Source organism: Anomaloglossus baeobatrachus, chromosome 6, assembly GCF_048569485.1.
Source record: "Anomaloglossus baeobatrachus isolate aAnoBae1 chromosome 6, aAnoBae1.hap1, whole genome shotgun sequence".
Taxonomy (NCBI): domain Eukaryota; kingdom Metazoa; phylum Chordata; class Amphibia; order Anura; family Aromobatidae; genus Anomaloglossus; species Anomaloglossus baeobatrachus.
Window position 1 is genome coordinate 567,264,485 of NC_134358.1, and position 72,089 is coordinate 567,336,573.

Sequence of the window (72,089 nt, forward strand, 5' to 3'; positions counted from 1 at the left end):
GGTAAGGAAGGCGGCCCAGACATCTTCACCATCAGAAGTATCTCTGGGATGAGAGACAGCTATGGCCCCCCCTAGCCTGAGGGCCAGATTAGGAACCCCGAATCCCTGTTATCCCATAACTGATATTTTTTTTGTGTTTTCCAGAAATTTTTGGACAATTGTACAAGTTATGTGACTCATTCTTGCTTCTAGAAGACAGAATCATATATTGCTAAATAAAACATCTTCACCACATCTCGGCCTTGGAGACGCCTTGAACCAGGGCACATTTAGTGGATTGAACTAGTTGACATTTTAGAAAATTTTCTTGGCCATGGAAACCAGGAACAACAAAGATCAGAACCCGGAGAATGCCAGGATCACCCCCGAGATGCTGAAGTCTAGAACTGGGGAGTTTGACCTAGAGTCTATCCTGTTCCTCAAGTTGAGAGGCCTGGGACTTCAGGAGCTGGGTTGCATAGGAGAATGCTTGAATCTGGAACGTTTAGACCTGTCTAATAACTACATCTCCCACCTCGCCCCGTTGTCCTCTCTGAAGCAGATGGTGGCCCTAAATCTTTCCTGCAACCGGATCTCTTCCTTGGAGCCTCTGGCATCTTGTGACAACTTGCAGACCCTAAATGTGGCTGGGAACCTTCTGTGCAATGTCGAGAACCTGCAGTGTCTGAAGGGTCTTCGTAGAATGGAAAGCATCCGTCTTCGAGACCCTGTGTATAACTTGAGCAATCCACTTTGCGCCAACGTGTCATACAGACATGCCGTGCTGGAGACTATCCCCAGTGTCCGAGTCATTGACGGTGAGAGGGTGACCGGTTCCGGGAGTGACCTTTATCACCTTTGTAAAGACATTGACAATTCCTTAAAGAGGTTTATTGGCAATGGAGCAGTGGAGGTCTCCGGGGCTGTCAAACCTTGGGTGGATGAAGGCTTCTGGGAACTGAAGCCTTCACATAGCTCCATTATTGAGGAGACCTATAAACAATTCAATGATATCCTACAAGAGTGTAAGGAACTGAGCAAGAGGGCCGACGATGCCATCGCCCAGGCCGAAAGGATGCTCAACATAAGAAGTGACACCAACTCCTATGTCTTCTGAGCCTGGATTTGGTCTCGTTGCACCCGCGTAGCTTCCGTCTCCTGACCTTCTTTCTTCTGGCCTTCTTTGGCTCAGTTTTTGTTGACCTCAATGGCCTTAAGGAGTCTTCACTATTGGAAGCTGAACTTCTGAAACCCCAGAACTTTTCACTGACCTTCCATCCTTTCGGAGACATCCACAGTCAAATAAAGCTGCTGATTTTTCAGCTGAAATTGCAGAAGGGAAATCCATCGTAATTGATGAGCAGCAAAGTGGACGAGATCTGAGCAAACTCCAATTTCTGCTGGAGAAAGGGCACAGATTTCTTACCGACTTTTTCCATTGATTTGCGGCTTCTGTGTTGAGCTCTCCATGGTCCCATAGCCGGTATCGGTTTGCTGGCCGCTTATAATGACGTAATTTGCTTAGATAACTGCTGCAGCCAATCACGGGCTTCAGTGGTCAGAGGTACCGATATATAATCCCTGGACGTATAGGGATTGGTCAGCACACGTGGGAACATCTCGGCTTTGGAATAGCAGCAAATTCTACCGGTGTGAACATAGCCCAAACCTAGGCCTAGTACTCTGTGTACATGAGCCCTAAGGGGCTCTTAAGCCAGCTTTACACGTTGCAATTAGTTGTACAATCGCTTTTGCGATGTGACACGCCCAGGTTGCATACGGGATCTTATGAGATTGCACGTAGGTCGTTCATTTGCTGTCACACGTGCGTTAGTAGTCTATGTTAAATTGATCAATTTTATGTGCGATCCTTTAGATCATGTGTTATGTGACGTATGCATTAGGCACCTTTTTTTTTTTTTTTTATTTATTGACTTGACAAGCGTGTGTAATGTGTAGGGATGCGTTTTTACTATGTCATCTGCCATTCAGCTCTGTTACATGGCCGCTGACAGCAGACACAGACAGCCATGTAGCAGAGCTGAATGGCCGCTGACAGCAGACACAGACAGCCATGTAGCAGAGCTGAATGGCCGCTGACAGCAGACACAGACAGCCATGTAGCAGAGCTGAATGGCCGCTGACAGCAGACACAGACAGCCATGTAGCAGAGCTGAATGGCCGCTGACAGCAGACACAGACAGCCATGTAGCAGAGCTGAATGGCCGCTGACAGCAGACACAGACAGAGCCGCACTGTCAGAATGAACTCGGGTGAACTTCACCCGACTTCATTGTCATGCTGCGGCTCTGTCTGTGTCGCATCCTGATTAGCGGTCACCTGTGAAGGGCTCACCGGTGACCGCTAAACTCCTGAGTAACTGAATTGAGCAGTCCTCTCTCATACTCACCAATCCCCGATCTCCGGCGCTGCACGGCATTCACACTGCCTAACAATATCAGCCAACAGCCGCCCAGAATTTCCGCATACATTAGATGCGACAGTTCTGGGACTGTACCCGGCTCTTCCCGATTTGCCCTGGTGCGTTGGCAAATCGGGGTAATATGGAGTTATTGGCAGCCCATAGCTGCCAATAAGTCCTAGATTAATCATGTCAGGCGTCTATGAGACACCTTCCATCATTAATCTGTAAATTACAGTAAATAAACACACACACCCGAAAAAATCCTTTATTAGAAATAAAAAACACAAACATATACCCTGGTTAACCACTTTAATCAGCCCAAAAAAGCCCTCCATGTCCGGCGGAATCCAGGATGCTCCAGCGTCGCTTCCAGCTCTGCTGCATGGAGGTGACCGGAGCTGCAGAAAACACCGCCGCTCCTGTCAGCTCCACGCAGCAACTGAGGTGAGTATCGCGATCAGCTGAGCTGTCACTGAGGTTACCCGCTGTCACTGGATCCAGCGGTGGCCGCGAGTAACCTCAGTGACAGCTCAGCTGATCGCGCTACTCACCGCCGCTCCTCTCACCTCCACGCAGCAACTGAGGTGAGTAGCGCGATCAGCTGAGCTGTCACTGAGGTTACCCGCGGCCACCGCTGGATCCAGTGACAGCGGGTAACCTCAGTGACAGCTCAGCTGATCGCGCGGCTCTCTTCAGTTGCTGTGTGAAGCTGACAGGAGCGGCGGTGTATTCTGCAGCTCCGGTCACCTCCATGCAGCAGCGCTGGAAGCGACACTGGAGCATCCTGGATTCCGCCGGACATGGAGGGCTTTTTGGGGCTGATTAAAGTGGTTAACCAGGGTATATGTTGGTGTTTTTTATTTCTAATAAATGATTTTTTCATGTGTGTGTGTGTTTATTTACTGTCACTTACAGATTAATCATGGAAGATATCTCGGGGAGACGCCTGACATGATTAATCTAGGACTTATTGGCAGCTATGGGCTGCCAATAACTCCTTATTACCCCGATTTGCCAACGCACCAGGGCAAATCGGGAAGAGCCGGGTACAGTCCCAGAACTGTCGCATCTAATGTATGCGGAAATTCTGGGCGGCTGTTGGCTGATATTGTTAGGCTGGGGGGCTCCCCATAACGTGGAGCTCCCCATCCTGAGAATACCAGCCTTCAGCCGTATGGCTTTATCTGTCTGGTTTTAAAATTGGGGGGACCGCACGCCGTTTTTTTTAATTATTTAATTATGTCACTACACAGTATAGACACGCCCCCCGGCTGTTATGATTGGGTGTAGTGACACCTGTCACTCAGAGTGGGGGCGTGTCTCACTGTAACCAATCATAGGTGCCGGTGGGCGGGGATAGCAGGGAATACGAGATTGTTTAATGGGCGGCCGGCTTTTTCAAAATAGTAAAAGCCGCCGGAGCAGTGTGAATGCCGTGCAGCGCCGGGGATCGGGGATCGGTGAGTATATGAGAGAGGGGGATAGACTGACATGGACAGAGAGAGAGGGACAGAGATAGTGACCGACTGACAGAGATTAGTGCATGACAGACATTGTGAGGCGCTTCAGAACGCAGCTTTTCAGCTGCGCTCTGAAGCGGACCTTTTTTAAGCTGCGCTGCAGAGCGCACAGCTGCGCACATAGCCTCAGACACCAAAATCGTATGAGGGATGTCACACGTTACAATTGCCTAGGTTCGTGCAACAAAACGCTCAATTCTAGACAAAGATACGATGTGTTTGCGATCAACGGTTTTGCGTTCAATCCTGATCGCACGTAGATGTCACACGCAGACACCTCACAAACGATGCCGGATGTGCGTCACTTACAACTTGACCCCAACGACGGATTGTGAGATATATTGAAGCGTGTGTAGCGGGCTTAAGAGGGACACTGATCCTAAAATTGGGGTTCTTAAAAAGCAGATTTTTTTTTGCTGGGCAGTCTTTCTTGGATAAAAACACTATAGTTGTCCTCTTAGATAAGTGATAACAGAGAACAATAGATTGCATTAATGTGAACATGAAAGCAAGTGATGGATTGGTGGAGTAGAGTTCCTTTAATACCTGCCATCTTTCATTGGAAATGACCACGGAGGAGAAACCATCTGTAGAGGTTGGGGAATAGCTACGGCAAATTATGGGAACGTGGTCCTTCCCTGACACACCAGTGGCCGCCTGTTTCCACGCTTCTCTGTGCCCCATTTCCAATGCTTAAACTTGCTCTTTTCTGTATTGGTGTCTGTAGGTCAGATCCTGTGTATAATGTCCACTCACCAAAAGAGTGGACACCGTGTAATCTGTAATGTGGTCACATAGTGTCACGTGGAACACCAGAGGACCTGCACCGGATCCACATACAAGCAGCGCTTTTCTTATGTCCGCTCTTCTTGGTCATGTAGTTACATTTCCGCCTCCACTGCCCGTGCGTCAGTCTTCAGCCTGTGTCCACGTATCTGCCACGAACAAATCAGCTCAGGAGTTTACAATGTAGAAGGGTCAGAGTGCGCTTTTTAAAGGCAACCTGTTACCTTGCAGAGTGTCACTTACCTGCTGATATAGTGTTTAATTGGCAGGTAAATAGTCTGACAATGCTGTTAAGCTACCGGTTAAAATTGTACTTATTTTTTCCCTGGAGCCGCTGGCTTTCAGTCATGGGGGCGGTGCATGCAGCACCGCTCACTGTACTCTGAGTGATGGCTGTAAACATGCCCCAGAACTTTGATTGACAGCTTGCTCTGCATAGATGAGCTGCATCGCTGGTTGTTAATGAAAGTTTTGGTGTGTATTTACAACCGTCACTCAAAGAATAGTGGGCAGGGCTGTGAGCAAAAACCGTAATTGCTGCATGCATAACCCCATGACTGAAAGCTGGCACTTCCGAGAGGAAAACCATGAGCAACTACTGTAGCCGCTCCGTGCACGACCGCATGATTGAAAGCCTGCACTCCTAAGAGGAAAACCGTGAGCAATGACTGTAGCTGCTACATGTACAACCCCATGACTGAAAGCCAGCACCCCTGAGAGGAAAACTGTGAGCGATGACTGTAACTGCTCCGTGCACGACCCAATGACTGAAAGTTTATTTTCTCCCTGCAGCTGCACTTTCAGTAAGGTGGTCAGGCAGATATTTACCCGGAGATTAACCCCATATTGGCAGGTAAATAGCGTTTTCCAAGGCGACAGGTTCCCTTTTTCTTCTTGATGAACAAGCCCCATTTTTCAATTCTGTGTTAATATCTCTGGGATGTGACGACATATCAGTGATTCTGAGATTGTACTTTATGTTAGTGCTAAATTTAGGTCAATAAAATTTGTGTTTATCAATTAAATTATTGAAAATTTGGTGAAAATGTAGAAAATTTTGCAATTTTCAAGTTTTTAATTTTCACTTCCTTTTAGACGGTCGTTACAGCAAATAAACTGGTTAGAGGATAACATTTCCCGCACTTCTAACTCACGTCAGCAGCTTTTTGTCAGGATATTAGAAGGGTTAAATGTTTAGCAGCAAATTTACATTTTTTCAAGAAAATTTGTAAATAAATTATTTTAAAACTGCACCCGCAAGGTGGTCAAAACGGCTGTGAGAAAGTTTGTGAACCCTTCAAGAATAAATGCAAAGTAGAATTTAAAAAAAACAACAACTTTTTCTACTCAAATAATATTTCATTTACACAAGGAGTAATACGAGAATATTAACCCCACAATTTATTATGCAATGTATCCCAAATGCGGTAATACCCCTTATAGGGTTGAAAACTACTGTTTTGGCATGTGGCAGGGCGTAGAAAAGAAAGACCACTATTTTGACTTTTTACAGACAAATTTTGGATGAAATAAATTGCATAAGCCATTAAGGTGCTATAAAAGCGTAAACCCCCACAAGTAACCCCATTTCTCAATCTATACCCTCAAAAAAATTTATTTAGGGGTGTAGTGACTGTTTTGTATTTCACAAAAGTTTGTAACATTGGTACAAAACAAGGAAAAGGGATATATTTTCAACAAAAATGTTGCTTTAGCTTAAAGTTTTTCATTGTCACAAGGGTAATAGGAGTAGATCAACCGCCTAATTATTATCGTGGCCCATCTCTTGGTGTCTTTATTGTTGAGAAAGGTCGGGCAGTCACCAAATATTGATCGGATTTAGATTTCTCTTTTGTTTATTGACTTTGTATATTACTAATTGATAAGAAGGACATATTGACCTAACACTTATTTTTAAAGCTTAAAACCTGCCTTTGCACAGCATTGTATATACGTATACCTCCTGCAGAAGAAATCTCTTTAGGCGTGTAACATTACCACATAGCTATAATAATTAGTTTTATTCATCATCTACAATTACAGAACACCAAAAGATCCGAAGAATTCAGAGATTGGAGAACAACAGCGATTACAATAGATCTTAATCAGTAACAATTAGTGTTATTCAACCATAAAAAATGAGTACCAAAATAAAAGAACACCTCATATCTTATGCATTCGGAAAGGCCACATATGATTGTGCCCACAACCAAAATAACATTAGTAACAATAAAAGTAAGGTGCTTGCCCATTATCATTATCTCAAACCTTATGTCCCCATTTCTGCACACACGTGTGTTTCGCATTCCTCTTCTTCAGGGGGTCACTCACGTAATATCCTGCTCCAATATAAGTACCTGCTGTGACTGACAGAGGCACCTCTAATTGGTATGGTGCATACGCGGTGAATCTAGCACCACAACTCTGTCACTTCCTACCATCATACAGAGGCGCACGTTAGGAGACTGATGTCTCCAAATGAGATCACAGGTGGGTGCACCTTTCAGCTGGTTAGGTGAAATACTATGCATGTGTCATGAGAGTGTCCCACTCGGGGAGACCTGTGGTAAGTCTGGAATCAGAAGGTCACAATGCCTTATTTTTTGCTGATTCACTACTTGTATTTGAATTAAATCTACTTGTTTTAGTGCTGTGGGGGTTAAGAACTCTTTCCTATCTAGATGTCCTTTGTATTCTTAATCTCAGGTAAAGCTCTTTTGCAACCACTCCCCTTTGTTATAAAAATTCATGTGTCTTACCATCTGATGCCGGTTATAGAATCTTTCTTATGCTCACTTTGGAAGGAGCCAGTCTCTGGAAGAAGCTGAGGAGTTGTGACAGTTGCAGCTGTGGTGTTTACCTGCATTGGAGGATTTGGAGTGGGTTTTTTTTTGTGGCTATTTCCCCTTGTCTGTCCTCTTTCTCTTGTGTTGTATTATTGCAGTGGTGAGACTAGTGCTCTTGCCGGCCTTCTCACTGGCCAGGATGAGTTCAGTGTGAGTGAGGGCCTAGGGACCTGATCGGCGACGGGAGGAAGGACCTGTATAAGGAGGCAGGGTTCAGCCTCGGGTGAGCGCCAGCATTCATTTGTTGTAATGTGTTCCCTGTGTACCCTGTGTTGTGGCGCTCACTGGGAGTTACCTTATATCTGGTGGAACCCCGGTAGTCACTGCATGACAGCATATGCATCTCACAGGGATTTTATTGTGTATTGAGTAATAATCCTCATTATTAATACTCATTCCTAAAATCATAATGTGGTCTGAGTTTTCTGTACATAAAGTGGGATGAGTGCCAATACAACCTATTTTTAATTCTCCATAGATTTGCATCTGTCACCTCCCCACCCCCCACCCTCCTACCTCGGCTTTCTTTACCCTCCATTGCCATTGGATCCATCATCCAGTAATTTTAATGCTGTTGATCGAGCATTCTCCAGTGCACTTACTAACCCTGACTAATAAAACCGTCCCTGCACACTCTCACTACATCATCACTGAGCCGGCAGCCGGGATGTAGCACAGCTCAGCTATACTATCCTGTGCTGTGTTTTGACCACTGGAAGAAAAATGATACTGCTCTGAAGAGCCCACTGACATTAGCTGCAGATGTATCTAAGGAGACTAATTCCTGAAAAACAAAAGCACCTAATGGTCCTATCTAATAAAACAGTCTAGGAAACCCTCGCAGCATCTTTTCTGCCCTCGCAGCATCTTTTCTGCTCTCGCAGCATCTTTTTTGCCCTCGCAGCATCTTTTCTGCCCTCGCAGCATCTTTTCTGCCCTCGCAGCATCTTTTCTGCCCTCGCAGCATCTTTTCTGCCCTCGCAGCATCTTTTCTGCCCTCGCAGCATCTTTTCTGCCCTCGCAGCATCTTTTTTGCCCTCGCAGCATCTTTTTTGCCCTCGCAGCATCTTTTCTGCCCTCGCAGCATCTTTTCTGCCCTTGCAGCATCTTTTTTGCCCTCGCAGCCAGTTTACAGCACAGCTCAGCTCCACTGCACTTAGCTCTACTGTGCATGCAGGAGAACATCATCATGCTGAAGATCCCTGTGAACCATCAATCCAACCACTAATTTCATGTGGATATATAAATATCTAGTGGATATATACAATAACTCTCTGTGGCACTTTGTCTCTTTCCTTTCCCCCTCTCTCCTCTCTCCTCTCTCCTCTCCCCTCCCTCCTCTCTCCTCTCTCCTCTCTCCTCTCCCCTCCCTCCTCTCTCCTCCCTCCTCTCCCCTCCCTCCTCTCTCCTCTCTTCCCTCTTTGTATTTCTTCCTTTTGTTCTTTCCCTCTGTCTCTTTCATCCTCCTTCCTTTGTTTCCTTCTCATCACTCATTTTTTTTCACTATTTCCTTTCATTTTCTCTTTTTCTATGCATTGAGATCTATGTACCTGTGCGGTCATAAAAAGATAATGGTGATGACATGATTCATTTTAACTAGATTGATAATATTTTTAAAAAAACAAAGCGCTGGTACATCAATGTGCGCTTCATGACTCCTCCTCATCTGTAGATTCCCTCCGTGCTGTATCGCCAGGGCCTGATTCTGCACAACTGGGGGAAAATTCTCAGTATTGTCACCAAATATCCACAAAATTGCAGCAAATGTATCAAAACGGTGCATAATAATAAACTAATACGTTTACATGCTGATGAAAGTGCAAAAATCCTCCTAGACATATTGTTTCACCGAATGTTCTCATGTGATTATATCCTGCACTTTTTAACTTAATTCTTGCACTTTTTTGTCTCAGAATATTTTGGACTTTTTGTCTTGTAATGAGGAAAGTCCCCAGTGCAAAGATCCAAATAGTGACACAATGTTATTGTGGTTTGTTACATCGTTTCGCTTTTCTTTTTTTGCTTACCCCTGAGCTCTGGATATTGCTGAGCAGATGGCTCATGTGATAATGTGATATATGGATTATTTGGAAAATCCCCGGGTGAGCTCATATTTTTTAGTTATTGTTACATTGACTTTGTGTCTTGTTTTTTGCTTTTTATGTCCCGCACAGACGCCCTTATTCTGGGCCTTTATGAGCGCGGACAGTTGGTTTTCCCCTGGATCTGAAGCTTCTTACATAAAAAGCTGCTTTTGCCGAGGTCAGCACGAGTTTATTCTGTGCAAAGTTCCCCTTGTGCCTCCAGCGCTAGGAAAGTATTCAGACGCTCCTCATGTCCCATTAGTCATAGTGACCGCACCCGGATCCTGATCTAGATCTGATAGCGCTGTAGACAGCAATAATCTGCCTATTACACTCCCCACCACTTACCTAATCCTGTCAATCCAGAGATTAAATAAATGTAATGGATTATGTGATCTTGTGGAAGCCACGTGGGATCCATAGGTCCCTATAATGCTGCCCATGCACCTAAAGGTCGTATGCTCTATGTCGCCAGTTCATGTTGCAGTTCTGCCATGTTTTTGCCATACGAGTATTGGGTAAGGAGAAGTCTCTGGACTTCCTATGGTTGTGCAGAAGACAAGACCCATCTGGACGTCATATTGGAGCCATCTTGTAAGAGCTGTTGCTTTGCCTTCTATAATTGTTGGGCCCGGCCACCATTGTGGCGTCCGCCAGGAATAAGCAACAGTTCAGCAGAAGCTAAAGCTATCAATGTTGATTGCAAACATTCTACAACAGAAGTGTAGCGCCATCATCCCTGCAAGGATGCTAACTTTAACTCACCGACGCCGCCAGGTTGCGTCCTCCCCCGCAGTTCCGCAGCCGCCCTTGTGCTCATCTGCCTCCCCCTCCCCATGGGGCCTCTTTATATAGGATAGGCTTTCTGGGAACCTGCCTAGCACACGCAAGCGCACTGTCTCTCCTCTTAAAGGGGTCAATGCGCTTTTTCCAGGAAATGCCTTTCAGCCTGTAGCTGAGAGGCACTATGTATTTAAGACACCTTCCCATTAGGGGAGGTGCCTGTGCAATGACTTTAGTTAGTCAGTTTGCTAGCTAATTGTCAGGTTCTCGTGCTCCTGTCCCATTATCCCTGTGTCCGTCACCTGTACCTGTCTTCCCATACTCAGTCATCCTGACTGTACCTGCTGATACGTGTGCCTATACCAGTGTCTGTGCCTGTCCTGGGGGTCAACTAGCACAGTTTCGGCCACTGCCCTAGGAGTGGTACCTGGCATCCACCTCGTGGTTGGTGCTTAGTTAAGCCCCCCCACTAAAGGGTAAGCCTGGATCCACTGACTCCGCTCACAGCCCCTACACCTGCCCCAAACATTACTAGAAGTTCTTACCCATTGGACCCCACTGGGCCTTCCTCATTGGTAGATATCAATAGTTTTCTCCCAACTTTATACGTCACACCTCGTTCATCACATTTGTCCCTTATACCCTCCGTCCTATATGTTGCAGAATTTGTTAGGTAGTTTGCACGCACCTGATTCTCAAGCCTCAGCAACTGACTTTGTAAAGGTTCTTCTGACACTGCCCTGCATGAATCGCTGTGCCCCGGGGCTGACATGTCATTGCTGAAACAGGAGCCCAAGAGATAAGGGGCCACATCCAGCTCCAAAGTAGGTGCAACTTTGCATTATGACGAGTTATTGGACTGGAAAGGCCTCAGGAACTGTTCTTGCACGGTTTCTGTTTGCGTCCACCAGTGGCCATATCCGAATCACGCGGCAAGACAGCGCCAGTCAGCTCGGCGCACTCAGGTTATGTGCACACGGTGCGGGTTTTTTATGCAGATTTTGACACGTTTTTTCCTATAAATCTGCATGCGTCTCCGGAAGCCAGCAAAGTCTAGGAGATTTCTGAAGTGCTGTGCGCATGTCGCTTTTTTTTCCTTGCAGATTTTGATACAGATAAAAACTGCAGCGTGTCAATTGTTCGGACGTTTTTTCCTGCTTTATTTATAACTAGAAGGTGGCCCGATTCTACGCATCGGGTATTCTAGAATTTATTGTGTAGTTAATGTATGATTTTTGTTATATATATAGATGTTGTTGTGTGTAGCTACCAAGTGTTTGTGTAGGGCGCTGTACATGTTCTGGGTGTTGTCTGGGTGGGGCGGGGGGTGAGAGCGGTGTTGTTTGTGTGTTGCGTTGTGTGTGTTGCGTTTGTGGAGCGCTGTGTGTCTGTAGCGTTGTGTGTGTGTGTGTGTTGCGCGGTTTGTGTGGGTGTGGGGTGTGGTGTGTTTGGGGGGGAGGTATGTTTTGTGCAATGTGTGTGTTGTGCGGTATGTGCGTATATTTGTGTGTGCCGCGGTGTTTGTGTGTTGGGTGTTGTGTGTGTGCGGCGTTGTCTGTGTGTGTGGGTGTCTGTGTAGGGCGGTGTTTGTGGTTCCCAGTGTGTGTGTGGTGTGTTGTGCAGTGTGTGTGTGGCGGTGTGTGTGTGTGTTTTGGGGGGAAGTGTGCACCCCCCCATCGTGCTCCATCCCCCATGCTGCGCAGCCCCCATCGTGCTCCATCCCCCATGCTGCGCACCCCCCATCGTGCTCCATTCCCCATGCTGCGCACCCCCCATCGTGCTCCATCCCCCATGCTGCGCACCCCCCATCGTGCTCCATCCCCCATGCTGCGCACCCCCCATCGTGCTCCATCCCCCATACTGCGCACCCCCCATCGTGCTCCATTCCCCATGCTGCGCACCCCCCATCGTGCTCCATCCACCATGCTGCACTCTCCCCATCGTGCTCCATCCCCCATGCTGTGCACCCCCCATCGTGCTCCACAGTCACACATCAGACATTATACACGCACACATCTGATCGCATACACTCACACCCCACTTCTGCCTGTGCCCTGCGGTGGGCGGTCCCAGCAGCTGTGCTGCACGCAGTGCTCCTCTACCTTCTGCCGACACGCACAGATCCGATCGCATACACGCACACATCCGATCGCATACACGCACACATCCGATCGCATACACGCACACACCCGATCGCATACACGCACACACCCGATCGCATACACGCACACACACACAATCGCATACACACACACACACACAATCGCATACACGCACACACACGATCGCATACACGCACGCACACGATCGCATACACGCACGCACACGATCGCATACACGCACACACACATTGACGATATCGCACATACCCGCTCACACTCACAACATCCGGAGATACCACATGCTTCCGGCCATGTGATCCTCCGGCAGGTCCTGAAAACTCACTGCACGCACAGTATCGCCGCCGAGAAGCAAGCGATATCACTGGATGTTGTGAGTGTGTGGATGCGATCTGATGTGTGTGTGAGAGTGAGTATGATCTGATGTGTGTGTGTGTGTGTGTGTTCCGCCGCTGCAGGACCATGATGCGCTCACCTGGGAGCCGGTGTACGCTGGTAACCACGCTACACAATATTAGCCGATGTGTACCATGGTTACCGGCGTACCCCGCCCCCCGCACGCACGGGAGCCCACACCAGCGTACGCCGGCAACCCCAGCAATGCGAGGGTATGTGTCGGCTGGGTTGCCGGCGTACGCTGGTGTGGGCTCCCGGGGGTACAGCACTCAACTGGGAGTCGGGGCTCCGTGTCGGTTCGGGGAAAGCGTGCGGGGGGCGGGACCAGAGCGAGCGTGCAATGCGTGAGGAGGGCGGGGCGTGGCCAAGTTGCCAATGCGTGCAGGGGGCCGGGGCGAGAGGCCAATCCGTGTGGGGGGCGGAGCAAGACAGACAGACAGACAGACAGCAGAATAAGGCAATTATATATATAGATTTCCAGCCATTGACTTCATAAAAAAATACACCAAAAAATGCATAAAAAACGCATGTGGTTTTCAGTGCATATTTGCTGCGTTTCTCTGCCAGAAAGTACAGGTTTCATGCAGAAATATTCTGCACCAAACCTGCAGTGTGTGCATATAGCCTTTCACAGCGCTCTGGCATCAACACTCTCCTCTGTATTAGTTCATTTGTATGCGCTATCGCAGGGATACTCTCCAGAACCATTCAGCTGCACAACACCTTTGAAGATTTTCCCAAAACACAAGTTACGTCTATGGTATAAGTGCAACAGGATGAATGAATATATATATATTAATTGTGATAAACCCATCAATACTGCCACCAGTATGGCAGAACATGCTCACACATAGCACATCGGTAGACGCAGAACGACCCCACAAACATGGGAGGAAATGTCTCTTGTAAGAAGGACAACAGTCTGTTCTGATCCTGTTACAAATTATTTTTCCTGAGGAATCTTGTTTATATTTATCCACTACTAACTGTAATACCTGGCATTGCCCGGGATAGTAAATAAGTGTCTCCCTCCCTGTCTGTCTCCTTCCTTCCTGTCTGTCTCCTTCCTTCCCTCCCTGTCTGTCTCCTTCCCTGTCTGTCTCCTTCCCTGTCTGTCTCCTTCTTTCCCTCTCTCCCTGTCTGTCTCCTTCTCTCTCTTCCTGTCTGTCTCCTTCCCTCCCTGTCTGTCTCCTTCCCAGTCTGTCTCCTTCCTTCCCTCCCTGTCTGTCTCCTTCCCTCCCTGTCTGTCTCCTTCCCTGTCTGTCTCCTTCCTTCCCTCCCTGTCTGTCTCCTTCCCAGTCTGTCTCCTTCCTTCCCTCCCTGTCTGTCTCCTTCCCTGTCTGTCTCCTTCCTTCCCTCCCTGTCTGTCTCCTTCTTTCCCTCTCTCCCTGTCTGTCTCCTTCTCTCTCTTCCTGTCTGTCTCCTTCCCTCCCTGTCTGTCTCCTTCCCAGTCTGTCTCCTTCCTTCCCTCCCTGTCTGTCTCCTTCTTTCCCTCCCTCCCTGTCTGTCTCCTTCTCTCTCTTCCTGTCTGTCTCCTTCCTTCCCTCCCTGTCTGTCTCCTTCTTTCCCTCTCTCCCTGTCTGTCTCCTTCTCTCTCTTCCTGTCTGTTTCCTTCCCTCCCTGTCTGTCTCCTTCCCAGTCTGTCTCCTTCCTTCCCTCCCTGTCTGTCTCCTTCTTTCCCTCTCTCCCTGTCTGTCTCCTTCCCTCCTTCCCAGTCTGTCTCCTTCCCTCCCTCCCTGTCTGTCTCCTTCTTTCCCTCTCTCCCTGTCTGTCTCCTTCTCTCTCTTCCTGTCTGTCTCCTTCCCTCCCTGTCTGTCTCCTTCCCAGTCTGTCTCCTTCCTTCCCTCCCTGTCTGTCTCCTTCTTTCCCTCTCTCCCTGTCTGTCTCCTTCCCTCCTTCCCAGTCTGTCTCCTTCCTTCCCTCCCTGTCTGTCTCCTTCCTTCCCTCCCTGTCTGTCTCCTTCCTTCCCTCCCTGTCTGTCTCCTTCCCAGTCTGTCTCCTTCCTTCCCTCCCTGTCTGTCTCCTTCCCTCCCTGTCTGTCTCCTTCCCTGTCTGTCTCCTTCCTTCCCTCCCTGTCTGTCTCCTTCTTTCCCTGTCTGTCTCCTTCTTTCCCTCTCTCCCTGTCTGTCTCCTTCTCTCTCTTCCTGTCTGTCTCCTTCCCTCCCTGTCTGTCTCCTTCCCAGTCTGTCTCCTTCCTTCCCTCCCTGTCTGTCTCCTTCTTTCCCTCTCTCCCTGTCTGTCTCCTTCTCTCTCTTCCTGTCTGTCTCCCTCCTTCCCTCCCTGTCTGTCTCCTTCTTTCCCTCTCTCCCTGTCTGTCTCCTTCTCTCTCTTCCTGTCTGTCTCCTTCCCTCCCTGTCTGTCTCCTTCCCAGTCTGTCTCCTTCCTTCCCTCCCTGTCTGTCTCCTTCTTTCCCTCTCTCCCTGTCTGTCTCCTTCTCTCTCTTCCTGTCTGTCTCCTTCAGTCCCTGTCTGTCTCCTTCCCAGTCTGTCTCCTTCCTTCCCTCCCTGTCTGTCTCCTTCTTTCCCTCTCTCCCTGTCTGTCTCCTTCCCTCCTTCCCAGTCTGTCTCCTTCCTTCCCTCCCTGTCTGTCTCCTTCCCTCCCTATCTGTCTCCTTCCCAGTCTGTCTCCTTCCTTCCCTCCCTGTCTGTCTCCTTCTTTCCCTCTCTCCCTGTCTGTCTCCTTCCCTCCTTCCCAGTCTGTCTCCTTCCTTCCCTCCCTGTCTGTCTCCTTCCTTCCCTCCCTGTCTGTCTCCTTCTTTCCCTCTCTCCCTTTCTGTCTCCTTCCTTTCCTCTCTGTCTCCTTCCTTTCCTCTTTGTCTGTCTCACTCCCTGTCTGTCTCTGTGTCTCTCTCTGACTCTGTGTCTCTGTCCCTCTCTGTATCTGTTTCTCTGTTTGTCTCTATCTCTCTGTCTGTCTCTGTCTCTCTCTGTTTGTCTCTCACACATAAGCTTCTTATACTAAGAATGTCCTATGTTGCCTATAGCAACCAATCACAGCTCCTATTAATGACCTGTAGCTCCAAGATTCATTGACTTTAATGTAAACAGGTTTTTTGCTGAATAACTGTAAAGCGAGGGGTTACATTTTCCCCTCAAAACATAGTCTATGACGTTCCCTGAGACACATGAGGTGTTTGTGCAAAATGTCGTGATTGTAAATGTGATGGTGCGGATTCCTTTGGCGGACATACACACATACATACACACATTCACACACATACTGCACATACACACACATAGACATACATACACACATACATACACACACACACACACGCATACATACATACACACATACATACACACACACACACATACATACATACACACACACACACACACACACACACACACATACACACACACACGCATACTTACATACACACACACACACACACTGTACATACACACACATACACATAGACATACATACACACACACACGCATACTTACATACACACACACACACTGTACATACACACACATACACATAGACATACATACACACACACACACGCATACTTACATACACACAAACACACTGTACATACACACACATACACATAGACCTACATACACACACACACACGCATACTTACTGTCACGCTCTCCGGGTCCCCTGCTCTGCTCCCCGGCTCACCTGCCACGCTCCCCGGCTTCCCTGCTTCGCTCCCCGCCTCCTCTGTCAGACATCCCCCGCTCCACGGTCTCCAGCCTCCATCACCTGCTGTCCCCAGGCGGCCCGGTCCCCGCTCCCGGCGCCCGTCGGCAGCCCTGCTCCAGGCCGGCTCCCCTGCTTCCTATACACCGCTCCCTGCCCTGGCTTCTGGCACCCGGGCCTCGCGCATGCGCATTAGGGCGCGCGCGCGGTCATTGACCCTCTCTTAAAGGGCCAGCGTCCACTGACAGGAAATTGAACACACAGGTACAGGGTATAAAGGGGTTTAATGTCCAAGTGGGCGGGGCCTGTTCTTCGTGTTTCCTAAGCTAGGAGTCAGGTCTTCTTGTGTCTCTGTGATATACTTACCTATCTCTCTTCTAGAGCCGCTCCTGCCTCGCCATCTGGTCCTGCCGATTCCCGAACCCCGAACGCTGACTATCTGCCATCCCGTCAGTCCGTACCATCTCTGATCCCTGTGGTGACCCGTCCTCTCGCTCCATCGGTTCCGGACTCTGCCTGACAACATCTCGGCCTCCGAACCTGAGCTCCGTCACCCGGACTACCATCAGTGACTCCGTGGTCCCAGGGACTTCTCCATTCCACTCTTTTGCACGGACTGTCCTGCTACCCGTAGTGCTCCGGCTACCGGACCCCTTGCCTTCATTAAGGTGTTCGGCCCAGTGGATCCACCTCCTGGGTCTGCCCGTCCACCTGGCCCTAACACTTACATACACACACACACACACACACATACTGTACATACACACACATACACATAGACATACATACACACACACACACGCATACTTACATACACACACACACACACACACACACACACAAACAGTCTGCTTTATATATTAGATGGGCAGAAAGCCAAAAAATGGCATAGAAGAACGTCTAAAGACCCTCAGACAGGACAAAGAGAGTGTTCAGAACTTCCCCCCATGACAGAAACCAACAAAACATCCAGTCCTGGGAAAATGGGCAGCGTGCCAGAGTTACTGGGGCTAATATGCAATAGACAGAGGAGTCAGGAACCGGGTCCATCCATGCGGCTGCGCGGAGCCTTCCTGGCATTCAGCTGCTGGGGGCACAGACAGGGTCCATATTGTGTTGCTGTGCCCAGTGCTGCCCGGATGCCCTCATTATCTGGTGACATTGCTGGCTTGTGATTGGGGTGTAGGCGGCCCATGTCCTAATATTATGGTCAATTCTATCCATGATACAGACAAACAGCAGTTTTACTTCCCAGAATCTGTTTCCAATTTTGCTGACGTGACTGTCCTAAATCAAAAATGAAACCAGATGAGCGTTATATAAGAAATCCCATCATAGAGGGACCAGACGGAGGAGAGGAGAGCATGGCCGCCCACAGGAGCCCAGAAGGTGACGCATTGCCCCTATATAGCAGTATCTGTGTGTGGTAGTCCTTATACATGGGATAGGGGCAGATATCAGTGCAGCAGGGGGTAGTAATGTGAGTATTATCTGTGCGTGTGAGTGATAATGAACATTATAAGTGTGAGTATCATCTAACGTAATGTGAAAGTATTTAGTGTGATAAATAGATGAGTGTGAGTATCAGCAGCATCATAAGTATTATATGTCTAGTAATGTATGGATATTTTGTATTGTCCATAGCTCAGTACCTAGCAAAATTATGTGTACTGAGAACTAGTGATGAGCGGGCACTACCATGCTCGGGTGCTCTGTACTGGTAACTAGTGATGAGCGGGCACTACCATGCTCGGGTGCTCTGTACTGGTAACTAGTGATGAGCGGGCACTACCATGCTCGGGTGCTCAGTACTGGTAACTAGTGATGAGCGGGCACTACCATGCTCGGGTGCTCAGTACTCGTAACTAGTGATGAGCGAGCACTACCATGCTCGGGTGCTCAGTACTGGTAACTAGTGATGAGCGGGCACTACCATGCTCGGGTGCTCAGTACTCGTAACTAGTGATGAGCGAGCACTACCATGCTCGGGTGCTCTGTACTCGTAACTAGTGATGAGCAGGCACTACCATGCTCGGGTGCTCAGTACTGATAACTAGTGATGAGCGGGCACTACCATGCTCAGGTGCTTAGTACAGGTAACTAGTGATGAGCGGGCACTACCATGCTCGGGTGCTCAGTACTGATAACTAGTGATGAGCGGGCACTACCATGCTTGAGTGCTCAGTACTCATACCTAGTGATGGGCGGGCACTACCATGCTCGGGTGCTCTGTACTGGTAACTAGTGATGAGCGGGCACTTCCATGCTCGGGTGCTCGGTACTTGCAACTAGTGATGAGCCGGCACTACCATGCTCGGGTGCTCAGTACTGGTAACTAGTGATGAGCGGGCACTACCATGCTCGGGTGCTCAGTACTGGTAACTAGTGATGAGCGGACACTACCATGCTCGGGTGCTCAGTACTGGTAACTAGTGATGAGCGGGCACTACCATGCTCAGGTGCTCAGTACTCGTAACTAGTGATGAGCAGGCACTACCATGCTCGGGTGCTCAGTACTGGTAACTAGTGATGAGCGGACACTACCATGCTCGGGTGCTCAGTACTCGTAACTAGTGATGAGCGGGCACTACCATGCTCGGGTGCTCAGTACTGGTAACTAGTGATGAGCGGACACTACCATGCTCGGGTGCTCAGTACTCGTAACTAGTGATGAGCAGGCACTACCATGCTCGGGTGCTCAGTACTGGTAACTAGTGATGAGCGGACACTACCATGCTCGGGTGCTCAGTACTCGTAACTAGTGATGAGCGGGCACTACCATGCTCGGGTGCTCAGTACTGGTAACTAGTGATGAGCGGACACTACCATGCTCGGGTGCTCAGTACTGGTAACTAGTGATGAGCGGGCACTACCATGCTCGGGTGCTCAGTACTCGTAACTAGTGATGAGCGGGCACTACCATGCTCGGGTGCTCAGTACTGGTAACTAGTGATGAGCGGGCACTACCATGCTCGGGTGCTCAGTACTCGTAACTAGTGATGAGCGGGCACTACCATGCTCAGGTGCTTAGTACAGGTAACTAGTGATGAGCGGGCACTACCATGCTCAGGTGCTCAGTACTGGTAACTAGTGATGAGCGGGCACTACCATGCTCAGGTGCTCTGTACTCATTACTAGTGATGAGCGGGCACTACCATGCTCGGGTGCTCAGTACTCATTACTAGTGATGAGCGGGCACTACCATGCTCAGGTGCTCTGTACTCATTACTAGTGATGAGCGGGCACTACCATGCTCGGGTGCTCTGTACTCATTACTAGTGATGATATATATATATACGGTAATATATAATAATTCCCCCATTCCCTTTGATAATATTATTGCCCCTTGTGCCTCTTGTAATAATTTTAGGCACATTGTGTCTGACACTACCATACACCTGTAACAAAGCCTTTGCACGTGCAGCTCTGCTACGTGTATATATGTTACCCCTATATCCTAGCAATGTATAGATGACGTATCGGGGGTCACTCACCATCTCATATTCGTACCCGCAGGTCATGGATTTTCTGGACCTCACATCGAAGATTTGAAAAAAATGATGTGGATTAAATCAAGTCCGTATCTGTCTAATGACAATAAGGGTGTCAGCCCCCCGGACGTGTACAAGATCCTCCTAAATTATGATCCAAAAGTCAAGAAATGGCAGTTTGGGAACGGAGATCCAGGGAAAGACAACAAGGTCATCATGATGATTGGTGAAACTGGAGGTGGTAAAGTCGCCCTGATCAATGTCCTCGTCAACTACGTATTTGGCATTCAGTGGAAATACGACTGCAGGATCCAATTAGTTGGAGAACACCCCCTAGGCCAGCCCCAGGATTCATCTCAGAGGTCAAAAGTCATGGTTTACCAGATCAATCATCAGTCAGAATTCTGCGTCCCATTCTCCTTGACCATCATTGATGCTCCTGGACTTCCGGAGACCCGCGGAGTGATTCCGGATAGGCGAGCCATACAGCAGATCCGGGAATTCTTCTATAACTCGGAGCTGAACCACATCGATGCAGTTTGCTTTGTGACTCAATTATCAATGACCGATTTGTCCGTCACTCAGCGATACACGTTTGATTCCCTCTTGGCCATGTTTGGGCCAAACCTACAAAAAAATATAGTGACCTTCATAACTTCTGCTGACATTGACCAGAACCCACAGGCACCGGCAATGACGATTTGTGCCAGGGTTCCATGTGCGAAAGACGAAAATGGTTGCCCCATCCACTTCATGTTTAATGAAAAAGTGTTATATGCACATAATTTCCTTGATGACAAAGATACCAACGCGGCCAACGAGCAACAGTGGAGTTCGGGGATGGAGGACGTCAAGAACTTTTTTACATTTTTGTCTGGAGCCTCGAAAATCAATATGATTTTACCATTGAACAACCTCATGCAGAGCAATGCCACTGAGATCACGGTGGAGGCGCTGGTCCACAGAATCGAGGAGGTCATGTCCAGGCAGTATGAGCTGGAGCTCACCGAGAAAATCCTTATACGACACAAAGTCGAAATTGAAAAAGATGAATGTTTTGAATATGAAGTTACCAAACCAATCAAAGAGAAGATTCAGACCACCAAAAACTGCACCAACTGCCGGGAATGCAACTCCACCTGCCACCATGACTGCCTGGTGGCCTACGATGCCATTGTCCGTTTGTGTGAAGTCTTTTATTTCGGTGCCACTTGTAAGGTTTGTGAACACGGCTCTAGTAAGCACTTCTCCGAGAGGTTTCTATGGCAAAATTTGGTTGTAAACCAAAAAGTTACTTACAGAAGCCTAAAGATGAAGTATCAAAGAGACGACCAAGAAGTGTTGACTTTCCAAATGGTTCTTGAGAGGCTGAAGGCTGAGACGGAGCAGCTCGGAGAAAATGGCACTCAACTTATCAGGCGGGCAACTGAACACGTTACGCAATGTACCTCCATAACGTCTGAAGATGAATTTGTTGAGCAGCTCATTGAATCTGAGAAGTATACAAAAAAGTGCGGGTTTCAAGGGAGAATTGAGATGCTTAAAAGAGCCCAAACTCGCATTAGAAGAAGATAGAAGATCTCAAGAATGTTGCAAGATCATTAATGGACACATGTCTTCAAAATGCCCAAATGATGGAGAGAGGCTGCATTTATGGCTTCTTCTGACATGATTCCTGAGGTTGATGGTTGTTCCAGATACAGAATCATCTCCCAGCTGGCAGATCCCCGCCTCTCTACCAGATCTTTAACAGATCCACAAAAAGCTAACATATCCTCAATAGACTAACATGTCTCCACCACATCCTCTTCCAGCCATGAGACACACACCCAGGTCCAGGCTTCACAACCACATGGACATCCAGCTAACAGATTTATCCCAGATCCACACCCAGCTGTCAGATCAAGACCAACAACTAGATCCCCACCAGATACACCGTCATGCCAGATTCTCACCTCACCAACTTCCAGCTTCATGATCTGAACCCAACTACTAGATCCTCCCCACATCAACAACCAGCCACCAGATCCACATAAAATTAATCAACAAGTCCGCAACACATCACAACCCCCCCAAAATAATGTTTTGGGCCAGCTAGCAGATCCACACCCATATACCAGATTCTCACCCATCTACCAAAGCTACACCCATATTCCAGATATGCACTCAGCTACCAGATCCCTAGAGACACACCAGATCCCCCACCACATCCAGACTCAATGCATCCCGCGCAGCAACCAGATCTATAGCGATACACCAGATCCCTCACCACATCCAGACTCAACGCATCCTGGCACCGCTACCAGATCCATAGCGATACACCAGATCCCCCACAAGATTGACACTCAGCGCATCCTGGCCCATCTACCAGATGACGTGCAGCCACTTTGCTGCACATGTGAAGATACCCCTAGACTGTAGGAATATAAAGCGCTCCAGACTTTGTGATGAAAATTCAGATTGCCATTTGTTACACCTTTGTGACTTTAGGAAAGGACTGGAGTGAAATTCTGTCCTTCTTCAGGCTGAACGACGGCTGACAGAGCATATGGGAATAATACAAAGTCTCCGGAGCTGGTCAATCGCTTAGATTTTCCTAGACGGAATTTTGGGCAGTGGATCCGAATCTGCAGCCTGTACATGTCTACTCTGGAGGACGAGTGCGTCCAGATCTGAGCCGAGAAACGCAAGCAGGAAAGTGTCTAAAAGTGCCTGCGGCGGCTCCGTGCACCATCACAAGATCGAGGAGACTGGAAAGAACGGCCCGGACACTGCCATGTAGTATTAGCTGGGAGGGGAGGAGAGAGTAATGTTACTAATAATATAGATACAATCCGTCCAAACCTCTGTATAGGACTCCTTGTATCAATAAAACACTTAGACGTCCAGTTGTGCATTTTCTTCCTGTATCGGAGAGGATTGGAGCCAATGGTGGGTGCAGAGGTAGCCCCCGACCCTGAGGACTGCCATGTGAGATAATGCATGGTCCATGGGGGTCCAGAGGTAGCCCCCAACCCCTGGAGCCTGATGACTGCCATGAAATATGCTACATGGTCCATGGGGGTACAGAGGTAGCCCCCAACCCCTGGAGCCTGAGGACTGCCATGTGAAATAATACTGTACATGGTCCAAGGGGTTCCAGAGGTAGCTCCCGGCCCCTGGAGCCTGAGGACTGCCATGTAACATAATACATGGTCCATGGGGGTCCAGAGGTAGCCCCCAACCCCTGGAGCCTGATGACTGCCATGAAATATGCTACATGGTCCATGGGGGTACAGAGGTAGCCCCCAACCCCTGGAGCCTGAGGACTGCCATGTGAAATAATACTGTACATGGTCCAAGGGGTTCCAGAGGTAGCTCCTGGCCCCTGGAGCCTGAGGACTGCCATGTGAGATAATGCATGGTCCATGCGGTCCAGAAGTAGCCCCCAACCCCTGGAGCCTGAGGACTGCCAAGTAAGATAATACATGGTCCATGGGGGTCCATAGGTAGCCTCCGGACCCTGAGGACTGCCATGTGAGATAATATATGGTCCATGGGGGTCCAGAGGTAACCCCCAACCCCTGGAGCCTGAAGACTGCAATGTAAGATATTAGATGGTCCATGGGTGTCCAGAGGTAGCCCCTGGGCCTTGAGGACTGCCATGTGAAATAATACTGTACATGGTCCAAGGGGTTCCAGAGGTAGCTCCTGGCCCCTGGAGCCTGAGGACTGCCATGTGAGATAATGCATGGTCCATGCGGTCCAGAAGTAGCCCCCAACCCCTGGAGCCTGAGGACTGCCAAGTAAGATAATACATGGTCCATGGGGGTCCATAGGTAGCCTCCGGACCCTGAGGACTGCCATGTGAGATAATATATGGTCCATGGGGGTCCAGAGGTAACCCCCAACCCCTGGAGCCTGAAGACTGCAATGTAAGATATTAGATGGTCCATGGGTGTCCAGAGGTAGCCCCTGGGCCTTGAGGACTGCCATGGAGATACTGCATGGGGGTCCATAGTAGCCCCCGGACCCTGGAGCCTGAGGACTGACATGTAAGATAATGCATGGCCCATGAGGGTCCATAGGTAGCCCCTGAGGACTGCCATGTGAGATATTGCATGGTCCATGGGGGTCCAGAGGTAGCCCCCAACCCCTGGAGCCTGAGGACTGCCATGTAAGATAATACATGGTCCATGGGGGTCCAGAGGTAGCCACCAGCCCCTGGAGCCTAAATAAAGCCATTTTAAGATTATGATTTGAGGGGGAGTCTCAAAGCCCACGGGATACACCATTGAACAGTTGACAGATCCATAAGATCCCTTTCCCATCTGGATCTCAAAGATCGGCTTTTGAATTGATGTGGAAATGAAGCTGAAGAACTATGTGTAGATCTGACGCCTCTGTCACTCCAGCTCTATTCACCACTTCCTGTTTAACGTCCATTAACCAGAAAGAAGCAGCACTGGGCAGGGGTTAGAGCTGCAGTGACGGAGGCTTCAGATGTAAATATTTCTCCATAATGGAGGAGCGGACAGACCACATAAAGGTATTTCTGGACTTCTCTTTGAAAGGGGGGGAATCTTGAGGGCAGATTTCCTTTAAGGTTATCCATTCTGGCAATGATACGGGGCTGTGGCAACCAAGGTAATTTCCACCTTAAATACAGAAATTAGTTTGGACTCGTGTGATCACCCAAACCTAGGAGATGCCACATCCTTCGTACAATGAGACTCTGACAACTTTTCCTCCAGCACCATTAATCATTGCCCAGGTGTCAGCACTGTGGTTTTGATACAATCATTTAGCTGAGAGTTTTATACGTTTTACAATCTTTATTATGTCCAGTGCACATTATTCCAGACTTGTAGGTGGCCTCTTCTCCCCACCGGCGGGGGTCCTCCGGGTCCTCTACAGCTCAGTGTGTGATATCTATAGTGCGGATACTGTGCTATATACAGTGAGGTTATAGGCAGCTATGGACGAGTCTTCACCCTCGTACATGGGGGACTTATTTTTCTACATCCCACAAAGGATCTGAAACAAAGAGTAAACAATGAGAGGATGTGCAAAAATATTCACTCCCTTTCCACATCACCCCAAGAATGAGATTGAATACCCCACATGAACCCCCATTAAACAGAATCTTGCTATGTAATCTGAGAGCAGCCTAATGTAGGGCCAGAGACCCTAATTCCAGAGAAGTGGCACTTACTGGGCTGCTTGCTGCAGTTTTGAAAAAAAAAATCTGTGTTTTCTTTACAACAAATGTAGAAGTGTTCAGAATCCTGAGCTGTGTATAACCCCGTCCGCATTACTGATTGGCAGATTGTTGTGTACACTGTGCATAGGCAGAAAGCTGCCAATCAGTGGCGGGGACAGAGTTACTTTGATTATCTGGAATTCCTGGCACAGGACACCTACTCCTGCAGTGATAATCTCCAGCTGATTAAACACTGATTGTATTAAAACTACAGCAAACTGCTCAGCAAGTGACAGATCACTGGAATCAGGCAGTATCATCACAGAGGACAGGATTAGATACATAGCTCAGCACACAGTATCACACATATTTGTATTAGATACACGGCTCAGCAGACAGTATCACACAGGATAGGATTAGATACACGGCTCAGTAGAGAGTATCACACAGGATTGGATTAGATACACAGCTCAGTAGACAGTATCACACAGGCTTGGATTAGATACACAGCTCAGTAGACAGTATCACACAGGCTTGGATTAGATACACAGCTCAGCAGACAGTATCACACAGGATACGATTAGATACACGGCTTAGCAGAGAGTATCACATAGGAGAGGATTAGATTCACAGCTCAGCAGACAGTATCACACAGGAGAGGATTAGATACTCAGCTCAGAAGACAGTATCACACAGGATAGGATTAGATACACAGCTCAGTAGACAGTATCACACAGGATAGGATTAGATACATGGCTCAGCAGACAGTATCACACAGGATACGATTAGATACACGGCTCAGCAGAGAGTATCACACAGGATAGGATTAGATACACAGCTCAGCAGACAGTATCACACAGGAGAGGATTAGATACTCAGCTCAGCAGACAGTATCACACAGGAGAGGATTAGATACACAGCTCAGCAGACAGTATCACACATATTTGGATTAGATACACAGCTCAGCAGACAGCATCACACATATTTGGATTAGATACACGGCTCAGCAGACAGTATCACACATATTTGGATTAGATACACGGCTCATACTGTTACCTGTCGTCAGATCCTTAGTTAGACTTCAGGAATCCGTAGCTCCCGGGCTTGTCGTACCCTTCCTTCAGCTCCACCTCGGTGCAGGACTGGTTCCTCCTCTTGACCCTCTGCTGGTGGGTAAAGCATGGGCATCACAGCAAGGCGGGGCATGTATCACGTACTGAGCGCAGCATAAGAATGAACAAGGGCATCCCAGCTGAGCCTCGGGCAGTTTAGATACAGTGGGATCCATGTGCAGTGATATTAATGCCCCACACTCCCTACCCACACTGTGCAGCCCCATTATTGGCCATTATTATATCGCAGGGAGGGGGTCAGGGGTCACCATTTCTGGGGTCTCCCGCTAGGAATGCAGGATACTTTACCGCGTCCACTTGATGAGCGGCGACACAGTCCATGAGCTGAGACAGAATCTTGTGAGAATGGTAAGAAAACTTGAAACAAGCGAAGCAATTGAATGTCCTCTACAAGAAAAGATAAAAAAACGGGATTATGATTGTGGCGCCCCTGAGGCTTCCGTCGCCACAGAGACATTGCACCTTAGCCAGAGGTGTGATGTGCCATCCTGGGTAAGGAAAGGAGTAAACAATTCACAGGCAAATTCACACTACACCCATTGTTAGGCATATTTTGGGACCAGGGATAGTGGCAGCTACCCCCCCATGCTGCATGCTGGGGGGCCGTAAGACCCATCCCTTCTCCGATAGGGTGGGGCCTAGCAATTGGGAAGGTGGGAGGAGCCAGCAGAGAGTAGAGCGGACACAGGAAGTTCAAGTTCAGCTAGTTGGGAGGGAGACCTGAGAAAGAACAGCAAGAGAAAGTGAAGCTTCCTGGTGGAGACCCTGGGGCCCGGCTAGGCCCAGGTGACAGCAGAGAACTACAGAAAGGACTCCAGGGCCACTGAAAGGCCTGTTCCACTAAGTCATCGGGTGGAGGGATCAGGCTGCAAACAGGGAATGGTCCCTAGAAACTGGAGGAAGAGAAGTCATTTTCCAAAAGTGAGCACCGAGCCCAGGGTGGCTGCAAGCGCCCCGGGCCACATCCCACCGTAGATCCCCTGGAAAGAGGGCAAAGTTCCATCAAGGCAAGCCTTCTTGTCCAGAACCTATAGTGGAGGCCAAGACAGGTTTATCCAGAAAAGTCAAAGCTTTGAAGACAGCCGAGGGAAGAGAAACAACAGAAGGGTGCGCCGGCATTTACTCCCAGATCTACCCGGGATCGGCGGAGGTCCCTGACAGGGGATTCCAGCGCACCAGTGGGCGTCCAGTTCGCGACAGCCATGAACCAGTCAGTAAAACCTTGAAACTGCACCCCCTGGTGTTGCCTCCATTATTTCGCCTGCACTGCACCCTTTCCAAGCACCATAGACTTTCATAAGCACCAACGGTTGTCCCAGGGTACCGCTCCACCTGTGGGGAGCAGAACCACCATAGCTGCCAGTCCATCAGCCCCGGAGGTCCCATCCAGCAGCGGCGGCTCCATAGCCGCATTCCACAGGTGGCGTCACGAATAACCTACAAACTTTATTATTGTTTACCATCCCCACCACTGCCATATTAGTTGACCCCGCAAGGGTCACGGAGTCGGGCCCCACCACTACTGACTACCTCGGACTAGTCCGGCCCGGCACCTGGTGTCCCAAAACCCTGGGGTGGGCGAGTCATGATCACAAGTCTGAACACGGCAGAGATGATGTGACGGCAATAAAGATGGCGGACATGGCGGTATACGATATATTACTGCAGGGATCACTGGTATCCGGAACCACGAAAGAATAATGGAGGACAGGAGTCATGCAGAGATTGCAAACTGTGAGGAGGTTATAAAGCATGGAGGAGGAGGAGGTGAGCTGTGACATCATCTAGTGGTAATGGTGGATCCTGTGTGATCTACTGCATATAAAGGTGTAATCAGTCATTGTACAGGATGGGGAGTATGTGTACAGTCCGGGTGAGGGGGATGACAGACTGACAGGCTGGGTGGAGGGGACAGAGGACCGATAGGCAAGGTGAAGAGGATGGCAGACTGACAGGCTGGGTGGAGGGGACGGCAGACTAACAGGCCGGGTGGAGGGGACGGCAGACTGACAGGCCGGGTGGAGGGGACGACAGACTGACAGGCCGGCTAGAGGGGACGGCAGACTGACAGGCCGGGTGGAGGGGATGGCAGACTGACAGGCCGGGTGGAGGGGACGGCAGACTGACAGGCCGGGTGGAGGGGACGGCAGACTGACAGGCCGGGTGGAGGGGACGGCAGACTGACAGGCCGGGTGGAGGGGACGGCAGACTGACAGGCCGGGTGGAGGGGACGGCAGACTGACAGGCCGGGTGGAGGGGACGGCAGACTGACAGGCCGGGTGGAGGGGACGGCAGACTGACAGGCCGGGTGGAGGGGACGGCAGACTGACAGGCTGGGTGTGGGGGGCGGCAGTCTCCTCTTTTGTCACCCCACTGCTGGCATGGCTGATGCTGCTCCCTCACATTATTATAAAACCCTCAGACAATCAGCGTTTATGGCATCGGTGAGCGCCATTGTGGCTGACCACGTGATTCATAGACGTACAGGTAAACCAGAGCAAGAGCTGCGGCTCATGTATGGAGTCACGTACAATGTAACTGGCGGGAACCTTACCCCATTCCTCGTTAGGCCACAGTCGGTTTTAGTCCAGTGACTTTTCTGACAAGTCGTCTGTTTTAGTTCTAACTCCAAGTTCACAAAAACCCCAGAAATGTAATCCTGTATGAGAGAATAAAAGACGCCACACAAAATAAATGAATAAACTCCACAATGTTGATTATTAATCAACAAATCAAATACACGGACTAACTATCTTTATTTCTGAACGTACCTCATTACCGTAATTATGTCCTTAAAAAAATACAACCACTATAATACTGCCCCTATTTACAAGAATATAACTACTATAATACTGCTCCCTATGTACAAGAATATAACTACTATAATACTGCCGCTATGTACAAGAATATAACTACTATAATACTGCCGCTATGTACAAGAATATAACTACTATAATACTGCCCTCTATGTACAAGAATATAACTACTATAATACTGCCCTCTATGTACAAGAATATAACTACTATAATATTGCCCTCTATGTACAAGAATATAACTACTATAATACTGCCCTCTATGTACAAGAATATAACTACTATAATACTCCCCCCTATGTACAAGAATATAACTACTATAATACTGCCCCTATGTAAAAGAATAGAACTACTATAATACTGCCCCTATGTACAAGAATATAACTACTATACTATTGCCTATATGTACAACAATATAACTACTATAATACTGCCCCCTATGTACAAGAATATAACTACTATAATACTGCCCTCTATATACAAGAATAGAACTACTATAATACTGCCCCCTGTGTACAAGAAAAGAACTACTATAATACTGCCCCTATGTACAAGAATAGAACTACTATAATACTGCCCCCTATGTACAACAATATAACTACTATAATACTGCCCTCTATGTACAAGAATATAACTACTATAATACTGCCCCCTATGTACAAGAATATAACTACTATAATACTGCCCCTATGTACAAGAATAGAACTACTATAATACTGCCCCTATGTACAAGAATAGAACTACTATAATACTGCCCCTATGTACAAGAATATAACTACTATAATATTGCCTATATGTACAACAATATAACTACTATAATACTGCCCCCTATGTACAAGAATATAACTACTATAATACTGCCCTCTATATACAAGAATAGAACTACTATAATACTGCGCCTATGTACAAGAATAGAACTACTATAATACTGCCCCCTATGTACAAGAATATAACTACTATAATACTGCTCCCCAATGTACAAGAATAGAACTACTATAATACTGCCCCTATGTACAAGAATATAACTACTATAATACTGCCCCCTATGTACAAGAATATAACTACTATAATACTGCCCCTATGTACAAGAATATAACTACTATAATACTGCCCCTATGTACAAGAATATAACTACTATAATATTGCCCCTATGTACAAGAATATAACTACTATAATACTGCCCCTATGTACAACAATATAACTACTATAATACTGCCCCTATGTACAAGAATATAATTGCTATAATACTGCGCCTATGTACAAGAATATAACTACTATAATACTGCGCCTATGTACAACAATATAACTACTATAAAACTGCCCCTATGTACAACAATATAACTACTATAATACTGCCCCTATGTGCAAGAATATAACTGCTATAATACTGCGCCTATGTACAAGAATATAACTACTATAATACTGCCCCTATGTACAACAATATAACTACTATAATACTGCCCCTATGTACAAGAATATAACTGCTATAATACTGCTCCTATGTACAAGAATATAGCTACTATAATACTGCCCCTATTTACAAGAATATAACTACTATAATACTGCCCCTATGTACAAGAATATAACTAATATAATACTGCCCCTATGTACAAGAATATAACTACTATAATACTGCCCCTATGTACAAGAATATAACTGCTATAATACTGCCCCTATGTACAAGAATATAACTGCTATAATACAGTGTTCTACCTCCTCACTTCTCCTTTAGGTACTTACTATTTCAATGGCTTTGATGACATTAGACACCTTGAATCCGTTTCTGATATGGTCTTTGGTATGGAAATGTTCCATGATCAATTTCGTGGCTTTGTTTTGGTTCTCGGAGAAGTTGTCCGTTGTGCTCTGACCCTCTGAGTTGACAATTAGGAGAACAGATATGATGCCCCATGTTATGGCCGCTGTCTTCATTGTGATGATAGCAGATGATCCGAGGATGATGTTTCCTTCTCCTTATTTCTTTTGGAAGAAGATAAGATCACTTTGGAGCCATTCATAATCACAATCTCCACTTATCACACTGCCAGATGATTACCTTTTCTCTGGGTTTTTGGTGTTGGCTTTACCTCACTCCAGCAGCCTCTTGGCATTGAGCAAGGTATAGAAATGAATGAGTAATAGACACTGTAAGGGTATGTGCGCACGTTGCTTTTTACCTGCTTTTTACCTGCTTTTTACCTGCTTTTTTGCTGCTTTTTCTTCTGCGCTGTTTAATGCCAAAATGGATGTGTTCTTCTATTCAAGCAAAGTCTATGGGAATTTGGGTTTCTTGTTCACACTATGTTGTTCAAAATGCTGCCTTTTTGTGGCAGAACTTTGGTCAAAAACTCAGCTTTGCAGTGCAAAACCCAAATGGCAAAAACAATTGACATGTTGCTTCTTTGAAAAGCTGAGTTTTTGACCAAAGTTCTGCCACAAAAAGGCAGCATTTTGAACAACATAGTGTGAACAAGAAACCCAAATTCCCATAGACTTTGCTTGAATAGAAGAACACATCCATTTTGGCATTAAACAGCGAATAAGAAAAAGCAGCAAAAAAGCAGGTAAAAAGCAGGTAAAAAGCAACGTGCGCACATACCCTTATAGTCCCACAGACCCACAGCTGGGAACTCCTGGTGGGGATTGATCTAGCCAATGATTTATACTGCAGTCACCTCCAGAGCTGCAATCACTAGGAATATAAAAATCTATACCACACATCATAAAATATCTTTTTTGGGTTTGTGTTAGGGAGAAACTTCATACAAAGGGTTAATCCTTGTTGCTAGCTTTTTGTATTTGCCTGCGGAGCCGAGAGTGTGAGGAAACATTTCTCATCATTAGTCCTTGTTTACAGGAAACAATCACATTCCAGCAGCGCAGGGCGCCGCCGCGTCCTCAGGCGTCTACACGCGAATCTGCCGTCATCTGTGGCTGAAAAGTGTCGGCCGTGATGTATACAGGTCTGAAGTATATGGAGAACAGTAAAGGACGCGTCCCTTCATCATTCAGTCTCATTCAGTCCCATTACTCCCAGTGTATGACGTCTGGTCCCATCGCCCCCGGAGTGTATAAAGATGCAATAAGTATACAGACTTTACAGCAACAGATCGGAAATGATTCTCTCTTTGAGGTAAAACTTTTTTTAATAACGGGCAGGTTTTACCTCACAGAAAGAATCATTTACGTCATGTCTTTATACTCTTCCTCCCCGGCCCAGCAGATATGGTATGATCAGAACATGTCCCTGTATGGTCAGACGCGGTGTCACAGGGTATGTGATAACAGGACAGGGGCCTCTAGACTTGAGACCCTGCGCTGTCCCTTATCTCAGAGATAGGCTTGATGGTGGCTAGGTGTGAGCCCCCAGCATGACCCTGACTCCTGTCTGAGCCCTGATCTTACTCCCCCTGTCCCACACGCTTGAGACAGGTTGGAAAACAGTGACAAAACCGCACAAAAAGACATGGACAAGGGAAAACGGAAACTCACATACACAGCACTCAAAACACACAGGAGAGACAATAAGTGTAACTGGGAGCAACAAAAAAGGGGAGGAAGTAACGCACAACAGGGGAACGCTCACACCACTCAAAAGGGCAACATGGATCACCATTAACAGTATGACCACCAAGACCAGGATCGCAGAAGCTATCATCGGCGTATACTGGAAGAAAGCTGAGCTTTAAATAGGGAGGAGACAGCTGCACGTGGCAATCAGCGACCTGAGCTCTTAGGTCCTGCTCACCAGACTTCAGGAATTAACTCCTGCAGAGCTGAACACCAGTGACCCTGAACCAGCCGACGCCCGGCTCTGGCTGAACAATACAGAAGCCTCAGGTTGCTTGTTAGCCTCTGTGGTGTGAACAGTATTTGACAACCCCGTGCCCGCAGGTGTGTACAGAGCCGAACATCACGTGACACACGGCCATTACACAGCAGGGGCACATATATCACATTATCTCAGCACAGGGACATTATATATCACGTGCGATTGTGGAAATTAATATTATTCCAAGATCTATTGATTAAAATCAACTTTGTTTGGGGGGAAAACCCCTTTAATGATTCAGCAGAAGACATTGTGGACAATTGTAGCTTCAGCTTTGTGGGAACAGTTTAGGGAAGACCCTCCTCTGTCCCCCCTGACTGTGCCCAGTGCACAACGTCCATACAGACATGAGGGGGAGAACATGAGGCCACACAGAGCCCGGCCCCAATAATGGAGAAAACCCTTCTGCAGAGGGTGACTCCATATTAATGGCTATGGATGTAGATGGGAGGCATGTGGAGGGGGCACATACTTTTCCCATATACTGTAGGAGGTGGATGTGCAGGGGGCACATACTTTTCTCCATATACTGTAGGAAGTGGATGTGGAGGGGGCACATACTTTTCCCATATACTGTAGGAGGTGGATGTGGAGGGGGCATATACTTTTCCCATATACTGTAGGAAGTGGATGTGGAGGGGGCACATACTTTTCCCATATACTGTAGGAAGTGGATGTGGAGGGGGCACATACTTTTCTCATATACTGTAGGAGGTGGATGTGGAGGGGACACATACTTTTCCCATATACTGTAGAAAGTGGATGTGGAGGGGGCACATACTTTTCCCATATACTGTAGGAGGTGGATGTGGAGGGGGCACATACTTTTCCCATATACTGTAGGAGGTGGATGTGGAGGGGGCACATACTTTTCCCATATACTGTAGGAAGTGGATGTGGAGGGGGCACATACTTTTCCCATATACTGTAGGAGGTGGATGTGGAGGGGGCACATACTTTTCCCATATACTGTAGGAAGTGGATGTGGAGGGGGCATATACTTTTCCCATATACTGTAGGAGGTGGATGTGGAGGGGGCACATACTTTTCCCATATACTGTAGGAGGTGGATGTGGAGGGGGCACATAGTTTTCCCATATACTGTAGGAGGTGGATGTGGAGGGGGCACATACTTTTCCCATATACTGTATGAAGTGGATGTGGAGGGGGCACATACTTTTCCCATATACTGTAGGAAGTGGATGTGGAGGGGGCACATACATTTCCCATATACTGTAGGAAGTAGATATGGAGGGGGCACATACATTTCCCATATACTGTAGGAAGTGGATGTGGAGGGGGCACATACTTTTCCCATATACTGTAGGAAGTGGATGTGGAGGGAGCACATACTTTTCCCATATACTGTAGGAAGTGGATGTGGAGGGGGCATATACTTTTCCCATATACTGTAGGAAGTAGATATGGAGGGGGCACATACTTTTCCCATATACTGTAGGAAGTGGATGTGGAGGGGGCACATACTTTTCCCATATACTGTAGGAAGTGGATGTGGAGGGGGCACATACTTTTCTCATATACTGTAGGACGTGGATGTGGAGGGGGCACATACTATTCCCATATACTGTAGGAAGTGGATGTGGAGGGGGCACATACTTTTCCCATATACTGTAGGAAGTGGATGTGGAGGGGGCACATACTTTTCCCATATACTGTAGGAAGTGGATGTGGAGGGGGCACATACTTTTCTCATATACTGTAGGAAGTAGATATGGAGGGGGCACATACTTTTCCCATATACTGTAGGAAGTGGATGTGGAGGGGGCACATACTTTTCCCATATACTGTAGGAAGTGGATGTGGGGGGGGGCAAATACTTTTCCCATATACTGTAGGAAGTGGATGTGGAGGGGGCACATACTTTTCCCATATACTGTAGGAAGTGGATGTGGAGGGGGCACATACTTTTCCCATATACTGTAGGAAGTGGATGTGGAGGGGGCACATACTTTTCTCATATACTGTAGGAAGTAGATATGGAGGGGGCACATACATTTCCCATATACTGTAGGAAGTGGATGTGGAGGGGGCACATACGTTTCTCATATACTGTAGGAAGGGGATGTGGAGGGGGCACATACTTTTCTCCATATACTGTAGGAAGTGGATGTGGAGGGGGCACATACTTTTCCCATATACTGTAGGAAGTGGATGTGGAGGGGGCACATACTTTTCCCATATACTGTAGGAAGTGGATGTGGAGGGGGCACATACTTTTCTCATATACTGTAAGACGTGGATGTGGAGGGGGCACATACTATTCCCATATACTGTAGGAAGTGGATGTGGAGGGGGCACATACTTTTCCCATATACTGTAGGAAGTGGATCTGGAGGGGGCACATACTTTTCCCATATACTGTAGGAAGTGGATGTGGAGGGGGCACATACTTTTCCCATATACTGTAGGAAGTGGATGTGGAGGGGGCACATACTTTTCTCATATACTGTAGGAAGTAGATATGGAGGGGGCACATACTTTTCCCATATGCTGTAGGAAGTGGATGTGGAGGGGGCACATACTTTTCCCATATACTGTAGGAAGTGGATGTGGAGGGGGCAAATACTTTTCCCATATACTGTAGGAAGTGGATGTGGAGGGGGCACATACTTTTCCCATATACTGTAGGAAGTGGAAGGAGAGGGGGCACATACTTTTCCCATATACTGTAGGAAGTGGATGTGGAGGGGGCACATACTTTTCCCATATACTGTAGGAAGTGGATGTGGAGGGGGCACATACTTTTCCCATATACTGTAGGAAGTGGATGTGGAGGGGGCACATACTTTTCCCATATACTGTAGGAAGTGGATGTGGAGGGGGCACATACTTTGCCCATATACTGTAGGAAGTGGATGTGGAGGGGGCACATACTTTTCCCATATACTGTAGGAGGTGGATGTGGAGGGGGCACATACTTTTCCCATATACTGTAGGAGGTGGATGTGGAGGGGGCACATACTTTTCCCACATACTGTAGGAGGTGGATGTGGAGGGGGCACATACTTTTCCGATATACTGTAGGAAGTGGATGTGGATGGGGCACATACTTTTCCCATATACTGTAGGAAGTGGATGTGGAGGGGGCACATACTTTTCCCATATACTGTAGGAGGTGGATGTGGAGGGGGCACATACTTTTCCCATATACTGTAGGAAGTGGATGTGGAGGGGGCACATACTTTTCCCATATACTGTAGGAGGTGGATGTGCAGGGGGCACATACTTTTCTCCATATACTGTAGGAAGTGGATGTGGAGGGGGCACATACTTTTCCCATATACTGTAGGAGGTGGATGTGGAGGGGGCATATACTTTTCCCATATACTGTAGGAAGTGGATGTGGAGGGGGCACATACTTTTCCCATATACTGTAGGAAGTGGATGTGGAGGGGGCACATACTTTTCTCATATACTGTAGGAGGTGGATGTGGAGGGGACACATACTTTTCCCATATACTGTAGAAAGTGGATGTGGAGGGGGCACATACTTTTCCCATATACTGTAGGAGGTGGATGTGGAGGGGGCACATACTTTTCCCATATACTGTAGGAGGTGGATGTGGAGGGGGCACATACTTTTCCCATATACTGTAGGAAGTGGATGTGGAGGGGGCACATACTTTTCCCATATACTGTAGGAGGTGGATGTGGAGGGGGCACATACTTTTCCCATATACTGTAGGAAGTGGATGTGGAGGGGGCATATACTTTTCCCATATACTGTAGGAGGTGGATGTGGAGGGGGCACATACTTTTCCCATATACTGTAGGAGGTGGATGTGGAGGGGGCACATAGTTTTCCCATATACTGTAGGAGGTGGATGTGGAGGGGGCACATACTTTTCCCATATACTGTATGAAGTGGATGTGGAGGGGGCACATACTTTTCCCATATACTGTAGGAAGTGGATGTGGAGGGGGCACATACATTTCCCATATACTGTAGGAAGTAGATATGGAGGGGGCACATACATTTCCCATATACTGTAGGAAGTGGATGTGGAGGGGGCACATACTTTTCCCATATACTGTAGGAAGTGGATGTGGAGGGAGCACATACTTTTCCCATATACTGTAGGAAGTGGATGTGGAGGGGGCATATACTTTTCCCATATACTGTAGGAAGTAGATATGGAGGGGGCACATACTTTTCCCATATACTGTAGGAAGTGGATGTGGAGGGGGCACATACTTTTCCCATATACTGTAGGAAGTGGATGTGGAGGGGGCACATACTTTTCTCATATACTGTAGGACGTGGATGTGGAGGGGGCACATACTATTCCCATATACTGTAGGAAGTGGATGTGGAGGGGGCACATACTTTTCCCATATACTGTAGGAAGTGGATGTGGAGGGGGCACATACTTTTCCCATATACTGTAGGAAGTGGATGTGGAGGGGGCACATACTTTTCTCATATACTGTAGGAAGTAGATATGGAGGGGGCACATACTTTTCCCATATACTGTAGGAAGTGGATGTGGAGGGGGCACATACTTTTCCCATATACTGTAGGAAGTGGATGTGGGGGGGGGCAAATACTTTTCCCATATACTGTAGGAAGTGGATGTGGAGGGGGCACATACTTTTCCCATATACTGTAGGAAGTGGATGTGGAGGGGGCACATACTTTTCCCATATACTGTAGGAAGTGGATGTGGAGGGGGCACATACTTTTCTCATATACTGTAGGAAGTAGATATGGAGGGGGCACATACATTTCCCATATACTGTAGGAAGTGGATGTGGAGGGGGCACATACGTTTCTCATATACTGTAGGAAGGGGATGTGGAGGGGGCACATACTTTTCTCCATATACTGTAGGAAGTGGATGTGGAGGGGGCACATACTTTTCCCATATACTGTAGGAAGTGGATGTGGAGGGGGCACATACTTTTCCCATATACTGTAGGAAGTGGATGTGGAGGGGGCACATACTTTTCTCATATACTGTAAGACGTGGATGTGGAGGGGGCACATACTATTCCCATATACTGTAGGAAGTGGATGTGGAGGGGGCACATACTTTTCCCATATACTGTAGGAAGTGGATCTGGAGGGGGCACATACTTTTCCCATATACTGTAGGAAGTGGATGTGGAGGGGGCACATACTTTTCCCATATACTGTAGGAAGTGGATGTGGAGGGGGCACATACTTTTCTCATATACTGTAGGAAGTAGATATGGAGGGGGCACATACTTTTCCCATATGCTGTAGGAAGTGGATGTGGAGGGGGCACATACTTTTCCCATATACTGTAGGAAGTGGATGTGGAGGGGGCAAATACTTTTCCCATATACTGTAGGAAGTGGATGTGGAGGGGGCACATACTTTTCCCATATACTGTAGGAAGTGGAAGGAGAGGGGGCACATACTTTTCCCATATACTGTAGGAAGTGGATGTGGAGGGGGCACATACTTTTCCCATATACTGTAGGAAGTGGATGTGGAGGGGGCACATACTTTTCCCATATACTGTAGGAAGTGGATGTGGAGGGGGCACATACTTTTCCCATATACTGTAGGAAGTGGATGTGGAGGGGGCACATACTTTGCCCATATACTGTAGGAAGTGGATGTGGAGGGGGCACATACTTTTCCCATATACTGTAGGAGGTGGATGTGGAGGGGGCACATACTTTTCCCATATACTGTAGGAGGTGGATGTGGAGGGGGCACATACTTTTCCCACATACTGTAGGAGGTGGATGTGGAGGGGGCACATACTTTTCCGATATACTGTAGGAAGTGGATGTGGATGGGGCACATACTTTTCCCATATACTGTAGGAAGTGGATGTGGAGGGGGCACATACTTTTCCCATATACTGTAGGAGGTGGATGTGGAGGGGGCACATACTTTTCCCATATACTGTAGGAAGTGGATGTGGAGGGGGCACATACTTTTCCCATATACTGTAGGAAGTGGATGTGGAGGGGGCACATACTTTTCCCATATACTGTAGGAAGTGGATGTGGAGGGGGCACATACTTTTCCCATATACTGTAGGAAGTGGATGTGGAGGGGGCATATACTTTTCCCATATACTGTAGGAAGTGGATGTGGAGGGGGCACATACTTTTCCCATATACTGTAGGAAGTGGATGTGGAGGGGGCACATACTTTTCCTATATACTGTAGGAAGTGGATGTGGAGGGGGCACATACTTTTCCCATATACTGTAGGAGGTGGATGTGGAGGGGGCACATAGTTTTCCCATATACTGTAGGAGGTGGATGTGGAGGGGGCACATACTTTTCCCATATACTGTAGGAAGTGGATGTGGAGGGGGCACATACTTTTCCCATATACTGTAGGAAGTGAATGTGGAGGGGGCACATACTTTTCCCATATACTGTAGGAAGTGGAAGGAGAGGGGGCACATACTTTTCCCATATACTGTAGGAAGTGGATGTGGAGGGGGCACATACTTTTCCCATATACTGTAGGAGGTGGATGTGGAGGGGGCACATACTTTTCCCATATACTGTAGGAGGTGGATGTGGAGGGGGCACATACTTTTCTCCATATACTGTAGGAGGTGGATGTGGAGGGGGCACATACTTTTCTCATATACTGTAGGACGTGGATGTGGAGGGGGCACATACTATTCCCATATACTGTAGGAAGTGGATGTGGAGGGGGCACATACTTTTCCCATATACTGTAGGAAGTGGATGTGGAGGGGGCACATACTTTTCCCATATACTGTAGGAAGTGGATGTGGAGGGGGCACATACTTTTCTCATATACTGTAGGAAGTAGATATGGAGGGGGCACATACTTTTCCCATATACTGTAGGAAGTGGATGTGGAGGGGGCACATACTTTTCCCATATACTGTAGGAAGTGGATGTGGAGGGGGCAAATACTTTTCCCATATACTGTAGGAAGTGGATGTGGAGGGGGCACATACTTTTCCCATATACTGTAGGAAGTGGATGTGGAGGGGGCACATACTTTTCTCATATACTGTAAGACGTGGATGTGGAGGGGGCACATACTATTCCCATATACTGTAGGAAGTGGATGTGGAGGGGGCACATACTTTTCCCATATACTGTAGGAAGTGGATGTGGAGGGGGCACATACTTTTCCCATATACTGTAGGAAGTGGATGTGGAGGGGGCACATACTTTTCCCATATACTGTAGGAAGTGGAAGGAGAGGGGGCACATACTTTTCCCATATACTGTAGGAAGTGGATGTGGAGGGGGCACATACTTTTCCCATATACTGTAGGAAGTGGATGTGGAGGGGGCACATACTTTTCCCATATACTGTAGGAAGTGGATGTGGAGGGGGCACATACTTTTCCCATATACTGTAGGAAGTGGATGTGGAGGGGGCACATACTTTTCCCATATACTGTAGGAAGTGGATGTGGAGGGGGCACATACTTTTCCCATATACTGTAGGAAGTGGATGTGGAGGGGGTATATACTTTTCCCATATACTGTAGGAAGTGGATGTGGAGGGGGCACATACTTTTCCCATATACTGTAGGAAGTGGATGTGGAGGGGGCACGTACTTTTCCCATATACTGTAGGAAGTGGATGTGGAGGGGGCACATACTTTTCCCATATACTGTAGGAAGTGGATGTGGAGGGGGCACATACTTTTCCCATATACTGTAGGAAGTGGATGTGGAGGGGGCACATACTTTTCCCATATACTGTAGGAAGTGGATGTGGAGGGGGCATATACTTTTCCCATATACTGTAGGAAGTGGATGTGGAGGGGGCACATACTTTTCCCATATACTGTAGGAAGTGGATGTGGAGGGGGCACATACTTTTCCCATATACTGTAGGAAGTGGATGTGGAGGGGGCACATACTTTTCTCATATACTGTAGGAAGTAGATATGGAGGGGGCACATACGTTTCTCATATACTGTAGGAAGAGGATGTGGAGGGGGCACATACTTTTCTCCATATACTGTAGGAAGTGGATGTGGAGGGGGCACATACTTTTCCCATATACTGTAGGAAGTAGATATGGAGGGGGCACATACTTTTCCCATATACTGTAGGAAGTGGATGTGGAGGGGGCACATACTTTTCCCATATGCTGTAGGAAGTGGATGTGGAGGGGGCACATACTTTTCCCATATACTGTAGGAAGTGGATGTGGAGGGGGCAAATACTTTTCCCATATACTGTAGGAAGTGGATGTGGAGGGGGCACATACTTTTCCTATATACTGTAGGAAGTGGATGTGGAGGGGGCACATACTTTTCCCATATACTGTAGGAGGTGGATGTGGAGGGGGCACATAGTTTTCCCATATACTGTAGGAGGTGGATGTGGAGGGGGCACATACTTTTCCCACATACTGTAGGAAGTGGATGTGGAGGGGGCACATACTTTTCCCATATACTGTAGGAAGTGGATGTGGAGGGGGCACATACTTTTCCCATATACTGTAGGAAGTGGATGTGGAGGGGGCACATACTTTTCCCATATACTGTAGGAAGTGGATGTGGAGGGGGCACATACTTTTCCCATATACTGTAGGAGGTGGATGTGGAGGGGGCACATACTTTTCCCATATACTGTAGGAGGTGGATGTGGAGGGGGCACATACTTTTCCCATATACTGTAGGAAGTAGATATGGAGGGGGCACATACTTTTCCCATATACTGTAGGAAGTGGATGTGGAAGGAGCACATACTTTTCTCATATACTGTAGGAAGTGGATGTGGAGGGGGCACATACTTTTCCCATATACTGTAGGAGGTGGATGTGGAGGGGGCACATACTTTTCTCATATACTGTAGGAAGTAGACATGGAGGGGGCACATACTTTTCCCATATACTGTAGGAAGTGGATGTGGAGAGGGCACATACTTTTCTCATATACTGTAGGAAGTGGATGTGGAGGGGGCACATACTTTTCCCATATACTGTAGGAAGTGGATGTGGAGGGGGCATATACTTTTCCCATATACTGTAGGAAGTGGATGTGGAGGGGGCACATACTTTTCCCATATACTGTAGGAAGTGGATGTGGAGGGGGCACATACTTTTCCCATATACTGTAGGAAGTGGATGTGGAGGGGGCACATACTTTTCTCATATACTGTAGGAAGTAGATATGGAGGGGGCACATACGTTTCTCATATACTGTAGGAAGAGGATGTGGAGGGGGCACATACTTTTCTCCATATACTGTAGGAAGTGGATGTGGAGGGGGCACATACTTTTCCCATATACTGTAGGAAGTAGATATGGAGGGGGCACATACTTTTCCCATATACTGTAGGAAGTGGATGTGGAGGGGGCACATACTTTTCCCATATGCTGTAGGAAGTGGATGTGGAGGGGGCACATACTTTTCCCATATACTGTAGGAAGTGGATGTGGAGGGGGCAAATACTTTTCCCATATACTGTAGGAAGTGGATGTGGAGGGGGCACATACTTTTCCTATATACTGTAGGAAGTGGATGTGGAGGGGGCACATACTTTTCCCATATACTGTAGGAGGTGGATGTGGAGGGGGCACATAGTTTTCCCATATACTGTAGGAGGTGGATGTGGAGGGGGCACATACTTTTCCCACATACTGTAGGAAGTGGATGTGGAGGGGGCACATACTTTTCCCATATACTGTAGGAAGTGGATGTGGAGGGGGCACATACTTTTCCCATATACTGTAGGAGGTGGATGTGGAGGGGGCACATACTTTTCCCACATACTGTAGGAAGTGGATGTGGAGGGGGCACATACTTTTCCCACATACTGTAGGAAGTGGATGTGGAGGGGGCACATACTTTTCCCATATACTGTAGGAAGTGGATGTGGAGGGGGCACATACTTTTCCCATATACTGTAGGAGGTGGATGTGGAGGGGGCACATACTTTTCCCATATACTGTAGGAGGTGGATGTGGAGGGGGCACATACTTTTCCCATATACTGTAGGAAGTAGATATGGAGGGGGCACATACTTTTCCCATATACTGTAGGAAGTGGATGTGGAAGGAGCACATACTTTTCTCATATACTGTAGGAAGTGGATGTGGAGGGGGCACATACTTTTCCCATATACTGTAGGAGGTGGATGTGGAGGGGGCACATACTTTTCCCATATACTGTAGGAGGTGGATGTGGAGGGGGCACATACTTTTCCCATATACTGTAGGAAGTGGATGTGGAGAGGGCACATACTTTTCTCATATACTGTAGGAAGTGGATGTGGAGGGGGCACATACTTTTCCCATATACTGTAGGAGGTGGATGTGGAGGGGGCACATAGTTTTCCCATATACTGTAGGAGGTGGATGTGGAGGGGGCACATACTTTTCCCATATACTGTAGGAAGTGGATGTGGAGGGGGCACATACTTTTCCCATATACTGTAGGAAGTGGATGTGGAGGGGGCACATACTTTTCCCATATACTGTAGGAAGTGGATGTGGAGGGGGCACATACTTTTCCCATATACTGTAGGAGGTGGATGTGGAGGGGGCACATACTTTTCCCATATACTGTAGGAGGTGGATGTGGAGGGGGCACATACTTTTCCCATATACTGTAGGAAGTGGATGTGGAGGGGGCACATACTTTTCCCATATACTGTAGGAGGTGGATGTGGAGGGGGCACATACTTTTCCCATATACTGTAGGAAGTGGATGTGGAGGGGGCACATACTTTTCCCATATACTGTAGGAGGTGAATGTGGAGGGGGCACATACTTTTCCCATATACTGTAGGAAGTGGATGTGGAGGGGGTACATACTTTTCCCATATACTGTAGGAGGTGGATGTGGAGGGGGCACATACTTTTCCCATATACTGTAGGAAGTGGATGTGGAGGGGGTACATACTTTTCCCATATACTGTAGGAGGTGGATGTGGAGGGGGCACATACTTTTCCCATATACTGTAGGAAGTGGATGTGGAGGGGGCACATACTTTTCCCATATACTGTAGGAGGTGGATGTGGAGGGGGCACATACATTTCCCATATACTGTAGGAAGTGGATGTGGAGGGGGCACATACTTTTCCCATATACTGTAGGAAGTGGATGTGGAGGGGGCACATACTTTTCCCATATACTGTAGGAGGTGGATGTGGAGGGGGCACATACTTTTCCCATATACTGTAGGAGGTGGATGTGGAGGGGGCACATACTTTTCTCCATATACTGTAGGAAGTGGATGTGGAGGGGGCACATACTTTTCCCATCCCATATACTGTAGGAAGTGGATGTGGAGGGGGCACATACTTTTCCCATATACTGTAGGAGGTGGAGGGGGCACATACTTTTCCCATATACTGTAGGAGGTGGATGTGGAGGGGGCACATACTTTTCCCATATACTGTAGGAAGTGGATGTGGAGGGGGCACATACTTTTCCCATATACTGTAGGAACTGGATGTGGAGGGGGCACATACTTTTCCCATATACTGTAGGAGGTGGATGTGGAGGGGACACATACTTTTCCCATATACTGTAGGAGGTGGATGTGGAGGGGGCACATACTTTTCCCATATACTGTAGGAAGTGGATGTGGAGGGGGTACATACTTTTCCCATATACTGTAGGAGGTGGATGTGGAGGGGGCACATACTTTTCCCATATACTGTAGGAAGTGGATGTGGAGGGGGCACATACTTTTCCCATATACTGTAGGAGGTGGATGTGGAGGGGGCACATACATTTCCCATATACTGTAGGAAGTGGATGTGGAGGGGGCACATACTTTTCCCATATACTGTAGGAAGTGGATGTGGAGGGGGCACATACTTTTCCCATATACTGTAGGAGGTGGATGTGGAGGGGGCACATACTTTTCCCATATACTGTAGGAGGTGGATGTGGAGGGGGCACATACTTTTCTCCATATACTGTAGGAAGTGGATGTGGAGGGGGCACATACTTTTCCCATATACTGTAGGAAGTGGATGTGGAGGGGGCACATACTTTTCCCATATACTGTAGGAGGTGGAGGGGGCACATACTTTTCCCATATACTGTAGGAGGTGGATGTGGAGGGGGCACATACTTTTCCCATATACTGTAGGAACTGGATGTGGAGGGGGCACATACTTTTCCCATATACTGTAGGAGGTGGATGTGGAGGGGACACATACTTTTCCCATATACTGTAGGAGGTGGATGTGGAGGGGGCACATACTTTTCCCATATACTGTAGGAGGTGGATGTGGAGGGGGCACATACTTTTCCCATATACTGTAGGAGGTGGATGTGGAGGGGGCACATACTTTTCCCATATACTGTAGGAGGTGGATGTGGAGGGGGCACATACTTTTCCCATGTACTGTAGGAAGTGGATGTGGAGGGGGCACATACTTTTCCCATATACTGTAGGAAGTGGATGTGGAGGGGGCACATACTTTTCCCATATACTGTAGGAAGTGGATGTGGAGGGGGCACATACTTTTCCCATATACTGTAGGAAGTGGAAGGAGAGGGGGCACATACTTTTCCCATATACTGTAGGCAGTGGATGTGGAGGGGGCACATACTTTTCCCATATACTGTAGGAAGTGGATGTGGAGGGGGCACATACTTTTCCCATATACTGTAGGAAGTGGAAGGAGAGGGGGCACATACTTTTCCCATATACTGTAGGCAGTGGATGTGGAGGGGGCACATACTTTTCCCATATACTGTAGGAAGTGGATGTGGAGGGGGCACATACTTTTCCCATATACTGTAGGAAGTGGATGTGGAGGGGGCACATACTTTTCCCATATACTGTAGGAGGTGGATGTGGAGGGGGCACATACTTTTCCCATATACTGTAGGCAGTGGATGTGGAGGGGGCACATACTTTTCCCATATACTGTAGGAGGTGGATGTGGAGGGGGCACATACTTTTCTCCATATAGAGAATATGGGGGGAGGGGGTCCATTACTGTGGATGATGAAAGTCTCCACCATACTATAAGCCCTGGATCTGCGGCTGTCAGCGCCGGCCTCTTCGGCTTGTTATGGCCGCACCTATTGCTGCTGGAGAAGTTGGACGCTTCGGCTGTGCCGCCCCTTTAAATGAAGCATTGTCATGTGAAAGCTACAAACAACAGAAACTCCCCGGAAATAATCCAGAAACAGTGAAGAAGAAAGCTCGATACCTGCAGCTCCGCGCTCCGCTCCTGCGTCTGCTCCGTCTGCTCCGGGGACCCTCTATGCCCACTCTGGGGGGTCTGAGAAGAGGAAACAGGCGATAGGAGGGGACTGGGGACGTAGAGGAAACCGAGACCTCACAACAACAAGGGACGGACTCAGGAGACCAGGAATAAAGTGACACTCACAAAATGATTCTTTGTATCACACAATATTTATTGGATCCCTGACAATCACTATGACAATTCCCTTCACCTGCTGTTGTGTTACTATAACCATTAATCCTCCTGTATTATACTCCAGAGCTGCATTCACTATTCTGCTGGTGCAGTCACTGTGTACATACAGTACATTACTGATTATACTCCAGAGCTGCACTCACTATTCTGCTGGTGCAGTCACTGTGTACATACATTACATTACTGATTATACTCCAGAGCTGCACTCACTATTCTGCTGGTGCAGTCACTGTGTACATACAGTACATTACTGATTATACTCCAGAGCTGCACTCACTATTCTGCTGGTGCAGTCACTGTGTACATACATTACATTACTGATCCTGAGTTACCTCCTGTATTATACTCCAGAGCTGCACTCACTATTCTGCTGGTGCAGTCACTGTATACATACATTACACTACTGATTATACTCCAGAGCTGCACTCACTATTCTGCTGGTGCAGTCACTGTGTACATACATTACATTACTGATTATACTCCAGAGCTGCACTCACTATTCTGCTGGTGCAGTCACTGTGTACATACATTACATTACTGATTATACTCCAGAGCTGCACTCACTATTCTGCTGGTGCAGTCATTGTGTACATACATTACATTACTGATTATACTCCAGAGCTGCACTCACTATTCTGCTGGTGCAGTCACTGTGTACATACATTACATTACTGATCCTGAGTTACCTCCTGTATTATGCTCCAGAGCTGCACTCACTATTCTGCTGGTGCATCCATTGTGTACATACATTACGTTACTGATCCTGTTCTGATCCTGAGTAGTGATGAGCCTGCACTACCATCCTCGGTATTCATAATGAGCAGTTGGACGCTCGGACGGGCTCAACTCCAAGTATAATGCAAGTCAATGGAGATCAGGAGCATTTTTCTGATTTATTTTCATTTGGCATTGTCACGATGACTATGGGATAGCCAGACACCAGGGCTCCTAAGCTGTCCCTCAAGCTATGTGACCCTATACTAGCCCTAACCTCAGAGATACTCCTGATGGTGGAGAAGTCTGAGTCTCCTTCCTGGCTCTGCTCCTGACCAGTCCTGATCTGATGCCCCCTCTCCCCAGGGAGGGACAGGACAGCAGTGTGATGAAAATCACAGATAAAGACAGGCAAGGGAAAACCAAAACTCTGTCACACAGCGCGCAACAGAAAGGTAAAGACAATAAGAGATTCAGGAGGAAAAACAAGAGCAGGAAGGAAGCTACAAAACAACAGGCATGAACTCCACAACAAACTATAGGCACAACTTCAGCACAACTTTCACAAGGGAGTCTGGGGCACGACACCTCACAGACCAACATAGAATAAATTATAGCTGGCATGGGTGGAAGGATTCCACCAGTATAAATAGGAGGGCAGCAGATGTGATAGGTCTCCCCAGAATATGTGGTTAAAGGAGCAAGCAGACGAGCAGAAATTAACTCTTGATAGCCTGCTTATGAATCAGCACACAGAAGGTCAATGCCCTAGTCTGCCTGTGTTGATCCCAGACACCAAAGAAACCATTGGGTGGGGTGTCAGAATCTGCAATCTGAACAGAGTCCAATGCCACCATGACAGTCGGCTAAGTTTGTGCAAATCTCAGTGTGACAGGTGTTGAAGGGGGTAAGAGTTCCTCATTGATCCTGCTCTAATCTCAGCTGTTTTTTTCTACCTTTATGCCGCACGCCAGATTCATTCTGACCTGTCATGACAGTTATTAATTCCACTGCGTTGTCCACACATCATCATCTCTGTTCCCCTTGGGGCTCACAAGCTACATTCCCTATCAGTATGTCTTTGGAGTGTGGGAGGAAACCCACAGAAACACAGGGAGAACATACACACTCCTCCCAGATCAGAAGTTGTCCTTGGTGGGATTTAAGGATGCAAGGCTACAGTGCTAATCCCTATATAATGCTAACCACTGAGCCACCATATAGTGCTAACTACAGAGCCATCATCTAGTGCTAACCACAGAGCCACCATATAGTGCTAACCCCAGAGCCACCATCTAGTGCTAACCACAGAGCCACCATCTAGTGCTAACCACTGAGTCACCATATAGTGCTAACCACAGAGCCACCATCTAGTGCTAACCACTGAGCCACCACATAGGCTAACCACTGAGCCATCATATAGTGCTAACCACTGAGCCACCACATAGGCTAACCACTGGGCCATCATACAGTGCTAAGCACTGAGTCACCATATAGTGCTAACCACTGAGCAACTATATAGTGCTAACCACTGAGCCATCATATAGTGCTAACTACAGAGCCATCATCTAGTGCTAACCACAGAGCCACCATATAGTGCTAACCCCAGAGCCACCATCTAGTGCTAACCACTGAGTCACCATATAGTGCTAACCACAGAGCCACCATCTAGTGCTAACCACTGAGCCACCACATAGGCTAACCACTGAGCCATCATATAGTGCTAACCACTGAGCCACCACATAGGCTAACCACTGGGCCATCATACAGTGCTAACTACAGAGCCACTGTATAGTGCTAACCACTGAGCAACTATATAGTGCTAACCACTGAGCCATCATATAGTGCTAACTACTGAGCCACCGTGCTACCCCATTAAAAATAATTTAACATCCATCCTTCTACAATGAGAAAGATTCTTTACAAGTGATAAATATTCAAGGCAATTCCTCATTTTCCCAGGAATGGATGACCCAGCAAATTGTCCCCAAGGTCAGACCACGCAACTCACAGAGAAATTAAAAAAATAAACCCCAAGAGCTATAACTCAGACTCTAAAGGCCTTAATGGTCAGCTAATCAGAGCAGAAGTAGACAAAAACTGTAGAAAAGAACATGGCAGCACGGTGAAAGTTCTCAAACAAGAGTCCGAGATTCCAGGTGAGAGGAGGAAGAAGCTGTGGACGGGGACAGGAGGCGACTGATGGAAGGGTAAAGGGCGAGGAGCCAAATATTAAGAGGACGAGGAACAATTGTGTCCGGACCTTTTTGGAGTTTTGAGTGAAATTCTGTCCATTTTGCCTTTTTTTCTCATTTTCTTGTTGACCCAATACACAAAGGAAATAATCCTGTATAATTGTAATAACTTCTGGGAGAAATACTTCATCTTCTGGAACAATTTCTGCTATTTTCATTATTTTTCAATATTTCCAATATTTGTAAGTCATTTGCAATGTTCTTTATTGATATTACATTGTACAGAGCATTTACTGGGGCTCCCTGACCCACAGAGCTTACAATCTACATGAGGCGGAGCCGTGTGTGCAGCCGTCTGTGAGCGGATCCCAGGTGAAGACGAGGAGGAGACATGATCTTCATGATGATGAATTCCCACCGCGCTCCTTGGCAACGTCTTCTGTCGCCTCCTTCTTCTCCCCGACCTCTTGACCTCTCGACCGACCTCCACAGAAGATGTTGTGCTATTATCCGCTGTTATCAGCTCTGATGTCAGGTGGTCTCTGCTGCTCGTTACATCATGTCCATGAATGTTATCTCACAGCTCATAAGATAATATAATGGTGATAAGACGCCTGTAGTACATGTCCATTATAGGAGGAGTCCGATATACAACCTTATGTGGAGGTAGAAGCTAATAATGTCCCCGAGGGGCCCTAAAACCAGAGAAAGAGACAGAGGCGCCATTATCATCCCCATCATCACGTGTATGATCATTAGTGACCCACCCTAAAGATCACAGGTTTAGTGCCCTACTCCCGAAGATCATAGGTGGCCCACCCCTGAAGATCAGAGGTTTAGTGCTCCACCCCCGAAGATCACAGGTTCAGTGCTCCATCCCTGAAGATCAGAGGTTTAGTGCCCCACCCCCGAAGAGCACAGGTTTAGTGCTCCACCCCCGAAGATCACAGGTTTAGTACCCCACCCCCGAAGATCCTAGGTGTCCCACCCCCGAAGATCACAGGTTTAGTGCTCCACCCCCGAAGACCCCCAAAGATCACAGGTTTAGTGTTCCGCCCCCGAAGATCACAGGTTTAGTGCTCCACCCCTAAAGATCAGAAGTTTAGTGCCCCACCCCCGAAGATCCCAGGTTTAGTGCCCCACCCTCGAAGATCATTGGTTTAGTGCCCCACCCTGAAGATCACAGGTGACCGACCCCCGAAGATCATAGATTTAGTGCCTCACCCCCAAAGATAACAGGTTTAGTGCCCCACCCCCGAAGATCACAGGTTTAGTGCACCACCCCTGAAGATCATAGGTTTAATGTACCAGTCCCTTATGTCAAACAGTCTCTTTTCCCAGTCTCTGGTGTTCAGTGATGAAGCGTCGTAATCTGTTGTGTATAGTAGTTCATTGTCCCTGGTTTCTGGTGATTTAGTATCTAGGACCAATGTTGGTGTGGGGGGGAACTAGGCAATTTCCCAGGATCTACACCAGGAATTACACTGATAATGGCATTACATTTTTTTTAAAAAATAAGAAATATACATATTTGGTATCTCTGTGTTTGTAACAGTCCAATCTATCAAAATATTACGTAAATTATGTTTTTTTGGTGTCTCGTGCCCCAGTCTCTGGTGTCTAGTGGTTTAGTGCTCCAGTCCCCGGTGTCTAGTGGTTTAGTTCCCCAGTCTCTGGTGTCTAGTGGTTTAGTGCTTCAGTCCCCGGTGTCTGGTGGTTTAGTGCTCTAGTCCCTGGTGTCTAGTAGTTTAGTGATCCAGTCCCCGGTGTCTAGTGGATTACTGCTCTAGTCCCTGGTGTCCTGTGATTTTGTGTTCCATTCTCTGGTGTCTAGTGGTTTAGTTCCCCAGTCCCTGATGTCTAGTGGTTTAGTTCCCCAGTCCCTGGTGTCTAGTGGTTTAGTTCCCCAGTCCCTGATGTCTAGTGGTTTAGTGCTCCAGTCCCTGGTGTATAGTGGTTTAGTGCTCCAGTCCCTGGTGTCTTGTGGTTTAGTTCCCCAGTCTCTGGTGTCTAGTGGTTTAGTGCTTCAGTCCCCGGTGTCTAGTGGTTTAGTGCTTCAGTCCCCGGTGTCTGGTGGTTTAGTGCTTCAGTCCCCGGTGTCTAGTGGTTTAGTGCTTCAGTCTCTGGTGTCTAGTAGTTTAGTGATCCAGTCCCCGGTGTCTAGTGGATTACTGCTCTAGTCCCTGGTGTCCTGTGATTTTGTGTTCCAGTCTCTGGTGTCTAGTGGTTTAGTGCTCCAGTCCCTGGTGTCTAGTGGTTTAGTTCCCCAGTCCCTGGTGTCTAGGGGTTTAGTGCTCCAGTTCCTGGTGTCTAGTGGTTTAGTGCTCCAGTCCCTGGTGTCTAGTAGTTTATTGCCACAGTCGCTGGTGTCTGATGGTTTAGTGCCACAGTCAATGGTGTCTAGTGGTTTAGTGCCACAGTCCCTGGTTTCTAGTAGTTTATTGCCACAGTCCCTGGTATCTAGTGGTTTAGTGTCTCAATCCCTGGTGTATAGTGGTTTAGTGCCACAGTCCCTGGTGTCTAGTGGTTTAGTGTCACAGTCCCTGCTGTCTAGTGGTTTAGTAGCACAGTGTCTGGTGTCTAGTGGTTTAGTGTCACAGTCCCTGGTGTCTAGTGGTTTAGTGTCACAGTCCCTGGTGTCTAGTGGTTTAGTAGCACAGTGCCTGGTGTCTAGTGGTTTAGTAGCACAGTCCCTGGTGTCTAGTGGTTTAGTAGCACAGTCCCTGGTGTCTAGTGGTTTAGTAGCACAGTCCCTGGTGTCTAGTGGATTACTGCTCTAGTCCCTGGTGTCTAGTGGTTTAGTGTCACAGTCCCTGGTGTCTAGTGGTTTAGTAGCACAGTCCCTGGTGTCTAGTGGTTTAGTAGCACAGTGCCTGGTGTCTAGTGGTTTAGTGTCACAGTCCCTGGTGTCTAGTGGTTTAGTGTCACAGTCCCTGGTGTCTAGTGGTTTAGTAGCACAGTGCCTGGTGTCTAGTGGTTTAGTGTCACAGTCCCTGGTGTCTAGTGGTTTAGTGCCACAGTCCCTGGTGTCTAGTGGTTTAGTAGCACAGTGCCTGGTGTCTAGTGGTTTAGTGTCACAGTCCCTGGTGTCTAGTGGTTTAGTGTCACAGTCCCTGGTGTCTAGTGGTTTAGTAGCACAGTCCCTGGTGTTTAGTGGTTTTGTGCCCAAGGTGCATTGTGGCCCTTTCTGTGACCGGATTGTTTCTTATGTACACTGGCTAGATGTCACAGTCTTTCTTCCCCACCTCCCCCCATACTCCCCTCCCGGCAGGGGGCTCACCTCTGGGGGCTGTAGCTTCCCACGTGGTAGATTTTGTCCTTCAGTTGGTCACACGCCTCGCGCCTCACTTTTTTCACTTCTTGCTATAGAGATACAAATAATCCAAACTCAGCACATTCTATTCACATGCAAATTAAGACAGATTATCAGATACTACGGATTATCAGATGTCACACAGGTGCTGGATTAATGGTGTTTCTGGATTATCGGAAGCCGCAGTGAAGGTCTCAGTGTCAGGATTTCTGAGGTTCCGGAATCGCTCACCTTTTTAGCTCGTCCTTGGCGCACGCACTTCTGATATCCCGTCTTCACTAAATCCCCAGCGGAATTAAATATGAAGCATCCGAGGCAGTTGTACGTCCGCTGCGGAGACACAATGTGCATAATGCAGTCTTCATTTTTGAAGATACACATAAAATACACACATCCAAATATATACTGTATATATACAGTGGGGGAAAAAAGTATTTAGTCAGCCCCCAATTGTGCAAGTTCTCTCCCTTATACAGATGAGATTTGCTTGTAATTGACATCAGAGGTGACCACAACTATGAGAGCCAAAATGAGAAAACAAATCCAGAAAATCACCGCGTCTGATTTAGAAGATGTTTTTTTGCAAATTATGGTGGAAAATAAATATTTAGTCACCTAAAGACATGCAAGATTTCTGGCTCTCACAGATCTGGAACTTCTTCTTTGAGAGGCTTCTCTGTCCTCCACTTATTACCTTTAGTAATGGCGCCTGTGTGAACTTATCAGTATAAGAGACACCTGTCCACAACCTCAATCAGTCACACTCCAAACTGCACTATGGTGAAGACCAAAGAGCTGTCGAAGGACACCAGAAACAAAATTGTAGCCCTGCACCAGGCTGGGAAGACTGAATCTGCAATAAGCAAGCAGCTTGGTGTGATAAAATCAACTGTGCGAGCAATAATAAAAAAATGGAAGACAAACAAGACCACTGATAATCTCCCTCGATCTGAGGCTCCACGCAAGCTCTCACCCCGTGGAGTCAAAATGATAACAAGAACGGTGAGCAAAAATCCAGAACCACATGGGGGACCTAGTGAATGACCTGCATAGAGCAGGGACCACCATAACAAAGTCTACCATCAGTAACACACTACGCCGCCAGGGACTCAGATCCTGCAGTGCCATACGTGTTCCCCTGCTTAAGCCAGTACATGTCCAGGCCCGTCTGAAGTCTGCTAGAGAACATTTGGATTATCCAGAAGAGTATTGGGAGAATGTCATATGGTCTGCTGAAACCAAACTAGAACTGTTTGGTATAAACACAACTTGTCGTGTTTGGAGGAGACAGAATGCTGAGTTGCATCCAAAGAACACCCTACCTACTGTGAAGCATGGGGGTGGCAACATCATGCTTTGGGGCTGTTTGTCTGCAAAGAAACCAGGATGACTGATCCGTGTACATGAAAGAATGAATGGAGCCATGTATCGTGAGATTTTGACTGCAAACCTCCTTCCATCAGCAAGGGCATAGAAGATGAAACGTGGCTGGGTCTTTCAGCATGATAATGATCCCAAGCCCACCACCAGGGCAATGAAGGAGTGGCTTCATAAGAAGCATATGTGCAGTGCGGCACGTGTCCAGAGTGCAGGAGGCCTGTGTGCGGCATGTGTCCAGAGTGCAGGAGGCCTGTGTGCGGCATGTGTCCAGAGTGCAGGAGGCATGTGTCCAGCATATCGGTGGCAGAAGTACATATACTCACGTACACAAACACATAAACATACACCTATAGATACAGTGCAGCATAGATATATCAGCCCCTCACCTTGGCTTTCTTTATGGGGGCGCAGTCCTGGTTACTTCTCTTGTGTTTCAAGCAGTTTGTCCGCTTCATTGTGAACATTACTTTAACCAAAGCCCCTTCTGAATGTTTCTGAAAGTGGAAGAAATAATGGAAGAATTGAAGACAATGAAGACGATGCTGCGAATTCTTCAGAAATATGAGACAGTAAAGGCAGAAACTTCTGCAGAAGAAATCATAGAACGTTCCTCACATCATGGGACAATAACGACGTCTTCCAGGATGGGTCCTGGACTGGGACCTCCGACCCCTCTCTCCATCCCGTGGCCACCACTTACCTCATTCACATTGTCCAGTATTTCGGTCTCCTGGAATAAGTGTTTGAACTTGTTGTTCTTGTGGAAATTCTTTTTGACCACTGTGATCGCCTTAATCTCAGCGTCTGACAGAGAATCCAAGAGTACGTCTGCCCCCACAGCCATCACAAGAAGAGCGGTGATCCACCAGAACCTCCCAAGGGTCATCATGGTAATGGTGGTCCTCACCAGTCAGCTGTGGTCCTAAGCTCCTCGTAGCCCTGGAAGGAGACACAACACGTGAGATCTGACTCGACCGGTGCGGGGTCCCTCCACATTGACGGTCCGCTATGACGAAGATGTGATGTCTGACCTCTTGGGCACCTCACTTCACCGATTCCATTGATATATTTGAGGGTCCTCCATACTAACAAGGCAGCTAGCTAGACAGAAGCGGGCCCCTGTGATAAAGGATTGTATGGGCCCCTTAGAATATGTGGAGGGTGCGGGGCACCGGTGAATATTGTGCCCCACCTGCCCCAGTCTGCGTCTGTCCCTAACCATATACCATTATACCTGTCCATGTACCTGGCAGCTGCAGGCGCCGTCCCCAATGGTCAGGCCACTTTATATGTGGAGGTTCCCGTATATTTATCACTAGGAGGAAGTCCGTGTCCGATGAGGGTGCAGCTTCGTCACACGGATCCTCACCCACCCACAGACGTCTGCCCTATATAATGGCGGAGGCCACCTGATCTCTGGGAAAGCACCGGGGGATGGGGAATTCTCAAGAAAGAAGGTGAAAGTGAAAGTGGGAAGAGAAGAAAGCCGAGCCGTCCAGACAACAGCTTCACAAAAGATTCACAACTTCATAATTTAAGTTCAATTTCTCAGAATTTTCCAGATCTCTGTTTGCTGTCAGTGAATGAGAACGCTCCGGCCTCCACTCAGAGGCAGTAAAGCCGTCTGCTCCCAGTGGATACAGTCGTGAGTAGAAGTTGGGGACATCTCTCTGATGATTTGCTACAATGTGCGTTTTTTTCAGCTCTAGAGTGGCGCTTTAATTGTAAGTCCCCTGGTATTACACTTGTAGCGCCCCTGAAGCCATCAGGAGCTACAAGAAACTGCATCCTGTCAAAGATGCAGGGCCTACCCCCAGGGACCCAGAAGACCAGTGCCGGTAACACCAAAACACATATATAATCCCTGTTTTTCTTTTCCCCAAGAACTGGTGACAGGCTAGGGTTGGACCCAATGGATGGTCACCCAGAGGTGGAGCCGATCCAGTCCACTAGACGACAACCAGGGAGGAGGGGTCAGACAGTCAGTAAGTGGAAGTGAAAGGAAACGGATGTAACCGTACTGATGGGAGTGTGTAACAGTGACCTGTCAGGTGCAGGCGTGTGGTTGCCGGCGGAGTACGGTGGAGTACTCTCGGAACCATAGCACCGACGGGGTACAGACCCCTAGGTCAGGCAAACGCTCCAGACAGACCTGATAAAATCTGCACGGTGAGGGGAGCATGCAGGACCTCACCGACCGTAGAGTCCGGGGGCACCAGCAGTGACGGAAGAACCAGGGACCGGAACAAAACACCGACCCTACAGGGTTCAAACTGCCCGTCATATGGACTAAAGACTGAAAGACAAACAGCAGAAACCCCCAGACGCTCCAAGCCGCCAACCAGTGCCAGGTGCAGGGGAAAGAAGCCACCAGGTTACCACACCGGCACTGGGACTAAGGGGACCAGTGGTAAGGACCAGCTTTCTTCGGGTCGCAAGCCTTAACAACGCTGTGAGTAAAGAAACCAGTTACATTGCAATCCCTTGGGTGGTCTTCCTTCTTTCTGCGCCTAATTCAGAAGTTCTGTCAGACGCTCCCAGTCTCTAGAAGGAAGCCAAGACAAGGCCGGAAAGAGGCCAGAATGAGGCCAAGACGAGGTCAGAACGAGGTCAGAGTAAGGCCAGAAAGCGGCCAGAAGGAGGCATGGACAAGGACAGAAGCAGGCCAGGGTGAGGTGACAGCACCTCTAACCCAGAAGAACGAGCAAACTATTCATCAATAATGTTTGCCCCAATATGACTATCCAGGAAGATCGTAATAAGGATATCTAGGTCCCCAGCCTTAACCATGGCAGTTAGTAAACATTGAGACACCATAGTGGAGGAAGTACGCAGACCAAAGTTGTAATCCTCCAACCCTCTGGGGCATAAAAGTTTATTGACTGCAGGAAAATGGTAAATATAATAAGAGATTCAGGAGGAAAACCAAGAGAAGGAAGGAAGCTGCAAAACAACAGGCGTGAACTCCACAACCGCAACAAGCAAAAGGGAAAGCTTTTACAACAGAGTCTGGGACACCACACATCACAGACCACCATAGAATAAACTATAGATGGCATGTGTAGATGGATTCCACCATCATAAATAGGAGAGGATTAAAGGAGCAAGCAGACTAGCAGAGTTTAACTCTGGCTAGCTTGCCTATGATTCAGCACACAGTAGGTCGACGCCTGAGTTTGCCTGTGATGATCCCAGACAGCAGAGAAACCATCGGGTGGAGTATCAGAATTTGCAATCTGAACAGAGTCAAATGCTGCCATGACAGTCGGTGAAGAAACTCTGTGTGACAGGCAAGATTAGGAAGCTGACTGAACACAGCAAGATATGTAACCAGGTGAGTTGTCCCAATCTGAGTTCTCCAAGTGAATTTGTGTCCTCAGTTTTCAACAGCGAAGCAGTTATGTGATCCTCCAGCTGGAACTGTGGATCCTAAGCTGAAGTCCTGTAGAATGAATATTGAAGCAGTTCTATGATTTCCCAACTGGAACTGTAGTTTCTTGGCTGCGCTCATGTAGAGTATCACCCTGGTGACAGAGGTAAGGCCCTATTATACCACTCAATTCTCAATTCAGGGTATTGTGTCTTATAAGATTGGTCACTACTTCAATCCGACTGCATAATTTTCCTCTGAACCATGTAGTTAGAAGGACTGAGGCAATACACATTTACAGACAATGGGCTCCGATCAGTCTCACGTGAGACGATGACTAATTTCTTTTGGTTTAACAAACAAAGGAATTGTAAAGGTACCATCACACTAAGCAACATCGCTAGCAACATCGCTGCTGAGGCACAACTTGCTAGCGATGTTGCTGTGTGTGACATCCAGCAACAACCTGGCCCCTGCTGTGAGGTCGCTGGTTGTTGCTGAATGTCCTGGACCATTTTTTAGTTGTTGCTGTCCCGCTGTGAAGCACAGATCGCTGTGTGTGACAGCGAGACAGCAACAACTAAATGTGCAGGCAGCAGGAGCCGGCTTCTGCGGACGCTGGTAACCAATGTAAATATCTGGTAACCAAGAAGCCCTTTCCTTGGTTACCCGATATTTACCTTCGTTACCAGCGTCCGCCGCTCTCACACTGTCAGTGCCGGCTCCTGCTCTCTGCACACGTAGCTGGAGAACACATTGGTTAATTAACCCGATGTGTACTGTGGCTAGTAGTGCAGGGAACAGGGAGCCGGCACTGACAGTGTGAGAGCGGCGGACGCTGGTAACGAAGGGTAAATATCGGGTAACCAAGGGAAGGGTTTCTTGGTTACCCAATGTTTACCGTGGTTACCAGCGTCCGCAGAAGCCGGCTCCCTGCTGCCTGCACCCGCACCCCGATGTGTACTGTGGCTAGGTGTGCAGGGAGCCAGTGCTAAACGGTGTGCGCTGGTAACCAAGGTAAATATCGGGTTGGTTACCCGATATTTACCTTAGTTACCAAGCACAGCATCACTTCCACGTGTAGTGATGCTCCAGCGATCCCTGCCAGGTCAGGTTGCTGGTGGGATCGCTGGAGCGTCGCTTAGTGTGACATCTCACCAGCGACCTCCTAGCAACTTACCAGCGATCCCTATCAGGTTGTATCGTTGTTGGGATCGCGGGTAAGTTGTTTAGTGTGACTGAGCCTTAAGTCTGGCCTAATTAAGACCAGTTCACCCCTCACACAAGTGGCCAAACGCTGAATCGTCACACTCATTGTACCGCCAAGGTGATGGACAGAAGATGGCATTCTTTCTACTAGTTCAGTGTAATTATCGGCTTCCCAAGAAAATTCTGTACAACCATAGTAAAAGGAGACTGTGTGTCTGCTTTAGGTACAGCTATAGTAAAAGGAGACCAGGCATCTGTCTCACTTACAACCATAGTGAAAGGAGATCATGCATCTGCCTCATGTACAACCATAGTGTAAGGAGACCATGTATCTGCCTCATGTACAACCATAGTGGAAGGAGACCAGGCATCTGCCTCATTTACAACCATAGTGAAAGGAGACCATGCATCTGCCTCATGTACAACCATAGTGTAAGGAGACCATGCATTTGCCTCATGTACAACCATAGTGGAAGGAGACCGTGCGTCTGCCTCATGTACGACCATAGTGTATGGAGACCATGCATCTGCCTCATATTCAACCATAGTGAAAAGAGACCATGCATCTACCTCATGTACAACCATAGTGAAAGGAGACTATGCATCTGCCTCATGTACAACCATAGTGAAAGGCGACCATGTATCTTCCTCATATGCAACCATAGTGAAATGAGACTAAGCATCCGCCTCATGTACAACCATAGTGAAAGGAGACCATGTGTCTGCCTCATGTACAACCATAGTGTAAGGAGACCATGCATCTGCCTCATGTGCAACCATAGTGTAAGGAGACCATGCTTCTGTCTCATGTACAACCATAGAGAAAGGAGACCATGCATCTGCCTCATATGCAACCATAGTGAAATGAGACTAAGCATCCGCCTCATGTACAACCATAGTGACAGGAGACCATGCATCAGCCTCATGTACAACCATAGTGAAAGGAGACTATGCATCCTCCTCATGTACAACCATAGTGAAAGGAGACCATGCATCTTCCTCATATACAACCATAGTGAAAGGAGACCATGCATCTGCCTCATGTACAACCATAGTGTAAGGAGATCATGCTTTTGTCTCATGTACAACCATAGTGAAAGGAGACCATGTATTTGTCTCATGTACAACCATAGTGAAAGGAGACCATGTGTCTGCCTCATGTACAACCATAGTGTAAGGAGACCATGCATCTGCCTCATGTGCAACCATAGTGTAAGGAGACCATGCTTCTGTCTCATGTACAACCATAGTGAAAGGAGACCATGCATCTGCCTCATGTACAACCATAGTGTAAGGAGACCATGCATCTGCCTCATGTGCAACCATAGTGTAAGGAGACCATGCTTCTGTCTCATGTACAACCATAGTGAAAGGAGACCATGTGTCTGCCTCATGTACAACCATAGTGTAAGGAGACCATGCATCTGCCTCATGTGCAACCATAGTGTAAGGAGACCATGCTTCTGTCTCATGTACAACCATAGTGAAAGGAGACCATGCATCTGCCTCATGTACAACCATAGTGTAAGGAGACCATGCATCTGCCTCATGTACAACCATAGTGTAAGGAGACCATGCATCTGCCTCATGTGCAACCATAGTGTAAGGAGACCATGCTTCTGTCTCATGTACAACCATAGTGAAAGGAGACCATGCATCTGCCTCATGTACAACCATAGTGTAAGGAGACCATGCATCTGCCTCATGTGCAACCATAGTGTAAGGAGACCATGCTTCTGTCTCATGTACAACCATAGTGAAAGGAGACCATGCATCTGCCTCATGTACAACCATAGTGTAAGGAGACCATGCATCTGCCTCATGTGCAACCATAGTGTAAGGAGACCATGCTTCTATCTCATGTACAACCATAGTGAAAGGAGACCATGCATCTGCCTCATATACAAACATAGTGAAAGGAGACCATGCATTTGCCTCAGCATCGCTCAGGGAATCTCTGAAGTGTGAATCTTTCATGAGTTCTGATTTGATGATGGTCAATGGTCACCCACCTTTATCTTCTCCATGGTCAGTTTTTTGCAGATGTAGTCTAAGCATCTTCCCTCTTTGTTTAGGGCCATTACAAACAGCTCCACTAAAGCTAATTTACTGTGCAGGCTTAATAAAATGATCTTATTCCTGTCACCAATGGTTCTGCCATTCTTCTCTCCTAGCCCCATGTGTTTGCTGTTTTCTCACCCAGAGCTCATTTTATGATTTACTATCCCAGAGACAGATAACACAGGGATCCTCACTGTATCCACTCTGCTGTCCCATGAGAAGATTCTCCATCTTTAGATCCACACAGCTCGGCCCCTGGTGACCGTGGGATGAGACTTTCTGTGGGACCGGAGTATTTCTGTTTTGCTTATCAAGCATCTTAGTTCCTATTGGGATGGATCCAGATTTGTTTCCATTGTGTAAAGTGCACATTATATTCTCCGCTTATATCTGGCTATAAACAGCCGTCGTTGGTTTGGTCAATATTGGGATATGTCCGTTTTATCAGTGAGTCTTGAATGTTGTTACAATGAACAATATCACTTTCCTCCGAGATAAATGGCCGTAAATCCTTCTCTAATGTGATTTTGGTTTCCAGATTTAATACATTCCTGCAACAATTCAGTGGATTTCTTTGGAAAATTTAGCTCTAACGAGGTCAATGAGTTGCCGCTGATGAAACCTTTGTGGCACCGATGAGGTTCCTTCAAAACCACTGTGATCATAATGACTGTTTCTAGCTGAGGAGCAGGATTCATCTTCATGGGCTTCCAGCTTATTGCAGGATGGGACTGAAGCTATCAGTAGGATCAGTATTGCAGATAAATACCGGTGTCAGACTGCAGTATTAGATTATATCACTGGGTGGCAGTATTGTAGATCTATAATAGTGTCAGACCTGCAGTACTAGATTCCATCACTAGGTGGCAGTATTGTAGATGTATGATAGTGTCGGACCTGCAGTACTAGATTTCATCACTAGGTGGCAGTATTGTAGATCTATAATAGTGTCAGACCTGCAGTACTAGATTTCATCACTAGGTGGCAGTATTGTAGATGTATGATAGTGTCGGACCTGCAGTACTAGATTTCATCACTAGGTGGCAGTATTGTAGATCTATAATAGTGTCAGACCTGCAGTACTAGATTCCATCACTAGGTGGCAGTATTGTAGATGTATGATAGTGTCGGACCTGCAGTACTAGATTTCATCACTAGGTGGCAGTATTGTAGATCTATAATAGTGTCAGACCTGCAGTACTAGATTTCATCACTAGGTGGCAGTATTGTAGATGTATGATAGTGTCGGACCTGCAGTACTAGATTTCATCACTAGGTGGCAGTATTGTAGATGTGTAATAGTGTCGGACCTGCAGTACTAGATTACGCCACTAGGTGGCAGTATTGTAGATGTGTAATAGTGTTGGACCTGCAGTACTAGATTACGCCACTAGGTGGCAGTATTGTAGATGTATAATAGTGTCAGACCTGCAGTACTAGATTATACCACAAGGTGGCAGTATTGTAGATGTATAATAGTATCAGACCTGCAGTACTAGATTTCATCACTAGGTGGCAGTATTGTAGATGTATAATACTGTCAAATCTGCAATACTAGATTATACCACTAGGTGGCAGTATTGTAGATGTATAATAGTATCAGACCTGCAGTACTAGATTCCATCACTAGGTGGCAGTATTGTAGATGTGTAATAGTGTCAGACCTGCAGTACTGGATTACATCACTAGATGGCAGTATTGTAGATGTATAATAGTATCAGACCTGCAGTACTAGATTCCATCACTAGGTGGCAGTATTGTAGATGTGTAATAGTGTCAGACCTGCAGTACTAGATTACATCACTGGGTGGCAGTATTGTAGATGTAAATAGTATCAGACCTGCAGTACTAGATTTAATCACTAGGTGGCAGTATTGTAGATGTATGGTAGTGTGAGACCTGCAGTACTAGATTCCATCACTAGGTGGCAGTATTGTAGATGTATGATAGTGTCGGACCTGCAGTACTAGATTCCATCACTAGGTGGCAGTATTGTAGATGTATAATAGTGACAGACCTGCAGTACTAAATTACATCACTGGGTGGCAGTATTGTAGATATATAATAGTGTGAGACCTGCAGTACTAGATTCCATCACTAGGTGGCAGTATTGTAGATGTGTAATAGTGTCAGACCTGCAGTACTAGGTTACATCACTAGGTGGCAGTATTGTAGATGTATAATAGTGTCAGACCTGCAGTACTAGATTCCGTCACTAGGTGGCAGTATTGTAGATATATAATAGTGTCAGACCTGCAGTACTAAATTCCATCACTAGGTGGCAGTATTGTAGATATATAATAGTGTCAGACCTGCAGTACTAGATTCCATCACTAGGTGGCAGTATTGTAGATGTGTAATAGTGTCAGACCTGCAGTACTAGGTTACATCACTAGGTGGCAGTATTGTAGATGTATAATAGTGTCAGACCTGCAGTACTAGATTCCGTCACTAGGTGGCAGTATTGTAGATATATAATAGTGTCAGACCTGCAGTACTAAATTCCATCACTAGGTGGCAGTATTGTAGATATATAATAGTGTCAGACCTGCAGTACTAAATTACATCACTGGGTGGCAGTATTGTAGATGTATAATAGTGTCAGACCTGCAGTACTAGATTCCATTACTAGGTGGCAGTATTGTAGATGTGTAATAGTGTCAGACCTGCAGTACTAGATTCCATCACTAGGTGGCAGTATTGTAGATGTATAATAGTGTCAGACCTGCAGTACTAGATTACATCACGAGGTGGCAGTATTGTAGATATATAATAGTGTCAGACCTGCAGTACTGGATTACATCACTAGGTGGCAGTATTGTAGATGTATAATAGTGTCAGACCTGCAGTACTAGATTACATCACGAGGTGGCAGTATTGTAGATATATAATAGTGTCAGACCTGCAGTACTAGATTCCATCACTAGGTGGCAGTATTGTAGATATATAATAGTGTCAGACCTGCAGTACTAGATTCCATCACTAGGTGGCAGTATTGTGGATGTATAATAGTGTCAGACCTGCAGTACTAAATTACATCACTGGGTGGCAGTATTGTAGATATATAATAGTGTCAGACCTGCAGTACTAGATTCCATTACTAGGTGGCAGTATTGTAGATATATAATAGTGTCAGACCTGCAGTACTAAATTCCATCACTAGGTGGCAGTATTGTAGATATATAATAGTGTCAGACCTGCAGTACTAAATTACATCACTGGGTGGCAGTATTGTAGATGTATAATAGTGTCAGACCTGCAGTACTAGATTCCATCACTAGGTGGCAGTATTGTAGATGTATAATAGTGTCAGACCTGCAGTACTAGATTCTATCACGAGGTGGCAGTATTGTAGATGTATAATAGTGTCAGACCTGCAGTACTAGATTCCATCACTGGGTGGCAGTATTGTAGATGTGTAATAGTGTCAGACCTGCAGTACTAGATTCTATCACGAGGTGGCAGTATTGTAGATGTATAATAGTGTCAGACCTGCAGTACTAGATTCCATCACTAGGTGGCAGTATTGTGGATGTATAATAGTGTCAGACCTGCAGTACTAAATTACATCACTGGGTGGCAGTATTGTAGATATATAATAGTGTCAGACCTGCAGTACTAGATTCCATTACTAGGTGGCAGTATTGTAGATATATAATAGTGTCAGACCTGCAGTACTAAATTCCATCACTAGGTGGCAGTATTGTAGATATATAATAGTGTCAGACCTGCAGTACTAAATTACATCACTGGGTGGCAGTATTGTAGATGTATAATAGTGTCAGACCTGCAGTACTAGATTCCATCACTAGGTGGCAGTATTGTAGATGTATAATAGTGTCAGACCTGCAGTACTAGATTCTATCACGAGGTGGCAGTATTGTAGATGTATAATAGTGTCAGACCTGCAGTACTAGATTCCATCACTGGGTGGCAGTATTGTAGATGTGTAATAGTGTCAGACCTGCAGTACTAAATTCCATCACTAGGTGGCAGTATTGTAGATATATAATAGTGTCAGACCTGCAGTACTAAATTCCATCACTAGGTGGCAGTATTGTAGATATATAATAGTGTCAGACCTGCAGTACTAAATTACATCACTGGGTGGCAGTATTGTAGATGTATAATAGTGTCAGACCTGCAGTACTAGATTCCATTACTAGGTGGCAGTATTGTAGATGTGTAATAGTGTCAGACCTGCAGTACTAGATTCCATCACTAGGTGGCAGTATTGTAGATGTATAATAGTGTCAGACCTGCAGTACTAAATTACATCACTGGGTGGCAGTATTGTAGATATATAATAGTGTCAGACCTGCAGTACTAGATTCCATTACTAGGTGGCAGTATTGTAGATATATAATAGTGTCAGACCTGCAGTACTAAATTCCATCACTAGGTGGCAGTATTGTAGATATATAATAGTGTCAGACCTGCAGTACTAAATTACATCACTGGGTGGCAGTATTGTAGATGTATAATAGTGTCAGACCTGCAGTACTAGATTCCATCACTAGGTGGCAGTATTGTAGATGTATAATAGTGTCAGACCTGCAGTACTAGATTCCGTCACTAGGTGGCAGTATTGTAGATATATAATAGTGTCAGACCTGCAGTACTAAATTACATCACTGGGTGGCAGTATTGTAGATGTATAATAGTGTCAGACCTGCAGTACTAGATTCCATCACTAGGTGGCAGTATTGTAGATGTATAATAGTGTCAGACCTGCAGTACTAGATTCTATCACGAGGTGGCAGTATTGTAGATGTATAATAGTGTCAGACCTGCAGTACTAGATTCCATCACTGGGTGGCAGTATTGTAGATGTGTAATAGTGTCAGACCTGCAGTACTAGATTCCATCACTAGGTGACAGTAATGTAGATGTATAATAGTGTCAGACCTGCAGTACTAAATTATATCACTGGGTGGCAGTATTGTAGATATATAATAGTGTAAGACCTGCAGTACTAGATTCCATTACTAGGTGGCAATATTGTAGATATATAATAGTGTCAGACCTGCAGTACTAAATTCCATCACTGGGTGGCAGTATTGTAGATATATAATAGTGTCAGACCTGCAGTACTAGATTCCATCACTAGGTGGCAGTATTGTAGATGTATAATAGTGACAGACCTGCAGTACTAGATTACATCACTAGGTGGCAGTATTGTAGATATATAATAGTGTCAGACCTGCAGTACTAGATTCCATCACTGGGTGGCAGTATTGTAGATGTATAATAGTGACAGACCTGCAGTACTAAATTCCATCACTGGGTGGCAGTATTGTAGATGTATAATAGTGACAGACCTGCAGTACTAGATTCCATCACGAGGTGGCAGTATTGTAGATGTATAATAGTGTCAGACCTGCAGTACTAGATTACATCACTAGGTGGCAGTATTGTAGATGTATAATAGTGACAGACCTGCAGTACTAGATTCTATCACGAGGTGGCAGTATTGTAGATATATAATAGTGTCAGACCTGCAGTACTAGATTCCATCACTAGGTGGCAGTATTGTAGATGTATAATAGTGTCAGACCTGCAGTACTAGATTCTATCACGAGGTGGCAGTATTGTAGATGTATAATAGTGTCAGACCTGCAGTACTAGATTCCATCACTGGGTGGCAGTATTGTAGATGTGTAATAGTGTCAGACCTGCAGTACTAGATTCCATCACTAGGTGACAGTAATGTAGATGTATAATAGTGTCAGACCTGCAGTACTAGATTCCATTACTAGGTGGCAATATTGTAGATATATAATAGTGTCAGACCTGCAGTACTAAATTCCATCACTGGGTGGCAGTATTGTAGATATATAATAGTGTCAGACCTGCAGTACTAGATTCCATCACTAGGTGGCAGTATTGTAGATGTATAATAGTGACAGACCTGCAGTACTAGATTACATCACTAGGTGGCAGTATTGTAGATATATAATAGTGTCAGACCTGCAGTACTAGATTCCATCACTGGGTGGCAGTATTGTAGATGTATAATAGTGTCAGACCTGCAGTACTAAATTCCATCACTGGGTGGCAGTATTGTAGATGTATAATAGTGACAGACCTGCAGTACTAGATTCCATCACGAGGTGGCAGTATTGTAGATATATAATAGTGTCAGACCTGCAGTACTAGATTCCATCACTAGGTGGCAGTATTGTAGATGTATAATAGTGACAGACCTGCAGTACTAGATTACATCACTAGGTGGCAGTATTGTAGATATATAATAGTGTCAGACCTGCAGTACTAGATTCCATCACTGGGTGGCAGTATTGTAGATGTATAATAGTGTCAGACCTGCAGTACTAAATTCCATCACTGGGTGGCAGTATTGTAGATGTATAATAGTGACAGACCTGCAGTACTAGATTCCATCACTGGGTGGCAGTATTGTAGATGTATAATAGTGTCAGACCTGCAGTACTAAATTCCATCACTAGGTGGCAGTATTGTAGATGTATAATAGTGACAGACCTGCAGTACTAGATTCTATCACGAGGTGGCAGTATTGTAGATATATAATAGTGTCAGACCTGCAGTACTGGATTCCATCACTAGGTGGCAGTATTGTAGATGTATAATAGTGTCAGACCTGCAGTACTAGATTACATCACTAGATGGCAGTATTGTAGATATATAATAGTGTCAGACCTGCAGTACTGGATTCCATCACTAGGTGGCAGTATTGTAGATGTATAATAGTGTCAGACCTGCAGTACTAGATTACATCACTAGATGGCAGTATTGTAGATGTATAATGGTGTCAGACCTGCAGTACTAGATTCTATCACGAGGTGGCAGTATTGTAGATGTATAATAGTGTCAGACCTGCAGTACTAGATTCCATCACTGGGTGGCAGTATTGTAGATGTGTAATAGTGTCAGACCTGCAGTACTAGATTCTATCACGAGGTGGCAGTATTGTAGATGTATAATAGTGTCAGACCTGCAGTACTAGATTCCATCACTAGGTGGCAGTATTGTGGATGTATAATAGTGTCAGACCTGCAGTACTAAATTACATCACTGGGTGGCAGTATTGTAGATATATAATAGTGTCAGACCTGCAGTACTAGATTCCATTACTAGGTGGCAGTATTGTAGATATATAATAGTGTCAGACCTGCAGTACTAAATTCCATCACTAGGTGGCAGTATTGTAGATATATAATAGTGTCAGACCTGCAGTACTAAATTACATCACTGGGTGGCAGTATTGTAGATGTATAATAGTGTCAGACCTGCAGTACTAGATTCCATCACTAGGTGGCAGTATTGTAGATGTATAATAGTGTCAGACCTGCAGTACTAGATTCTATCACGAGGTGGCAGTATTGTAGATGTATAATAGTGTCAGACCTGCAGTACTAGATTCCATCACTGGGTGGCAGTATTGTAGATGTGTAATAGTGTCAGACCTGCAGTACTAAATTCCATCACTAGGTGGCAGTATTGTAGATATATAATAGTGTCAGACCTGCAGTACTAAATTCCATCACTAGGTGGCAGTATTGTAGATATATAATAGTGTCAGACCTGCAGTACTAAATTACATCACTGGGTGGCAGTATTGTAGATGTATAATAGTGTCAGACCTGCAGTACTAGATTCCATTACTAGGTGGCAGTATTGTAGATGTGTAATAGTGTCAGACCTGCAGTACTAGATTCCATCACTAGGTGGCAGTATTGTAGATGTATAATAGTGTCAGACCTGCAGTACTAAATTACATCACTGGGTGGCAGTATTGTAGATATATAATAGTGTCAGACCTGCAGTACTAGATTCCATTACTAGGTGGCAGTATTGTAGATATATAATAGTGTCAGACCTGCAGTACTAAATTCCATCACTAGGTGGCAGTATTGTAGATATATAATAGTGTCAGACCTGCAGTACTAAATTACATCACTGGGTGGCAGTATTGTAGATGTATAATAGTGTCAGACCTGCAGTACTAGATTCCATCACTAGGTGGCAGTATTGTAGATGTATAATAGTGTCAGACCTGCAGTACTAGATTCCGTCACTAGGTGGCAGTATTGTAGATATATAATAGTGTCAGACCTGCAGTACTAAATTACATCACTGGGTGGCAGTATTGTAGATGTATAATAGTGTCAGACCTGCAGTACTAGATTCCATCACTAGGTGGCAGTATTGTAGATGTATAATAGTGTCAGACCTGCAGTACTAGATTCTATCACGAGGTGGCAGTATTGTAGATGTATAATAGTGTCAGACCTGCAGTACTAGATTCCATCACTGGGTGGCAGTATTGTAGATGTGTAATAGTGTCAGACCTGCAGTACTAGATTCCATCACTAGGTGACAGTAATGTAGATGTATAATAGTGTCAGACCTGCAGTACTAAATTATATCACTGGGTGGCAGTATTGTAGATATATAATAGTGTAAGACCTGCAGTACTAGATTCCATTACTAGGTGGCAATATTGTAGATATATAATAGTGTCAGACCTGCAGTACTAAATTCCATCACTGGGTGGCAGTATTGTAGATATATAATAGTGTCAGACCTGCAGTACTAGATTCCATCACTAGGTGGCAGTATTGTAGATGTATAATAGTGACAGACCTGCAGTACTAGATTACATCACTAGGTGGCAGTATTGTAGATATATAATAGTGTCAGACCTGCAGTACTAGATTCCATCACTGGGTGGCAGTATTGTAGATGTATAATAGTGACAGACCTGCAGTACTAAATTCCATCACTGGGTGGCAGTATTGTAGATGTATAATAGTGACAGACCTGCAGTACTAGATTCCATCACGAGGTGGCAGTATTGTAGATGTATAATAGTGTCAGACCTGCAGTACTAGATTACATCACTAGGTGGCAGTATTGTAGATGTATAATAGTGACAGACCTGCAGTACTAGATTCTATCACGAGGTGGCAGTATTGTAGATATATAATAGTGTCAGACCTGCAGTACTAGATTCCATCACTAGGTGGCAGTATTGTAGATGTATAATAGTGTCAGACCTGCAGTACTAGATTCTATCACGAGGTGGCAGTATTGTAGATGTATAATAGTGTCAGACCTGCAGTACTAGATTCCATCACTGGGTGGCAGTATTGTAGATGTGTAATAGTGTCAGACCTGCAGTACTAGATTCCATCACTAGGTGACAGTAATGTAGATGTATAATAGTGTCAGACCTGCAGTACTAGATTCCATTACTAGGTGGCAATATTGTAGATATATAATAGTGTCAGACCTGCAGTACTAAATTCCATCACTGGGTGGCAGTATTGTAGATATATAATAGTGTCAGACCTGCAGTACTAGATTCCATCACTAGGTGGCAGTATTGTAGATGTATAATAGTGACAGACCTGCAGTACTAGATTACATCACTAGGTGGCAGTATTGTAGATATATAATAGTGTCAGACCTGCAGTACTAGATTCCATCACTGGGTGGCAGTATTGTAGATGTATAATAGTGTCAGACCTGCAGTACTAAATTCCATCACTGGGTGGCAGTATTGTAGATGTATAATAGTGACAGACCTGCAGTACTAGATTCCATCACGAGGTGGCAGTATTGTAGATATATAATAGTGTCAGACCTGCAGTACTAGATTCCATCACTAGGTGGCAGTATTGTAGATGTATAATAGTGACAGACCTGCAGTACTAGATTACATCACTAGGTGGCAGTATTGTAGATATATAATAGTGTCAGACCTGCAGTACTAGATTCCATCACTGGGTGGCAGTATTGTAGATGTATAATAGTGTCAGACCTGCAGTACTAAATTCCATCACTGGGTGGCAGTATTGTAGATGTATAATAGTGACAGACCTGCAGTACTAGATTCCATCACTGGGTGGCAGTATTGTAGATGTATAATAGTGTCAGACCTGCAGTACTAAATTCCATCACTAGGTGGCAGTATTGTAGATGTATAATAGTGACAGACCTGCAGTACTAGATTCTATCACGAGGTGGCAGTATTGTAGATATATAATAGTGTCAGACCTGCAGTACTGGATTCCATCACTAGGTGGCAGTATTGTAGATGTATAATAGTGTCAGACCTGCAGTACTAGATTACATCACTAGATGGCAGTATTGTAGATATATAATAGTGTCAGACCTGCAGTACTGGATTCCATCACTAGGTGGCAGTATTGTAGATGTATAATAGTGTCAGACCTGCAGTACTAGATTACATCACTAGATGGCAGTATTGTAGATGTATAATGGTGTCAGACCTGCAGTACTAGATTCCATCACTAGGTGGCAGTATTGTAGATGTATAATAGTGTCAGATCTGCAGTACTAGATTCCATCACTAGGTGGCAGTATTGTAGGTGTATAATAGTGTCACACCTGCAGTACTGGATTCCATCACTAGGTGGCAGTATTGTAGATGTATAATAGTGTCAGACCTGCAGTACTAGATTACATCACGAGGTGGCAGTATTGTAGATATATAATAGTGTCAGACCTGCAGTACTGGATTACATCACTAGGTGGCAGTATTGTAGATATATAATAGTGTCAGACCTGCAGTACTAGATTCCATCACTAGGTGGCAGTATTGTAGATGTATAATAGTGTCAGACCTGCAGTACTAGATTCCATCACTAGGTGGCAGTATTGTAGATGTATAATAGTGTCCGACCTGCAGTACTGGATTACATCACGAGGTGGCAGTATTGTAGATGTATAATAGTGTCAGACCTGCAGTACTAGATTCCATCACTAGGTGGCAGTATTGTAGATGTATAATAGTGTCAGACCTGCAGTACTAGATTCCATCACTAGGTGGCAGTATTGTAGATGTATAATAGTGTCCGACCTGCAGTACTGGATTACATCACGAGGTGGCAGTATTGTAGATGTATAATAGTGTCAGACCTGCAGTACTAGATTGCATCACTAGGTGGCAGTATTGTAGATGTATGATAGTGTCAGACCTGCAGTACTAGATTGCATCACTAGGTGGCAGTATTGTAGATATATAATAGTGTCAGACCTGCAGTACTAAATTACATCACTAGGTGGCAGTATTGTAGATATATAATAGTGTCAGACCTGCAGTACTAAATTACATGACTGGGTGGCAGTATTGTAGATATATAATAGTGTAAGACCTGCAGTACTAAATTACATGACTGGGTGGCAGTATTGTAGATATATAATAGTGTCAGACCTGCAGTACTAGATTCCATCACTAGGTGGCAGTATTGTAGATGTATAATAGTGTCAGACCTGCAGTACTGGATTACATCACGAGGTGGCAGTATTGTAGATATATAATAGTGTCAGACCTGCAGTACTAAATTACATGACTGGGTGGCAGTATTGTAGATATATAATAGTGTCAGACCTGCAGTACTAGATTCCATCACTAGGT

General features: G+C 46.5%; 4 protein-coding genes across 9 annotated transcripts in view; 2 read left to right on the top strand and 2 right to left on the bottom strand.

Annotated features, from left to right (window-relative positions):
• Positions 1–2,355, top strand: part of LRRC61 (leucine rich repeat containing 61) — a 9,417-nt gene extending 7,062 nt beyond the window's left edge. For both annotated transcript variants that reach the window (XM_075316898.1, XM_075316897.1), the window contains exon 2: positions 145–2,355. In XM_075316898.1, coding sequence (XP_075173013.1) covers positions 314–1,096 — 783 coding nt within the window. In that variant the 5' untranslated portion in view covers positions 145–313 and the 3' untranslated portion in view covers positions 1,097–2,355. The remainder of the gene's footprint in view (positions 1–144) is intronic.
• Positions 2,356–17,103: 14,748 nt separating this feature from the next.
• LOC142243673 (uncharacterized) lies at positions 17,104–23,003 on the top strand. Of its 2 annotated transcripts, none has more exons than XM_075315811.1 (2): positions 17,104–17,988; positions 20,116–23,003. In XM_075315811.1, the coding sequence occupies exons 1-2, from the start codon at positions 17,898–17,900 to the stop codon at positions 21,663–21,665; spliced, it is 1,641 nt and encodes a 546-aa protein (XP_075171926.1). In that variant the 5' UTR covers positions 17,104–17,897; the 3' UTR covers positions 21,666–23,003. The 2 variants fall into 2 exon arrangements, with proteins under 2 accessions (XP_075171926.1, XP_075171927.1); XM_075315812.1 differs by lacking the exon at positions 17,104–17,988 and adding an exon at positions 18,010–18,079.
• A 1,867-nt stretch (positions 23,004–24,870) lies between these two features.
• LOC142244639 (retinoic acid receptor responder protein 2-like) lies at positions 24,871–46,297 on the bottom strand. 2 transcript variants are annotated; one of them, XM_075316900.1, is made up of 6 exons: positions 46,192–46,297; positions 30,959–31,198; positions 28,960–29,064; positions 26,694–26,792; positions 26,329–26,435; positions 24,871–25,106 (listed from the first exon to the last, which is right to left on the bottom strand). In XM_075316900.1, the coding sequence occupies exons 2-5, from the start codon at positions 31,148–31,150 to the stop codon at positions 26,343–26,345; spliced, it is 489 nt and encodes a 162-aa protein (XP_075173015.1). In that variant the 5' UTR covers positions 31,151–31,198; positions 46,192–46,297; the 3' UTR covers positions 24,871–25,106; positions 26,329–26,342. The 2 variants fall into 2 exon arrangements, with proteins under 2 accessions (XP_075173015.1, XP_075173014.1); XM_075316899.1 differs by having other exon boundaries at positions 26,329–26,438.
• Positions 46,298–46,378: 81 nt separating this feature from the next.
• On the bottom strand, positions 46,379–55,409 carry LOC142243674 (retinoic acid receptor responder protein 2-like). 3 transcript variants are annotated; one of them, XM_075315813.1, is made up of 6 exons: positions 55,271–55,409; positions 54,725–54,963; positions 54,411–54,518; positions 52,876–52,974; positions 52,612–52,694; positions 46,379–50,026 (listed from the first exon to the last, which is right to left on the bottom strand). In XM_075315813.1, the coding sequence occupies exons 2-6, from the start codon at positions 54,911–54,913 to the stop codon at positions 50,005–50,007; spliced, it is 501 nt and encodes a 166-aa protein (XP_075171928.1). In that variant the 5' UTR covers positions 54,914–54,963; positions 55,271–55,409; the 3' UTR covers positions 46,379–50,004. The 3 variants fall into 3 exon arrangements, with proteins under 3 accessions (XP_075171928.1, XP_075171929.1, XP_075171930.1); XM_075315814.1 differs by having other exon boundaries at positions 55,259–55,409; XM_075315815.1 differs by lacking the exon at positions 55,271–55,409 and adding an exon at positions 55,056–55,200.
• Between the last annotated feature and the right edge of the window lie 16,680 nt (positions 55,410–72,089).

Bases quoted from the DNA above. Each gene is read 5' to 3' on its own strand.
- LOC142243674 (XM_075315813.1), bottom strand. From the start codon at position 54,913: ATGATGACCCTTGGGAGGTTCTGGTGGATCACCGCTCTTCTTGTGATG. The intron at 52,975-54,410 runs GTGAGGGGCTGA...GTGTCTCCGCAG, and splicing joins CCCCCATAAAGAAAGCCAAG to CGGACGTACAACTGCCTCGG. The intron at 50,027-52,611 runs GTGAGCCCCCTG...CTCTGGTTTTAG, and splicing joins GGAAGCTACAGCCCCCAGAG to GGCCCCTCGGGGACATTATT.
- LOC142243673 (XM_075315811.1), top strand. From the start codon at position 17,898: ATGAAACCAGATGAGCGTTATATAAGAAATCCCATCATAGAGGGACCA. The intron at 17,989-20,115 runs GTGACGCATTGC...TCGTACCCGCAG, and splicing joins CGCCCACAGGAGCCCAGAAG to GTCATGGATTTTCTGGACCT.
- LOC142244639 (XM_075316899.1), bottom strand. From the start codon at position 31,150: ATGAAGACAGCGGCCATAACATGGGGCATCATATCTGTTCTCCTAATT. The intron at 29,065-30,958 runs GTAAGTACCTAA...TCTCTCATACAG, and splicing joins TCATCAAAGCCATTGAAATA to GATTACATTTCTGGGGTTTT. The intron at 26,439-26,693 runs GTAAAGTATCCT...TTTACCCACCAG, and splicing joins CCGCTCATCAAGTGGACGCG to CAGAGGGTCAAGAGGAGGAA.